Here is a 72,089-nt window from a genome sequence, read left to right on the forward strand (position 1 = left end):
ACGCTCGTATCAACGAGTAGAACATATATAATACCACAAACAGTTCCTTAAGTGGCTGTAACACCGCCAGAACGCCACCACAGACGGTGGAGCACCGCCACCGGCCAAAACTCATTATTTCACAAAACTCCCAACATAAAAAAGCTTCATCTAAGCATGCTTGTGGATTCTCATAACTAGCTCGAAGTCAGAAAACAAGCTTAAGGGATCGAAAACTACCTCACAAGTTGTGAACAGTAATCCCAACTGAGTTGAACCGATTTCCACGTAAACCGATCGAAACAAACACCATAGATCGATCAAGGAGCCTCCCACGAACCCAAAGATGGAAGCTTGAAGCCTTGACGTCGCCGGAACTGTGTTTTCCGGTCGGGTCCGAAAACACTAGGCTGCACCACCTTTCTCCGTCGCACACAGTAAGAATCGACGTTAGAGAGTACCACAGGGACGACCAGACGGAGGAGGCGATCCTATCTGGAAAGTCTCGTCGCCGGAGATGGCCGGAGCTCGCCGGAAAAGTCGGGTCGGATCGACCGGGTCCGGGTCGGGTCAGTCGAAAATCTTCGACTCTGAAGACGCGGACGAGAGAGAAGAGAGAGAGGAAAATTATTTCCGGAAATGGAAATGAGGAAAATGAAATAAAATTCTGATTTTCCATATTTATACTAAAACGGAAACTTCTTCCGATAGCCATAACTTCCTCATACGAACTCCGATTGACGCGTTCCACATGTCCACGAACTCGTATCGACGCGCTCTACAACTTTCGTGAAAGAAGTTTTCGGAGAATCTCAACGCTTCAAAAGTCAACCTTTGCAACCCCCCTAAAGTTATACTTCCCGAATAAAAATTCGTCCGAAACACTTCCGCTCCATCCACGAGCCACGAAACCGTCCAATAACCACAATTTAAATTCCGGAAAAATCCTCGGAAAATAAATACGAATTTCCGGGGCATCACACAGCCACTGTAGAAAAGCCAACTCTCTTGCTAGTTCAAGCATCAACTAACCCCGTGGCGCCTCTTCCGTCTCCCACATCTACAGAGCATCTGCAAGGTCCTACCATTCTAATAACGATCTCTGATGACGACTCCTCGGAGCATGAAAGTGTGGAAAACCACTCTGAGGATTCTGCCGCTTATGAGGAACTGATGACGACAGAAATTCTCGCGGCACTAGAGGTCCAAGAGGTGAATGAGGTGAGGCCTCTTCCTCTTGAAGACCAAGTACCAGATATTGACCCCCCAAGTCTCGCGAACAAATGAGACAACCGTCGAAGCTGAGGGCCCTGTGCTTGAATCTACTCCACTTGCCCATGGTGAGCCGCGAGTTGAGTTTCCAGATTCTCCTGCGGCTGAAGGGACAGACCAACCTATTGAAGATGAAGAAACTGAGGAAGCTGTCCACCCTTTTGCATTGGTGGTTCGTAATCCTGTGGCGCCTCCGCCGCCTCCTCCTCCTACCAGATTCGAGAGATTGATGAGGGTGTTGGAGGTAACTCTTCTTTCTGCTGTGGATGAGGCTAAGATGGTGCTTCACGAACATCTGGGTCCTCGGGTATTGGAGACTGACATCCTCCCGCGAGTCTTGGAAGCCCTAAGGTATCTTTGCCAGGAGAAGGCATTGACCCTGCCATTGACGATCTGCTGAATGAACTTGGTGAGGCCCGCCAACGTCAACCGGCCGCGAACGCCCAGGCTCACGACACTCGAGAGGCTTTGAATAGCCTCTCTCGAGAAATGGACATCTCTTGCGGTATTTTAAATGAGCGAACCATCCGCCTGCGGGAACTACAAATCCAAAGATCCGACTTCAAACTTCGAATCGAGGACCTCCATACCGGTTTAGCCTTTGTTGAAAATGCGATTGCTACAGAAGAAGCCCAACTCGATGAACCTCTGGCTGCTTCTGAAGAAATGGGCCGCAACCTGGCCCGTCTCAGAGAACGGACCACTCAGGCCTAAGCTAGTGCTATTGCGGCGAACCTCCGCGTGGAGGAACTTTGCTTGAAATTGAGCTTTGCGGGCCAATCTCTGTAGGCCCCCTCGAAAACCGTTCGGTCTCCTCACATGCTGTTAATCCCTTCTTTTCCGAGATTTAAGGCATTAATCACTCGTTGAAAAACAACGGTCGTGGAAAAATAATCTCGTGAATAGAACAGTTACCTCCTCGAAAACCGTTCGGTTTCCCCACATGCTATTAGTCCCTTTAATAATAGCTAACTCCTCAAAAACCGCTCCTCACATGCTGCTAGTCCATTTTTTCCCGAGATTTGGAATCACTAATCTCGATTTACTGACATCGGTTTTGAAATTGAGCTTCATCCAAGGGTGGAGATTTGCCTGAAGTCCCTATAAATAGTTGTATTTCGGGAAGGGAATACTCACAACAACTTTTCTGAAATATTCAAGAAATGGCCTTTCAATCCTTGCTTCTTTTTCTCCTTCTTCACAAATCTTCCCCTCATGAAATGACCTTTAGCCTCTAAATTTTAGGCTTTATGGCATAATCTTAAGCCTGGGTTAGGCCTTATGGCGTAATCTTAGGCAACCCCTTGTTTCGTCATTCTGGAATTCTGCAACAACAATGCCAGGCTTCAGATTGGTTTAGAAACGCGAGGGGGCTCCGAGTGTGGGATCCACGATCATGCGAGATCATCTTTGTCATAATCCTACACGCGGAGCGAAATGGAGAAAGGGAGGACGGCCACTCTGAGGTTCGTCTTTCCTCCTCTGTTTCCTTCCTTCTGGACCCGGCTCGTGTTGTGCCCTCCAGATGGAAGGGGCTTTGGTTCTCACCTCCTTCTCCCCCTTTCTCTTCTTGATAGAATCTTGGAGGGATGAGAAGGGATGGACTCTTAGAAGGAATGGGTTCAAGCAACAGAATGGCTGTTCCTATACTTCACGTCCAACTAATGGTGGTTACCATGGCTAGAGGGGGTGCAGAGACTCAAGCTGATATTCGGTTCCTTCACTCTCTGCCCCTCCCGGAGATAATGGCGCGGCTCAACCTGACGTTGGATTCCATAGCTGCTTCCACTTGAGAAAAGATTCAGAAAATATCCGAAGATTCTTGTTTTGTATTCTAGCCACTTTTGGCTTTGTAATGAATGTACTGCTTTTGGTCGCAAAGCCACTTTATGAATACAATAATATTTTCTTATCCTGATATCCAAATATCCGTGAGAAGCCAATAATTGTGTCTCGCAAGGCCCCAAATATATATAGGCCCCCATAGTTGTATATTGAAAATAATATGAACTTTTAAAATATGCTCCGCGTCAAAAAGAGCCTCGCGCCGAGGGTTTTGAGAAAATATGTATCTTTTGGATCCACTTGCTGGCTCCCAACTCAAAACTCTTAGCGCCAATAACTCCTTCTTTTCCGAGATTTAAGGCACTAATCACTCGTTGAAAAACAATAGTCGTGAAAAATAATATCGTTTAAAGAACAGCCCCTCCTCGAAAACCGTTCGGTTTCCCCACATGCTATTAATCCTTTAATAATAGCTAACTCCTCAAAAACCGCTCCTCACATGCTGCTAGTCCCTTTTTTCCCGAGATTTGGAATCACTAATCTCGATTTACTGACATCGATTTGACTCCTCTTTGACAGTCCATCCAAGGGTGGATATTTGCATGCCTATATCTTCCTCCACATTATAAACCCAAATTTCCAATCCCAAAATCGTTTCATCAACTCGAATATTTCTAACAACAATCTTTCTTAATTACTCATCATCATCACTCTTCAATTCTCGCATTCTCTCAATCCATCACCAATGGAACCACAAACCCAGCAACCAACCGAGGATGGAGGAAGCAACAAAGCAGCCGGGAGTAGTGCTAACATGCTTTGTAGGCGGAGCAGGTGGACTCCCACTACAGATCATATAAGAATCCTCAATGAGCTTTTCTACAACAAGGGAGTTAGGTCCCCAACTATAGAGCAGGTTCAGAGGATCTGTCTCCAGCTGAAATGGTATGGCAAGATTGAGTTCAAGAACGTCTATTATTGGTTCGTGAACCGAAGGGCTCGGGAGAAGCAGAAGAAGAGGTCCACTTCGGATGTTCATGTGCCCATGCAAAGATCAGGGCTTGTTGGTGATGACAAAGTTACCAATTGGAAACATGAGGATCAGTATATTAACTTTGGATCTTCTGCACCTGCTTCTGCTTCTTCCGCTGGTGTGATGATTGCTTTTAACGGGCAGATGGGGAACCATGGCGGTTATGGATCTATGAACATGGAGATTGAAACCCTTCCTCTGTTCCCCATGCATGGTGAGGACATCTTTAGCAACCTGAAGACTACTTCCGATGGAGGTGGCGGTCACGGTGGTGGCTCTCACATTTCCCTTGAGCTCAGCCTTTCCTGCGAGGGCAAAGCTGGAAAAAGTTTCCGGAGCCGCTGACTCGGCTTAGTAGCTTTGCGAGTGTAGGAACACTTAGAATTGCCCCCTAAGAGTTGTATTTATGACTTATTTTTTTTTAATTTTTTTTTTATTATTTTTTTATTTTTTAACTAAAATAGCATGAATATTCTAATAATAAACAAACAACCAACGAAAAAAAGAACAAAGATAAACAAAAACCGAAATATGAATATAAAACCTAAAACAAAGTTCACGAAATTTGCCTATTTTTTTATTTTTATGTTTTTAACTTTAGGCTAAATGGGCTTAGTATTGTATAGTGTTGCCCCCCTAGTGTTGATAGGCAAAGCGAAGAAACGATTATGGGCCTCAAAAACAGGCCTTCATGAATAGGCTTCGCGAGTGTAGGAACACTAGAATTTCCCACGAAGGCTTATGCATGCGAAGAGACTGGTTAATAAATTAATCCCTCAGTGTTTTGACTCCTCAGTAATTTTTGGATCGCACTATTTTTTTTTTTTTTTGATAAGTAGCTGAATTCAATAAGACAATGTGAATCAAGGTTTAGACATGCGGCCCAAGTATAGTCGCCTAGATACAAATTTTCTTTCAAATCCTTTGGGCAACCTTACTGAAATGGCCAGGTGGGGGAGGGCGAACAAGAGAGGCAGAATCCATTTTGGCATGAGCTACTCCCACATAGTGGTTTAGGCCCATTTGCATGCACTTCTGGATTCAAGAACCTGTCATGAACGTTGTCCCCTTTCTAGACACCATTTCACATAGGCTATACTTACTAAGATGAGAAAGGTCATAAGTGTGAAGACAGTTCAACAAGTGTTAATAAAAGCCGCCCTTAACCTTAAGGGACCTGAACTAGGCACCAATAAGGAGTTTAGGCCAATATTAACAAAAGAGACTTCACCTATTCCGTTATGATTCACAACCTCTTACCAAATTCAAATTTTTTTTTAACTTATTTTTTAATGAAAAGAAAACTAGAAACGAAATAATTAACAGAAAATTAAAAGCAAAGAAAGAAAGAAGCTAGCAGCACCATGTTTGGCTAACCTCTAGAAGACCACGGGGGAGGCCATCTATGCTTCATTCCAAGCTCCGATGTATCAAAATTTGTAGGGTAAAAATCCCTCCTGTGAGAGCTTGTAGGAAAAGAACAAAGATACTTCTCTTTGAAGAATTTGGAGGAATTTGGCTCGTGAGAGGGGTAATCTTGCCCCCCAAGTATCTTTGTTGGTTGATGAGGCATGATCTTCAATTGCAATTTGGGAGATGACGGTGTCCCAAAATCGGCTTTGTCGCCAACTGTCGCTAACTTCTCTTGATCAAAGGGATGATCATGGGTCATATCTTGCCCCCCCCATGCATCTGATCAGTAGCCACGTATTTGGCTTGATCAGTGGAGAAATTAGATATTTGTTCAGAGACAATTGTATTGTTAGAAGAACAATCTTGTTGATGACTTTTTCCATGCACAGCCTCTCTGTAAGGCTGTGACTCACCAGTGAGACCCTTAGGTTGATTGCCACCAATAGGCAAGTTAGTCTCAGAAACGACCTCTTCGCGAGCAGGTTCTTGACGTTGCAATTCGCCTTGTGTTTGTTGTGCCCCCAACTCGAGCTTTGTGACCGAAATCGTGAACTCATCGAGCCGTCGACGGTCCTCCGCGAGGGCTTTTCTCAGATTATCATGGTATGCGGTAGAATTCTTTTGAAGGATATCAAGCCGCTCTTCTATGCTCGCATTCTCTGGAATGGGAATGGGCACATAGCCTTCTATCGTCGCCATGACTTCAGGAATTTCTTTTGGTAAAGATTTTCCTCTGGCATCCCAATGATGGTGAACATAAAAAGACTCTGGTGTAGTCCCACCGGGTGTGCCAAAATGTTTGGTTCCAATTTTGCTGCAGCTGGTCAACAGTCTCTTTTCTGCGCGGGCGTGCCAGCACCGTTCGGGTGCGGTCTTTGGGGGTGTCCCTTGACCTGACTTCTTTTGAGCGACTGTAGACGAGGAGAGCACCAACCTCGTCGCAGGATTCTTTGTGCCTCGTGCTGGAGGACTTTGTCTTGTGTCACCAAGTCGATACTCAACGTTGTAGGTTAAGCAGAGCGAAATCACCGGGAAGTAGAGAGAACTTGCTAAAGCGTGACTTTAGCTTGGTTGGTTTGCGAGGGCGTTACCCTTGCTTGGCTGGTTCCGTAACCGTTGTGGTCGCGGTACTACAATCTGCTCCCGAGGAGACTAGGACCGAAGTACGTTGACAGAGGGTTTGGTGGCACTGAAAGTCGGCTTCTGAGAAGACTAGGACTAGGAGTGTGATCACCGGTAAGAGAAAGAGAAGGAGAGGAGTTGCTCTTAGAGAGGTTTGCTCTACAGAGACTTAGATCATCTTAGAGATGTATTGTTGTGAATTGTGTTCTGAATTGTGTTGTATTGTAACCTCTATTTATAGGCTACCATGCCAAAGTGTTTAGCATTAAACAAATGATAGTGGAGCATTAATTGGAGATCAGAAATGATGAATTTTGGAGATAAGGAAGCATAATTGGAGATAAAGAATGATGAATTTCGGAGATAAGGAGATAAGGAGGCATAATTGGAGATAATGAATGATGAATTTTGGAGATAAGGAAGCACTTTCGGCTCCTTTATTCCTTCAATTTTATCTCCATCAAGCATTCAGATTTTGACCGTGACCTCTTCATAACAAATGTTCCACTATGAGTGTAGATCATCCTGGTCAAATTTCAGAGCTTTTCATATAGTGGTTGGCCGGAAACGCTGCTGGACCTCTTACAGGTCCAGTTTTCCAGTTTTGCTTCTGCAAAAGATTGGACTGATTGTTTGAAGGCCTTCCACTCAAAAATATCTCTGGAACTCTTCATAAGAAATGTTCCACTATGAGTGTAGATCATCCTGGTCAAATTTCAGGGCTTTTGATATAGTGGTTGGGCCGGAAACGCTGCTGGACCTCTTACAGGTCCAGTTTTCCAGTTTTGCTTCTGCAAAAGATTGGACTGATTGTTTGAAGGCCTTCCACTCAAAAATATCTCTGGCACTCTTCATCATAAATGATCCTTGGGATGTCTAGATTTAATCTGGACAGTTTTAGCTCATTTCGATTTCATTTGGTTAGTCTGCCGCCCCTCCTTCCTTGTTTAGCTCGATTTCTCCTAGCCGAAGTAGGAAAATGTGCTAAAGTTGACTTTTCATGTTTCCATGCTTCCATAGTAGGCTTTATTTAGCCTCTAAATATATATTTCGAACTTGTCGACAATATATAGCTTGAGCCACTGACATTGGCTCAATTTCTCCAAGACGTGCCTTGTCAGGCCAAAATGCTCATTTTGGCTCCAAACAGGACCTTTTTGTCAAGTAAGCTTCTGACAAAGGAACAACGTTTCAAAAGAAGACTCACAGCTAACTCATCCTGCCAATTCTGCACCAATGTTCAGGAAGCTATGTTACATCTCTTTCGAGACTGTCCAAAGGCTAAACAGGTATGGCAAACTTTTGATATTCCTGCAAATATTATGAATACCTTTAATTTAAATTGGGACGAATGGATTTTAGCTATCTTGATGAAAAAGGATACTACAAGGAAACTTTGAGTTGGAACATATTCTTCATTTTTTGCTGCTGGTTCTTGTGGAAATGGAGATGTGCAAGAGTTTTTTATGTGAATATTTGTTATCCTCATAATCCTCTTCAGTTTTCACTTGTGAGTTACTAGATATATGCTAGCTTTGTTATCTTATTTGCATCAGATGGGATTTCATGACCAGAAACAGAGGGAAGAGTTATGGGACACAGTCTGAATTGAATTCACTTTCAAGCTCCACCAAGTTCAAAGGCCACATGAGGTTGGATGTCCTGTTTTTATCTATACGTACACTACACTTATTCAGGGGTTCTTTCTCATATTAGATCTGTAGAAATAATTGTAAAATAAAAAATAAAAAAACTCACCTACATATGCAAGATGGATGTTATGGAAGTATCATTATTTGTTGACGTCGCAAATCGCATTCATCGACTCGTTTGGCTAATTCCTCAAGTGTCTAATGTACTTTCAAATTTACAAAGTTGGAATCTTATTTGTCTAATTGGGGATATTCCAACATTCTAGTGTTGTATATGTTAGGGATGGATATAAGTAAGGGTCAGGACTGCTCCACGAATGCTTGTGAACAGAGAATACCACTTGGCATCAAACAGGGTCTTGTTTTTTCTACATCAATAAAACTTCTGTTTTGTGTGCTCATTTGACTGATTGGTGAGGCTCCTAACATAATGCCGTAATTTTTCATCTGCATTGAAATAATCCTATGTCATATTCATATGGCTCCGCAGAAGATCACTAGAGGAGTACAATCTTTTCATTCTTGGTGGCTTTATCAGAGTTTCAGTTGGTTCCAGAGAAGGTAGAGGAGTGCCCTATAATTACGACATCTCAAAATTCAGTTTCATTTTGGTAAGTGCAAATCTGTCTAATGTACTTCTCAATTTCAAAAGGTTGGAATATTATTTGTCTAATTGGGATATTCCAACTTTCAATGTTACATATTTTAGGGATGATATAAATATGGGTCATGACTCATGACTGCCCCATGAATGCCTGTGAACAGACAATACCGGTCTTCTTTATATGACATTGGTGAGAAGTAGAGTGCGAGCTATAGTGGCAATATGTCGATGTTTTCTTTCGGCAAGCCCATTTTGTTGTTGAGTGTATGGACAAGAAAATCGTTGTTGGATGCCCGAAAAGTCACAAAACTGGGAGAAGGCATTGTTGACATATTCTGTACCATTGTCACTTTGGAAGTAGTGTACAGAACTGTGGACAATATTTTGAATCATGGCAACTAATTTTTTTTTCCCTCCTTAAGCTAATCTGATTTCTTGATGAATAAAGAGCTGTTCTTTTTTTTTTTTTTTTGAAAGGAAAGAGAGCTGTTCTTATCAGAGAAAAAATAATAATAATAATAATTGATAAACGACCATTGTTAGACCACCTAGTTGAAAAATGACCACTGCTACCACACACGTTAAGGTTGTGAAGTCTGGCAACTAAACAATAGTCCTGGCTCGTCCCACTTTAAGGTCTAATGGTTCCGAGAAAGCAGTAGACCTTCTAGTTGAACCAGCTACCTAACATCTAGTTTCTGTCCATTCCATTGCCATTACCCTCCCCCAGTAACACACTTGCATTATGGTCTCCATGTGGTGTAGGGTTTTTTTTTTTTTTTTTTAAATTAAATAGAGGATTAGGTGATATTAGTTCATCTGCGACAGTAGATTTGGGGTGACTGGCACCCACCCGCAATCTCGAAAGAAAGGGGGCCATCGCAACTGGGAACCCACCGCCTGTCCCTCTATTTTATTTTATTAATAAAAGAAAAAAAAATCACAAGAAGAGAGAGGGGGACAAGAACCAAAACCTCTCTGAGAACAAAATGAAATAAAGTACTCAAAGTGAGCACTGAGCTAAAATAGTTACATACTGATGAATATAGCAACCATGCAGCAAAAACCACGTTTGCATGAAATCTGTGAAGCACATCAAAATTAAGCTAATACGGAAATTCGGTAAACCTTGCAGATTGTGAACAAAGGCAGCTGAAGCACAAGGAGCGCAAGAGTCCCACCAATAATGCCCCTCATGATCCACCCCATAGTTAGCTAAGCAGTCAGCCACTTGATTCCCTTCTCGATAAATATGTGAAAAACGAATCTGCATAGAGGAGAGAATGGTACAACAATTGACCCAATCAACACTTAGACGCCAAGGGACTGAGCAATTTCTATTGGCAAGAAAGTGAATTGCTACCGCTGAATCACACTCAATCCAGAGAGAAGTCCATCCTTTTCCTGATGCTATTAAACAGCATGAATAATGGCTTGAAGCTCTGCTTCTAGGGCAGTAGCAATACCTATGAAACCAGCAAAACAACCCATACAATGGTATAGGGTGACAGCACTACCATGGTACTTTAGATTATCTTTTCTAATTATCTCCTTGTAAGTTGTAATGGCTTCACAAAGTCGTCTTGAAACTTCAAAGTAATTACCATTGGTAAACAATGTTGGCTTAACTGCAAACTCTGTTTGTTTGTCTAACTCAAAACAGCTGGAGCTTCAAACAAGACGGGGGTGCCTTCATGTAATCGGCCTAGAAATTGAGAGTTCATAGAGTGCTGTTTAGAAAATTAAAAGAAAAAAAAACAATGATGGGGTTGAAGGGTTATGCTGCGTGCGTGATTGCTTGCCTTCGTAGTGGGTAACCTAGTTATTCTCTCTATCAAACTCAAAGTTCTATCCATTACTTCCTTTACAAGAAAGTCTTTTTATTTATTTATTTATTTTTTATCCTTATTGTGGCAGCACCATAGATCAGTATTTCTTGATCTTAATTTGCAATTCATTCAATTCTTACTTGATATTTTTCTGATTCCTTAATTGTGAACCAATTAATTCCCAACTCCAGAAATGCGATAAAGATGCATAAAATACGAGAAGTAAAAGCGAAAGGGTCGTGCAGATTCTTTTGTGTGATTTACGACTATCATGAATGGGGTAATTCGATCAAAAAGTAGCTGGATGCAGTGGCGGAGCCAATTCAGGCCGAGTGGGGGCAGTGGCCCCCAGTGAAATCATATATTTTGTTCATTAATCATCTTTTTGCCCCCAGTGAAATCATACATTTCTCTCTTCTTCTGCTCTCTTCTTCAGTTCTTCTTCTTCTTCCTCAGCGTTTTGGACTGATATGTTTAGGTCCATAAATCACAATTCCCACAATGGCTGGACTGATATGTTTAGGCCCATAAATCACAATTCCCACAAACCAACGGACAAAACAAGAAAAAAGGGAGCATGAAGCTTCTTGTGCACCCGATTCAGCATATATAATCAAAACTCAACCATCAAAGCACTCACAGACTCCATTGACAAGTATATAGCTCCCTTGAGGCTCCAATCCAATGGGGTCTTCGAATTCCCTACTGCAAGGACTTGCCAGCCCTTGATCCTGACCAGTTTCCGGAGCGAGTCCGATGGAGGATCTGAAACAGAGACCACAACCCATCTATCTGAGCTGAAAGAAGCGTAATTGGAGGACATATCTGAAATGGGTGGGATGGAGTTAAAGTTGATTCTGGGGAGTTCAATGGGTGTGGGGATCTTAGAGTGGGATTTGGAGTTGAAACAGAGGAAGGTGGTGGGGGAGTCATTGTTGGTGTAGAGGAAGAAGAGGGCGGCAATGGTGAAGGCTAGGACTGAAATGGTAGCGATCTTGAAGAGATTGAAGGAGAGCCATTTGGGGAAGACAAAGGTTTTGGGTTGAAGGAAGTGATTGTTGAGAAAGAGTTGGTGGGGTTTGGAGGTGGGTTTTGGGATTGAGCGGTCTTGGACCAACATTGGATTTGGATCCAAAAATGCTCTGAATATGTGTGTGTGGGTTTCAAGTTTAATCAATGGAGCTCAAACTAACCTGGGAGTCTGGTACTCTGGTTACTCTTCAGTCTTAACATTCTTACACTACCAAAGAAGGAATCTTTGTTGAGTTTCATTATTTTAGTTGGCCACCGACAGAGTGAGAGTGCGAGTGTACGAGTGTGTTGGGAATCTCCGCCAAAAAATAGAAGATTCCACATTTGCAAAGGGGATGTATTTTGGTTCATCAATGGTCTATTTTGGTGTATGTTTTTTGGCCCCCATACATATATGTTTCTCCCTCCGCCGCTGGCTGCATATGGAGCCATAGAGATGCCAAAGTGATGGTGTCCCTCCCCAGCCGAAACAAACGAACTGGGTACAAGAAAGGGAAGAGATATATAGCTAGCTACCATTGAGACTCCTTTAGCTTGCTTTCGCTTTTTCCACTGATCCTGAACCAATCTCCAAATCGATTAGGAAATGGCTGAGGCACTCGTCAACCTCCTTGTTGAACAATTGGGTTCAGTTGTTTACCACCACACAAGTGAAGGGGTGAAATTGGTTTTGAAAGCTAAGAAGGACGTTGACAAGTTCAGACGCACCCTCAAACGTATCCAGAATGTGCTTCACGATGCTGAGAAGAAGCAAGTGTCAGATCCCGCGGTGAGAGACTGGTTGGATGAGCTCAAAGATGTGTCGTACAAGATGGATGACATGCTGGACGCTTGGAACACTGAAATTGGGATACGAGAAGCTGAGAAACAAGAAACACAAGGTTCTGATGCGGAGGTACGTTTCTCATTTCGTTCCAATTGCTTTTGTCTTGCCGGATTGAATGAGGTAACTTGTCGTTATAAGATTGGTAGTGCAATAAAAGATCTGAATAAAGAGTTAACTCAGATTGACGTTGACAAAAACAAGTTTAGCTTTCAATCCACCATGCCTGCTGCTCTAGTTACTGTTGAACAACCTAATCCACGGCCTATAACTTCATCTTTCGTCGGTATACCGACCATATATGGACGAGAAGTTGAAAAAGAGATGCTAGCCGGTGAATGAGTTATTAAGAAAGGGGAGGCCCGGCCTTGTCATCCCCAATGTAGGGATGGGAGGATTGGGGAAAACAACTCTTACCCAATTAGTCGTTAAGGATCCACGAGTTCAAGCCCATTTCGATATCAAAGAATGGGTTTGTGTCTCAGACCCTTTTGATGTCATCAAGATTGCAAAAGAAATCCTTGAACTTGTCAGTAGAAAATCTCAAAATAGTTCAAATGTCTTGCAAAAGTTATTAGAAGACATTGAGGAACATATCAAGGACAAGAAGATTCTTCTTGTCCTAGATGATGTGTGGACGGAAAACCAAACAAAGTGGGAGAGTTTAAGGTTACCAGTACTAATGAAAACTTGTTCTGAAGGCAGTAGAATTCTGGTGACCACTCGAAAGCAGGAGGTTGCTCGAATGATGAGAGCAACCAATGACATGATCGATCACCTTGGGGAAGTTGAGTCATTTAGATTCTTTGGACCTATTTTATAATGTTGCATTTCTGGATAGGGAACAAGATAAGTCCAACAAGGGGTTTGGAGATATTGCTGAGAAAATTGTTAGAAAATGTGACAGTTTGCCTTTGGTTCTGAAGACTTTAGAGAATGGGAAGAAGTTCTCAATAGTGAGATATGGAAGGTAAAAGTGGTTCAAGAAGAATTTTTTCGACCATTATTACTTAGTTATTATGATTTGGCTCCGGAGATTAAGAGTTGCCTTATGTATTGTGTGTTGTAAAACAGAAAAATTTTGAGAGAAAGAAAGAGTTTAGACGCAGAGAATGGGATGTGAGAAAATGAAGTGATTCTATTCATCTCACAATGAGGTTTATATAGGAGTACCTCAGGTTTACAAAAAGGTAACTATTTAACGATTACATCAATCACTCGTCTAATTACAATCAATCAATCGCTAATTATATTCTGTTAATCACCAATCAATCTTAAATGGCGTATATCACGCAACACTAATTGCTATTACATTAATAACCACATTAATATTTAGGGCCAATTACATATAAGGCCATTTTTGAATGTTTTTTTTGTCATAGGGCCACCAAATATCTTTTTCCCTCATAAGGCCACTTGATTAAAAATTGTGTTAAATTTTAGATATAAAAACTAACATATTTACATAAATGCCACTAGAATAAAAAGTCAACAATCATTCTGTCTCTTCTCTCCGGCGAGGTTTCCGGCCGACTTCCGGCAAGGGTCTCCGGCCGACCTTCGGCGACTTCCGACAAGGTCTCCGGCCGACCTCCGGCAACTTCCGAAGAGGGTCTCCGGCGACTTCCGGCAAGGTTTCCGGCGACCATAAAAGCTACTGTCACTAACATCAAAAGCTACTGTCACTAGCAACAAAAGCTACTCTGATAAGATTTCCGGCGACCTCCGGCGAGATCATAAAAGTTACTATCACCAGTAACAAAAGCTACGCTCACCAAAATCAAAAGCTACTATCATCACCAACAACTACTCCCAACACCAAAATCTACTATCCCCAACACCAAAATCTACTCTCACCAACAACAAAAGTTACTCCGATGAGTTTTCAAGCGAAGTAACAAAAGCTACTGTAACTAACACTAAAATCTACTCTCACCAACAACAAAAGCTACTCCGGTGAGTTCCAGCGAGGTAACAAAAGCTACTGACACTAACACCAAAAGCTACTCTTACCAATAACAAAATCTACTTCGGTGAAGTCTCCGGTGAGATCGCAAAAGCTACTGCCACCCACACCAAAAGTTACTGTCACAAACAGCAAAAGCGACTGTCACCGACAGCAAAACCTACTGTCACCGACAGCAAAAGCTACGCTCACCAACAAGAAAAACTACTGTCACCAACACCAAATTGCTACTGTCACCAATAATAAAAACTACTATAATCAATGCCAAAAGTTACTCTCACCAGCACGAAAAGGTTCTACCAAGCTGAACAAAAATTACTCCCGAAGACTGAGAAAACTATTACCATAGACTTACAAAGTTACTCCCAACGTCTGAGAAAACCATTACCTATCAATACGAAAGCTACTTCAAAACATCAAAACAACTATAAATTTACAATATCAAATGCTTGAATCACAACCATCCATTGTAACCAAACGCAACTCCAATTGGGCATAAATTTTGCCAAATCGTCTGAAATCAAGAACAAACCAGTCAATAGATATTCACATGCCACACTCCATAACACCTACTAACTAAGAAAATAACATCACAGGTTCAAGGTGTATTCTTTGATTAAGTCATGTCTTGGCTCAAAATTTGAATCCAAATATCAAACTGACAAATTAACACAAACACAAATACCATAGCATCAAAATTGAACAATACCGCATAAAATTAAGATCCAATTTCATTCAAAACATTTAAAAGGTCTGATAATACTCGAAATTAAGTTTACAGTAGCATCATATTATAAACTCTCAATTGCTCAAAATGTTTTGAAATGGTACTGTACTTGCAGATTACAAAGCAATGGTGCAAGAGAAGTCCTCGGTGTAGACAAACTCTCAATTGCACACCGGAATTGAGTGAAAGCACCTCTTGCAACTTTCTGATCAGAGAGATATGAGTAGAGTAGGGAATCAGAGAGATCAGAGTTCGCCTCTAATGAGGTAGCTCCAATCGGAGCTTCTTCGTTGCCATCGTCTTCTGCACGACCTGAAATTTAGGGGAATTCAAATTAAAAATGTGCTCAAAATCTCTCAGATATGAACTTGACGAAGATAGAAGAGAATCAGATCGAACAAAAACGTTGGAGCAAGGTCCTCTTTCCGCCGGATCTTTCGAATTCCAAAATCCAATTTCGGTCGCCGGAGCTGCATCCTCTTAGTCATCAACTGACATAAGGTGGTGGAATTAGAGTGGACTAGCACCATCACGCCGGCGCCGTGAAGATCTATGATCAAGGAGAGAGTGTGAGAAAGAATGCACCGTGCCGGTGGTCTCCGAAATTGAAGGTGGAGACCAAGACGTGATCTGTGATCGAGGAGAGAGGGGGGGTGAGAGAGAGCTTCTTGTCTGTGGTCGCCGGAATCGGAGGCGGAGACCAAAGACATGAAAATCTTTGGTTGGAGAGAGAGAGAGAGAGAGAGAGAGAGAGAGAGACTGTGATCGGGGGTGGGAGAAGAGAGAGAGAGATTTCTCATCAATGTATGGCGTAAGGCTGATGGAATTGGGTTTCTTAAGTGGGAGGGTAAAATTGTCAGGAATGAATTAATTTGGGAAAGCAAGTGGCCTTATGTATACAAAAAAAATTAAGTGGCTTTATCACTAAATAAAGTTTCAAAAGATCACTTGTGTGTAATTTTCTATAATATTTACAACACTCCCCCTTGGATATTCCATGTCAATAGTGTTGCCCCTGCTATGCGCTTCTAAGTTGCCTCGTCAAAAACATTGCCAAGTAATAAAAACTCTGTGGGAAAAAAAACAACCTTGGTCGAAGGAGAAAAAGAGCACAACGCGCTTGAGTGTGTAGTAGCGGAATCACAGCTTCAGAGATAGGTGAAGTCTTCTTATCAATACCATAAGTAGGTAGTATGTCTCTACGAGAGGGATGCATTAGAGTTGCTACACCAAAACCTTGCCCGGTAAACCCAGTGGGAGAAACCCGTGGTCGAAGGGAAAAGATGAAGCAAATGCATATATATGTCGAATCAAAGCATCTTCAGGATGCAGTAAGTGGGGTGACCATGCTAAAGATGTGCCTCGTCAAAACCTTGCCAGGTAACAAAACCCTGTGGGACAAAATAACTCTGGACGAAGGACAAAAAAAGTACACGATGGTCAACTAGGTATGCTTCGGGATAGTCCCCCTGATTTCAACTCCCCTTGAAAATTACATGTTAGGTAATTCAGATAATTTACGTAGACCAATACCTTGTACATGCTTCTGGAATGTAGACTTTGGTAGTGACTTGGTAAAGAGGCCTGCATGATTGTCTTCAGATCGAGTCTGCTTAACTTTAATCTTCTGATGCTTCTTGTTGCTGATTGAAGAAGAACTTCAGTGCAATATGTTTGGTGTTGTCTCCTTTGATGAAACTCGTCTTTATCTGCTCTATGTAAGCAGGATTATCCTCATAGATAATGGTCGGTTCATCAATGGTGGAATGCAGTCCACATGTGCTTCGAACATGCTTTTGTGATGGCTCTCAACCATATACATTCACGTACTGCTTCGTGAAGGGCTAGAATCTCAGCATGATTCGAAGAGGTAGCAACAAGGGTTTGTTTCATAGACCTCTAATAAATTGTAGTATTCCCAATGGTAAAGACATAACCAGTTTGGGAACGCGCCTTGTGCGGGTTTGATAGATAGTCTATATCAGCATATCCAACAAGGCGAGCATCATTCCAAGGATCAAGAGGGTTTGATCCATTCCTTGATGCATAGGGATAGAATAAGCCCATATCTGCCATACCTCTAAGGTAGCGAAAAATGTCTTTTATGCCATTCCAGTGGCGGCGTGTTGGCGCAGAGCTATATCTAGCTAACAAGTTCACATCGAATGAGATGTCCTGTCTTGGGCATTGAGCCAAGTACAATAATGCGCCTATTGCACTTAAATATGGGACTTCTGGTACCAATATCTCTTCGTTATCATCTGCAGGACGATACGGTTCTCTCTAGACTTCGGATGACCATGGGTGTGCTTACTTTTATCCTCATTAAAGCGTCTTAACATCTTCTGGATGTATATGATAAAGTGACCGAGTAAAGAACATGATTCGATTCATGGTAAGTCGATAACAAAATGAGGGACCTAGCTTCTTTTTCAATTGTGGTGCACCGTGCACCGTGCCTTTTTTCTCTTTTCCAATTGCCACTTGGGTGTAGTTTTTATTTATTATTATTATTTAACAGACTCTAGATAAACAAATCATTTATAAAATATCAATAAAAAATTATAAAATTATTGTCCAAATATAAAAACATAGTCGGAACCTTCGTATATGTAAATGTATAATGACGGATTCGTTTACCCTCTTACAACTAGTTTGCGTGGTTCAGTTTCTTTGATCATTCCAAATAATCCCTTGAGACGAGAAAATCCTTTGAGACGAGAAAATTGGATTCATCTAGTTAGTGAGGTACAGCTGGAGAGTGACAATTGCTATAATTAAAAGTGGTGCCGCACTAGAACAGCTTGGGGCCCAGGGCTTTATATTTTGTCGGAGCCAAAGCCATAGAATTCGCACCACATGGGGGTACGCTCACTTTTACAACATTATTGGCGTGGGAGGGGCATCAATTGAATTCAATTAGATAATGCCTCCCGCGCGATGCCGCGGGTTTGTTTACTTGCTAAAATTTATACATTCGTTGTACAAATATTTACATAACCAGCAGTGATCTGCAAGCACTGACTACCACTATTTTCTGCGCATGATTAGCTTCCTTTTTTTTTTTTTTTTTTATCTTAATGGCTTTACTGTGTGTATATATTCTGTGCTTGAATAGCTTTAGTTCAGAATCTCATATTTGAGAAAAAAAATAAGGTTTTACTTTGTGCAATGTTTATACCTTCTCTTGCAATGTTTGCTGCAATCCTTATTGAATAGCTTCACTTAAAATTTGACTGCACAATTTAGTTCTAACCTTGAAAAGCCACAAAAAAAAAACCTCCACCTCGCAAACTCTCTTACTTAACCATAAAAATTAGTCAAACTACCAAATGTATGAAGAAATCAGAGGGTAAGAACGAATTCAATTTTTGTCATCGGTCACCATTATGCGAGAAACCCTTAATAACATTAAGGGTAGAAACAGACTTCAATTCATTAATCACCATTATCTAATTTGTTAATAGTTAGATATGACATTAATAAATCTGCAGAAACACATCTCCTTCAAAGTAACTAACCACAACACAAAAGCAAATGAAGTTTTGAAAAAAAAACAAAATAGTAATGTCTGATCACAGTCAAAACAGAACAACACCACTCCAATAATATCTGAACTGAAAAGCCAAGGAAAGCTTGAAAATATGACCTTCACCCATTTTTAGTCATGTCTAATGAGTTTTCATTGTTAGCATCGGAATTCAATCACACAGATTATCTTTTCTCCAAAAATTTGATCTGTGCAGAAGTAAACAATCACAAAATTGAACAAAAATAATTAAATTGGGCTAATCTTACATGCAGTAGGCAATCAGCGGCTTCGCAAGCTCAGTGACTATAACACAGTCCCTCCTCTGTTTCTCCACTTAAATCCCAGGCAGGTACAGAACTAATCACTAAAACGAAGACAACAAATTATTTAATGCATTAGAGAAACAGATCATAATCACACATACAATTAAACCAATAACACATTTCAGTTTCATCGTTTTGTTTTCAAGCCTAAATGTAGAATAGATGGGCACATAAATTGATAAAAAAAAATAAATAATGAACAATGAACAATTAATTAACCTAACCACAAAAAAAGCAAAAGGCAACAATCCAAATATCAGAAACTCAAACAGCACTGTTAACTGCTGTTGTTGTGTTTAAGGTGCTTTGAACATTAAGCTTCCATTTACATAATAATATAAGGAGTAAAGAAGAAACCAAACACAGATGAGAGAAAGCTGAAAAAGACCTGTTTACCGCCAAACGATCAACTACCAGTAAAACCAAGCCACTGTTGCCAGCACGTTGAAAGCAGATAAAGCACCCCTTCCAGTTCTGAAAACTACAACAAAACAAAAAGAAATGACGATAAGAATCGGGCAAGATAATCACCAACATCCACAATCACAAAAAAGAAGACATGTTTATTAATGAATCAAAATTAAATAAAAAATAAGAAAATGCAAGTAATAAAAAATAGAAACCATAACTAAAAAACCCTTTAATCTAACAATAAAAATATACAATAAATTTCAAATGCACTTAATTTATTCAAAGATGAACAGTATAAGAGAACCCTAAAACCTACAGAAAACTCTTAACGATAATTATGTGTCTATGAATCAAGTTCCTGATGAAGTTACAGAAAGGGAATTAAATTGGACTTATTTAAACTGACCAAACTCAATAAAATTCAAAATATTTAAGACATCGAACGTATACTCTGATTTCAATTCGACACAAATTTTGAATTTCCACAGAAAATGCTAGATTTATATGATACCGAAATTCAAATTTCACCTTCGCACTATCGACGGAGACAAAGCTAATGGGCTGTCAAAGAGTCACGATCAAAGTTGCGGACTCAACGTATCTCTTTCCCTTAACAGAAAACCAGCAAAATCAGTAGAGATAACTCAATGTTTGTGGGCACTCACTGCAATTAACCAAATCCCACAGATTAGACCAATTCAATAAGAAGCATGACCCAAATTTACATCAAAAGTAGAAAAAGAAATTACAGATTAGATTGGGTTAAAAATCACCAAGTGTGAGGTCAGTTTTTAATAATTCAATTCACTTGTCATTTTTTACCACCTTTTTTATGTGAGGTCAGTTTCACTATAGAAAAAACTAAACTGAACTGTCACCAAGTTTTCATAATGGTCAACTTTTATAATCTAAAACTTTGCCTGAAAAATTGAGAAAGTATAAATTTGAAGAACTCAAAACAATCTATGAACTAAACTGTACATCCATAGAAACTAAGTGCCTAAAGCTTACATCAATCTGAAAAAAATCGTAAAAAAAACATTGGAAGACAATTAGTTTTACTGGAAGATAATTGAATTATTGAAATTAAGAGTACAAAGTAGATGCTATAGATCAGTAGTGAAAAATTTGAAATTGTGACCGATCAAAAGCATACCTTGAAGTTGTTGTAATTAACCACCTAGATGTGAAATTGCAGCGCAAACAGAATCTGTAGAAGATAAAAAATGATATCAGATCAAAATTGAGAACAATAGATAATCTAATAGAAGCCGTAGTACATAAAAATTAATAGAATAATAGGCAAAACAGAGTTTCATTAGAAATCAAGTTTCTTCGGTTGATTTCTACTGTAACTCTATTTTGTCAGATTAATAACAAAATTTCAGTTTCCCAATTCTTGAAAAACAAAAACAAATACTATCATAAGGAACAAAGTTTTCGAGATCAGAAAGAATAAGAAGTTGTAAACACATGGTTTACAGAGATGAAAAAATTGATCGATCTGGGTAGAAAGATAAAGGTAGATAACATGGTAAACGAAATCAACTGATTTTATGAAAGCTAAATTTTACCAAGATTCTGCTGATGTTGATTGCGATCGATGGATAAGCCTGATATCAGCGAACAGGGGGTGTTGACCTTGATGGAGGTCGAGGCCGGGATCGGAATCGGTAAAGCAAGAAGAAAATAGCTACCTTCGGTTTACCATAGAAAGACATCAAGCCCGATAGGTGTATGGTAATTGATCACTACACGTGGAAACTTGGACAAACTGATCAATACGTGTACAAAGCAACAGCAGAAACGACCTCTCACCGCCGATGAAGGGAGGAAGAGAGAGTGAATGGCAGAGCCGCAAAAAAAAATAAAGTGAGGACAGCACCGTCCTTTCCGGCGTCAATGAACAGGTGTGAACAGTTAGTTTGTCTTTCGTATATTTAGAATATGCATGATTGGGGTGGTAAATAAAAGTCATGATGGTAATTAACTGTGGACTGTACGTAAAGCCATGAGGATGGCAAAGTGATGGTCTCCCTATATTAACGAACTGGGTAGAAGAGAGGAGATACATAGCTTTACTCTAGCTTGCTTTCGCTGTTTCCACTAATCGTGAATCAATCTCCAACTCGTTCAAGAAATGGCCGAGGCACTCGTCAACCTCCTTGTTGAACAATTGGGTTCAGTTGTTTACCACCATACAAGTGAAGGGGTGAAACTGGTTTTGAAAGCTAAGAAGGACGTTGACAAGTTCAGAAGCACCCTCAAACTTATCCAGAAGGTGCTTCACGATGCCGAGAAGAAGCAAGTGGAGGATCCCGCTGTGAGAGACTGGTTGGATCAGCTCAAAGACGTGTCGTACAAGATGGATGACGTGCTAGACACTTGGAACACTGAAATTGGGAAACGAGAAGCTGAGAAACAAGAAACACAAGGTTCTGATGTGGAGGTACGTTTCTCATTTCGTTCCAATTGCTTTTGTCTTGCCCGATTGAATGAGGTAACTCGTCGTTATAAGATTGGTAGTGCAATAAAAGATCTGAATGAAGAGTTGACTCAGATTGACGTTGACAAAAACAAGTTTAGCTTTCAATCCACCATGCTTCCTGTTAATGTAGAACAACCTAATCCACGGCCTATAACTTCATCTTTCGTCAATGTATCGACCATATTTGGGCGGGAAGTTGAAAAAGAGAGGTTGGTGAGTGAGTTGTTAGGGAAGGAGAGTCCCGGCCTTGTCATCCCTATTGTAGGGATGGGAGGATTGGGGAAAACAACTTTGACCCAACTAGTCTTTAAGGATGCACGAGTTGAAGCCCATTTTGATATCAAAGCATGGGTTTGTGTCTCAGACCCTTTTGATGTCATCAAGATTGCAAAAGAAATCCTTGAACTTGTCAGTAGAGAATCCCAAAATAGTTCAATTGGCTTGCAAAAGCTATTAGAAGACATTGAGAAACATATCAAGGACAAGAAGTTTCTCCTCGTTTTAGATGATGTGTGGACAGAAAACCAAACAGAGTGGGAGAGGTTGAGTTTACCAGAACTAATGGAAACTTGTTCTAAAGGCAGCAGAATTCTGGTGACCACTCGAAACCAGGGGGTTGCTCAAATGATGAGAGCAACCAGTGACATGATCACTTTGGGAAAGTTGAGTCATTCAGATTCTTTGAAACTATTCAATAGTATTGCATTTCTGGATAGGAAACGAGATGAGTCCAACAAGGTGTCTGGAGATATTGCTGAGAAAATTGTTAGAAAATGTGACGGTTTGCCTCTGGTTCTGAAGACTTTAGGTAGTCTCCTATTGCATAAGCTGACAATTAGAGAATGGGAAGAAGTTCTCAACAGTGAGATATGGAAGGTAAAAGTGGTTCAAGAAGAAGTTTTTCGACCATTATTACTCAGTTATTATGATTTGGCTATGGAGATTAAGAGTTGCCTTCTGTATTGTGCTACTTATCCCAAAGATTTTGAGTTCGACAAAGAAACTCTTATCGAGCAGTGGATGTCACAAGGCTATCTGAATGTTGGAGAAAACAAAGAAGAGGCAACACAAGGTAGAGAAGTTTTTACCAAGTTAGTAATGCGATGTTTCTTTCAAGATTTCAAGCAAGATGCACTTACCAAGGAAATTATAGGCTGCAAAATGCATGATACTGTGCATGATTTTGTACAATATCTTACCCAGAATGAGTGTCTTACTATGGAGGCTACGGGTACCCATGGAACAGGGACATCGAGTGCAAATGACAGGGTTCGCCATTTGACCTTAATGTCAGCACCCGAGGGTCCATTTCCATCTTTGATATCAAACTTAGCGAATAGCAAAATTTTGCGTACCCTGACAACTTTTGGTTCAAGAATTACTGCCATAGACTCGAATTTGATTTCACAGTTGAAATGCCTGAGGACCTTGAATTTGAGTTACAGCAACATCCAGCAGTTGCCAGAGGAGATTGGTGATTTGACACATTTGAGATATCTTGATTTGTCTCATAATGGTACTTTGAGCAGATTAACCGAAAGAGTGTGTAGCTTGTACAATTTGCAAACTTTGAGGGTTAATAGCTGCGGCAGGCTTGAAGAGTTGCCGGACAATATGGGGAAGTTGATTAACTTGAAGCACCTTCATGTTGATCGTTGGCTGAAGTACTTACCAAAAGGGATTAGGCGTATAAGGAATTTGCGAACACTAGACGGAGGCACTTCTGTTTATTGTAGTGAAGATGCCGAGGCATTGACATTCGGAGATCTGAGAATGATGAATCAGCTTCGCCGTCTTGACATCCGTATTTCAAGGGTTGGGGAAAATGCTGGAGTAATGAATGCCCAGTGAGGCCGAGAAAGCAGAATTGAATCAAAAACTTCATCTTTCTCATTTAAAACTTATTTATCCGGAGGAGGACAGCGACAACGACGTAAATGCTGGAGTAATGAATGCCTTGCGACCGCATGAAAATTTGGACTCTTTGGTAATTTGGTGGTATGATGGCCCCACCTGGCCCATTTGGATGACGACGTCGTATTTAAGCAGATTGACAGTCTTTCATCTTCGTCGCAGCGACTCCTCTGTTTTGCCTCCTCTCGGGAAACTGCCGTCCCTTAAAGTAGTAAAGCTATTGGACATGTCTCGTCTGAAAGAGATCGGAGCTGAATTTTTCGGAGCTGAAGAAGAAACATCATCATCATCCTTCCCCAGTTTGGAAACACTCTTTCTTGGCTGCTTGCTGAGTTTAGAAAAGTGGGAATTAGGTGGAAAGGCAGAAGAGGGTTCTTCTAATTCCCAAATGAAATCAATTTCAATAATGCCACGCCTTTCTTCCTTGCATATTCTGAATTGTCCTAAACTAAAACAACTGCCAGACTTCCTGCAAAATGCACCACTGCAGAATCTTCTCATCCGTCGTTGTAAGAGCCTTCCTGCCAGCCTTCCTGACGAGTTCATCTCTCGCATCCCAAACGTCACAATTGAACATTCGGGAGTTGATCCCCTTTTCAAAGGAAGAGAAATAGATACTGCAGGGTATTAATTTGCGGAAGCCAAACTATTCTGGTATGTAATTAATTGATGATCAAACTATACTGCAGGGTATTTAGTTTTTCAAAGGAATAGTTGATCCCCTTTTCAAAGGAATATTCATGTACTCCTGCAGAGTATTTAGTTTTTTGATTGCAACCTGCAGAGCAAACTTTGTTTATTTATGTTCTTTGAAATCTTCAGGTAATCGCTATCCCCGACGTACTGACGTTACTTATAGTCGACCAAGTTAAAGATTTCAAGCACCCTATCGCAGGCTGTTCAAACCTGCCTCAAGTTTGCAGTGGCTAGATTGCCCAAGACATGATGACACTTAGGTAGGATCAGACTCTAGTTGTATGCATCATTCTGGACTAGAGTTTCACACTTTTGTTATGTAGTATAAAATTCATTTTTTTGTAGAATCAAATCTTTCAAAAACTTATGTACAGGTAGCTTTAAGCATGACCGACTCATAATCACAATGAACCTTGAAGTTGTCCAACTGATCGATGGGGTTCTGCAAATGGAGCAAAGGTAGCAGAGAAACTAAGGTTTGAGAAAATTGCTTGTAATGTTAATATTGCACCTTCTTATTCAATCCTATCAGTATATATGCTGGTTTCTGGTTTCGTCTACTGTGCAAACATAAATTTGATTAGCTCCAACTTGAGAAATGAATTCCGTTTTGATCAACCCATTCTATGCACTATGCAGGAGGATTGCTGTGCATTGAGGCATCCATTTGACTGATTGATGTGCTTTTCATGATTCTGTCTAAATTATAGGTAATTTATCATTCTGTATCTGAAGTAACCCTTCATAAGAATTGAAAAAGCTTGATGAAAGCTAGGATTATAGTACACAGTTGCACCATTAAGTTAATGAAGGTTTCCAGTCGTGGACAACTCAATGAACTCTCATACTTGGGAGAGAACTCATGTGTCTATTCTATCTTCAAATTTATAGAACTTGGAATCTTATTTTTCTAGTAGTTGATGTCAACGTACCACTCTATAATGTTGCAGGTCCATCTATAATATCACAGGTTCCTTCTGTTATGGTCAGGACTGTCCCTTGAATGAGGATATGAACACAACGGCACCTCCATATCAAGAGGTTAAAAGTATCACAGCAATTGAGCATTATCAAGGGTCTTGGTTTTTAAGGCAGTGACAGAAGCCAAGAGCATACTCCACATTGAAGATCTTACTAGTTGCTTATGATACTTTTATTGCCTCTTCCAATAGTTCGGGCTCAGCATTCAACTCCTGCTCAAGGGCATTTGAATTCACACTTCTGGTTTCTTTCTTCACTTACAAGTAAGTTCAAAGGGTGCAATTATAACATGTAGGAAGTTAGTAATTGATGTTTCACGCTTCTCAAGTGTTTGGATGTGAAGCTATATGAAACCTAATGTGAAAATTATATGCAAAAGATTGTAATTTATCGTCATGAACTTTGCAGAAAATAGTGTAGATTCTAAAGTTTGCAGTTGCTGGAGTTCTCAAGACATGATGACACTCTGGTATTCCTTCTAGAAAAAAAATCACCAAAAAGCAGAAGAACAGCATGACATGGGCTTTGTCAGCAGTGGAACACTAAGGTGTATATTTCTTCTATCACGAGGACCTGGTGACTTGTCCTATTAGTTTTAGGATTCACAATTTCTAAACTTTTTTCTAACTCCGAGAGATGACTTTGTTTCCTAAGGTCATGTATGCACTACAAGTCTTTTCCAATGCTCTGGATTCTTTAAGTTTCTGCATTTGAGACTTAGGAGATGCTTATGTAAAATTTGATGCAAAACTATATAGAATTGTAATGATGATTTTTTGGCAGGTGAGACCTCAAAGTAGCAGTGGAGCAGCATAACATGATACTTGGGTAGTCCTTATCGCATGCAAAACTTTGTAAGTTACCTTCAATTACGGACCATGGAATTCATAATCTTGTAAGCCAATACAAACAAATTCTTCTGTTATGGATCTGATATAAATCAAAATCTACTGTGTAGGAAATGTAGAAGCATGGAGACTCCAAAACCGCATCGGAGTTGTCAAGCTGGTGATTAATCATTAATGAGATGAGGTACTACAAACTATAAACTAGAAATACCTTTGTATCACCATGCAAGGTTTATATGTGTTTGTGGTGTGGCTGGCATTTTACTTGCATTGCATTTTTTATATGGTGTCAACATTATTTCTATATGTCCTGTGATTTCCTTATCAATTAGTAATTGATCAACACATTCTATGCAGGTGGGATGTTAAGCAGATATAAACACTTCTCTTGACTTCTCGTATGCGTTTGACTCGTTGGTAGTTTCTTACATACATTAAGTAATTTATCACCATCATCTGAAATGATCCTATGCAATAGTTTTGAGAGTGCTTTTAGTTGATAGTTACTAAATTCTAATATCACTAGTATCCTATCTAACTTCCTTTGCATCAGAAGAGTGGATTTGCCCTCAAGGTCTGAATTGAATTTATCTTCAAGTTTCCATCAACTCACCTGAAGGCAACATAAGGTTGTTTCACACACACACTCTTTAGTTCCTCTCCTCCATGCATAAAAATGCCTTGGAGAAATGCTTCTTTGACCATCTATGCACACCACGTGTGTTTTCTTTAAGGGGGAAATTCTTCCTTTTTCTTTTGCTCTAGTTGTCAGAACATGCTTCAACTATAGGTTAAGGAATGAAATCCATATTGACTAACACATTTGATGCAGGAGTATTTTCGAAGCTTTCCTTTGCAGATATTGGCGTGACTTGGCTCTTAACTAGACGTGGTAGTAATTTGGCATCTGTATCTGAAGCATTTCTATATATGTAGCAGTTGAAGCTTGAATTTGCACTTGGTAGTTCTTGTATTCTAATGTTTCAAAATTCAGTATCTAATTTACATTGCATTTGATTTTCTTGCCTTAGTAGCGGAAGCTTTTTGTTCCATGAAAAAGATGGAAGTGCAGAATGACCCATATCTCATTCGGTCTACTGTTAAGTTTCCAAATGTTCCCTGAGGTTTGTTGTTTTGTTCTAATATTGATACTTTCATTAATTTTTATTTTGAATGTTCATTTTAGAAAAAAAAAAAAAATGATGCCTAAAGAAATGCTTATATGGTTGTTATTTCGCAGAAATTTGGCCCTGCCTTGACAGAGAATCAAATTTAGCATAACTGGAGAAGCAGCATATATATCATAGTGGTAACAAATTTGCTTTAAATTGAACAACATGGAGTTTCACTTTTCCCCCCTCTTTAGTAAGGTATATTTTTCAGATTTTACACTACTAGACCTTCACGTGTCTAATTTAAACTGCCACTACGAAAAACAGCTCGAAGTGAGTGATTAGAAACTACTAAGATATTTAGGGAATATAAATTAAACGTCCCTTGTGTCTGTATGACTAGAATAGAGATGCTGGTTGCTTAACTAGAGAAAATGAATTCTATGCAGGACCTGTCTGAAGCAGTGGTGCAGTAGCAAGTAGCAAGGAAAACAGTTTATGATTGTCATCCATTTGAACAGTGGATGAGGCTTACCTAAAGTAGGTAATATCTCAGTTGAAGGCTTGAAGTTCCACTTGCTATATATATTTTCAGATTCGAATTAATGTCACTATATAAATTTGGTATCTGATTTCCATGGATTTTCTTATCCTATTGGGGCTGAAGTTTATAGCATGGAAGAGAGGGCAAAGTGGATGTGACCCAAACTGATCTCATTCAAATTCACCAAAAGGACAAACGAGGTAGGGGATGTTCAATGAGACTTGCGGCTCAAAAAAGCTTGGACATGGTGGAAACTGACTTGGAAATTCTGTTGGAGTCCAGTGGAATCAAATTCTAGAAAAAAGGAATCACAAAAAAGCGGAAGAACAGCATGACACGGACTTCGTCAGCAGTGGAAGCTGAAGTCCAAAAGGCAGAAAGGGGTATATTTCTTCCATCACAAGGACTTGGTGACTTGTTCTATTAGTTTTAGGATTCACACTTTCTAAACTTTTTTGTAACTCCGAAAGGTGACTTTGTTTCCTAAGGTCATGAATGCACTACAAGTCTTTTCCAATGCTCTGGATTCTTTAAGTTTCTGTATTTGAGACTAGGAGAAGCTTATGTAAAATTTGATGCAAACTATATAGATTTGTAATGATGATTTTTTGGCAGGTCAGACCTCAAAGTAGCAGTGGAGTAGCATAACATGACACTCAGGTAGTCTTTATCGCACGCAAAACTCTGTAAATTACCTTCAATTACGGACCATGGAATTCATAATCTTGTAAGCCAATACAAACTAATTCTTCTGCTATGGATCTGATATAAATCAAAATCTACTGTGTAGGAAATGTAGAAGCATGGAGACTCCAAAACCGCATCGGAGTTGTCAAGCTGCTGATTAATCATTAATGAGATGAGGTACTACAAACTATAAACTAGACATATCATTAATGAGATGAGGTTTATATGTGTTTGTGGTGTGGCTGGCATTTTACTTGCATTGCATTTTTTATATGGTGTCAACATTATTTCTAGATGTCCTGTGCTTTCCTTATCAATTTAATCAAGTGTTAAAACTTTGTTTGGATGGAGAGCGACTGCAGGTTGTGAGTTAAGTTGCAATTGCTAAAGAAGGCATTTTGTTCTATATTTCCTATTAAATTATGTCTTCCTAAATTTGTCTTGTATTCATGTAGTTTACTTTAGATTATTCTACTCAATGTAACTCCATGATAACATTGAATTTCAAGGCACACATTCTGAATTTTGTGTTGGGGATTTTACTTTTCAACTGGTTCCTACAAAGCTGCGTCTTTAATTATTTGTATGTGCAATAAGACTGGTATGTTTCGACGTGTTCGAATATTACAGTCTCTTTCATCCTGTTAGATAGGAAGGCTGCTGTAACCTAGGGTCGTTGTTCTTGTTGGGTTGTTTGTGTAGCTCTGTGCCCTTGTAGACTTCTTGTCCTTTGACTGATTGGTGAGGTACTTAACATAGAGTTGTAATTTTTCATTTGTATCTGAGATGATGTAACAGTTTAAAGGCTTGAGTCATTTCTTGCAAGTTGTTAAATCTATAGTCACTAGTTTTGTTATGTACTTTGCATCAGATGGGATTTAGTGGCGTGAAAGAGAGGGACGAGTCTATATGACCAAAAGTCTCAATAAATTCGCTTCCACGTTCTGCCAATTAAGTCCAAAGGCCTTATGAGGTTGGTTGCCCTGTTTGAATCTCTATGTATACACTGCAGTAGTTCAGGTGTTCTTTCTAGTATTATTTCTAGAGAATTTCATGTAAGAATATAAAAATTTAAAAAAAAATTAAAGTCACCTAATAAGATAAAGACCACTGCAGAATTTTTTCAAAGATCTCTTGGTCTTTCAGTCAGGGAGTCAGGGCAAAACAAAAGAGTGTCCCAAGTTATGAAATCTCCAAATTCAAGATGAATGGTTATAACAAGATGGATGGTCATGGAAGTATCATTATTTGTTGATCTTAAAAATTGTCAACCATTGTTTTCAATTGGATGATTTGATTATAACAATAGCTGGTTGTATTTCTTCAATTAACAAGTAAGTCCAATGAGTGTAACTATTACTCTTTTAAGATTTCTGCTGTTATTGTGAAGTCTAATTTAAACATGTTTTACTGATTTGGAACACGGATAAAAACTTTTGCATCTGTTATAATGTTGTCCATTAATAGCTGTTCCCAGAGCTCAGAATTCTTGTAAATCTCCAGAATAGGATTATATACGACTTAGTCTGAAAAATACTTCTTGCCAGAAAATATTGCAAAGTCATGCTCATGCTCACCCCTCAAAGTTGCAGTGGCTGGTTTCCTCAAAACATGATGACTCTCCCATACTCCTCATGCTTTGCAATATGTCGCATTTCGTATACAATATATCTCCTATACACATATACCTTATGTATCTGGTGTATACAAAATATCAAACCAAGTTTATGAGCAGGCCAGGCTGATGCAGAAAGGAATTGAATTGGTGCTGGCAAGCTGATTAGTGCTATGGTAAGTGCTATGCCGATTTCTAATTCTTTGAATTACAAAACATAGATTTAATTGCATCTTGGATCTTGATTGACTGATTTTGAGCTGCATTTTGGAATCTATTCGACTGACCAATGTAGGCGCTATTAGATTTACCTGGGTGTTCAAACCCACCTCAAGTTTTCAGTTGCTGGATATATCCCAAGACATGGTGAACCTCAGGTATAATCAAACTTTAGTTATATCACTTGTATGCATCTTTCCGAACAAGAATTTCGAACCTGTGTTATGTAGTATAGACTTCATTTTCTTGTAGAATAAAATCTTACTAACATTTATGTACAGGCTAAACTGAAGCATAACTGACTCAGAATAGTTGTCCAGTTGGCAGCTGATTCATGAGGTTCTACAAATGGAGCAAAGGTAACAGAGAAACTGAGGTTTGGGCTAATATTATGAAATAATGTTAACGTTGCACCTTCTTACTGTAATCCTATGACTACATATGCTATGCAGGAGGATTGTCAAGCAGTGATACACCATTTCGGAAATTGTCTTGCATCGTTGCATCCATTTGACTATTGATGTGCTTTTCACAATTCTGCCAGAAGTATAGGTAATGAGAGTTTAAAACTGATAAATGCTCCTTTTATAATGCACAGTTGTACTATTAAGATATGAAGGTTTGCATGTGTGAACAATTTAATGAACTCTCATATTTGCAACTTGATGAACCTAATTTGGGAGAAAACGTGTCTATTGTATCTTTGAATTTGTAGTGCAACCTAATTTGAAAGATGCTGATTGCTTAACAATGAATTTCATCTTGATCAACACATGCATTTTATGTAGGACTTGTCTGAAGAAGTGACGCACTAGCAAGGGAGAACTGTCTAGTATTCTTTCATCCATTTGATCAGTGGATGAGGATTACCTAAACTAGGTAATATCGCATTTGAACATTTGAATTTCCACCTGCAAGCTAGTTTTCGTATTCAAATTAATGTCACTAGATTAATTCAGTATATGATTTCCATCGATTTTCTTATCCTATAGGGGCTGAAACTTTTTGCAGCTTGGAAGAGGGGAAGAGTGGATGTGACCCAAACCGAGCTGATTCAAATTCAACCAAAGGACAAATGATGTAGGGGATGTTCAATGAGGGTTGCAGCTCAAAATAGCTTGGACATGGTGAAATCCTGATTGAAGTGGAATCCTGTTGAATCTAGTGGAACTAAATTCAGGAGAAGATTCACAACTGAGAGGAACAGCATGTCACGGGCTTAGTCAAGCTAAAGTCCCAAAGGCTGCAAGGTTTTAATTTCTTCTTTCTCAAGGAGAGGGGACTTGTTCTAGTAGTACTAGGATTGTGAAAATCTATATTTAGGAAGAGATGCTTCCCTAAGAGATTTTTCTTTGAGAGGAATGCTTGTGAGGTTTTTCTTGGGTGTAACTGGGGCTCTCTATTGAGAGGGGTTGAGAGGAGTGAGATTACCTAGAGTGGTTTATGATTGTAACCTTCTTTATTAGTTGATTCATCATCATCATGGTGGCCCGAGGATGTAGGCAATTTGGCCGAACCTCGTTAAATTATTGTGTTATTGTCATGTGTTGTTTTTGCTTGCATCCAACTTTTTTGAAAAGGTTGCTTGCATCCAACTTGACCAATTTGAATAAGTTCAACTGAGGGCACCTAAGGACCAATCTAAAGAATGTGCCCAATATACGCCTGTTTCTTAAGGATATTGGAATTTTTCAGTTCGCAAAGAAAATGAAACCTAATGAAGTAAGAAATCAAAGATTTAATCCCACTATACGTGTTCTCATTTCTGGTAATGTAATGACCTGACAAGCTAACTTGGTAAGGTCTACTATATTAACAGACTTTAACATTGCTAATCTTGCCCTTTGCTGTATATCCTCGTTTAATGGGTTTGGGTATACTTTTTCTCCAAAGGTTGTGCAAGTTTTTTGAAAAGAAATGTTTCCTTTAAAAGGGGTGTGTACACAGCTATTTTGGGATATGCAGTCAGCAATGAGAAGGAGATTGCGAGTCATACTGTAGATGAGATATGGCTTCGCCTGGATGTCTTGGATTTTTTCTTTTTGTTTCCTATCATAAATGGACAGTGCGAGGGAGAGAATGTAGGAGAAGGCGAGACACTTCATTCTCCAAAGCAAAATATGAACCATAAATGCCAATAGAGAGAGGTGGGCTGACATTGCCAATCAAACTATACACTCCCCCACCGCCGGTGGTTGTTGGGGTGGTGTAGTTAAGAAGACCCAATTTGTCTCATCAAGTGAAACTTATCATCTAAAAATTAAAATCGGCCAGTAGATCAGTCACTTGGTTTCCTTCTCAAAAGATATGTGAAAGACACATAAATTTGATATTGACTATTATTCTTCTAGTTGGCAAAGTGCTGTGTTGTTTTACCTTTATCTTTAAGTAGGTTTTTAGTTTTTACTTCTCAAAAAAAAAAAAAAAAAAAAAACTATTCTTCTCCGCCAGTAGCTACCAAGGCACCAAATGAGGATATGTAACAAATGAAATCGACATCGAAGAAGAGAGGAGTTGAATTTGTGTCATAAGTTTCCAACTTTGAAATCAAGCAAGTTCGATTATCATAATCACTACCATCACCTCTACGTCTATAAAACCAATATTATCTAGTAAGGGAAGACGAAAAAACGTCAAAGACGTACGCTCTAAAATCTTTATAAACTCCATCATAATGCACCTTAAGACCGTCATTCTTGCTTCCAAACACCATCTGTGTCTAGTTTTCACCAACTCGATCATGATGGGAAGCTGCAAATTAACCTCTCATAAATTCTTGGATTGGAATCGATCAAATTACACTTACGAATTGGAAATCCTAGAAACTACCATCAATTGATCGAGTAGTATACAACTAAAACATAGATTAACATTATTTTGTCTATGTTTTGAATGAATCTGTTGAATATATATATATTGTAGCTAGTTAATTGGCTAGTTACTACATTATCATTTATATGTGAAAAGTACTAAACTAGGAGTCCCAAATGGACTGATGCTGCAAACCATCATCATGATCATCATAGAAACCCATAGACGATGGCATGTCCTCCCCAAAAAACAAAGCCTCATCACGATGAGACATGTACATGTACTGCATCCACATCTTAGGCGAGTCTAATGGCGACTCATTAATCGCCTGAATTTGACTCGGCGACAGTCCCACCGTCACCGGCGCCGCGCCACCACTCGAGCCACCAGCCACCTCCGTCGAAACCGACCCCATTGGCAGTCTCCTAAACCTCATTGCCGCCTCTTGAGCCGCCAACTGCACGTCCGAGGGACTCGAACTCGCTGGCCTCGGAAGACTATCAACCATTTCAGGAAAGTTAAGCAGGACCCCTGGTCCTCTGAGGTGCAATGCCGCCGCATCGTAGGCGGCGGCGGCCATTTCGGGGGCCTCGTAGCTTCCTAGCCATATCCGGGTTTTCTTTCCAGGTTCCCGGATTTCGCACACCCACTTACCCCATTTTCGCTTGCGTACACCTCTGTACTTGACTGCAGGCTCGTGTACTTCCTTCATATCTGCCCGGAGGGTTTGATTAATTTCTTGGGTCATGTACAAGGTTTGATTCTGAGGAAGAAGAGGGGAGATTCAGTGTGTGGAAACGAAGGGGTTTCAGTAAGAATTTGTTAAGTGTCTGAGTGGGGTTATATATATGTTTGTTTTTGTATGCATCGGTGATTATTATAGCATTATTATGAGAGGAGGTGGAGTGCACTTCGATGTAGTTACGTTAAGTGGGAAGATGCTGGCAATGTCAACACGTGCATGATCAATCATTCTTTGAATTTTGAAAGAAGCAATAACATCACGCCACGTGGTTATGTTACGTACACATTTACGTACACACGTATCTATTTTACTGTGCTACCTTAGGAGAAGCTAGGGATAATGATAATCATTTAGCTATCGCATATCAGAAACCAGTCCAATATGAATTTAGGATCATACACCCTCCATTTGCTATCCTTATGGTCATTTTTAGCTGTTGAATACATATTACATAATACTGAATTATTCATCTACCATTAATTAATTTAAAAAATTCGTATATAATATTTTTAACTACGTACCAATTGTATTCAGACTTAACAGAATAACTCTTTTTTAATTACTTTATCTGTCAAAATATACACTTTTCTCTTTTTTTTCTCTTTATGTGTAATTTTGATCACAATTATTATATATTTTTAAATTTTTGTTTAATAATTATTTTTGTAAACAAAATCAAATTGATGATTATTTAATCATTAAATTGCATATGCAAGAAGATATGTTTTATCAAATAAAATTGAAATGAGACTAGAATAGTACTCAAAAGAATAAGGGAATTCATGATTTGGATTCAAGGGAAGACTTACACCTATCTAAAAATGTAAAGGTACACACACGTGTATGCTGTATGCATGACTAATATCTTATTATTACGAATCAAACGTGAAATAATTATTATATAGGTCTACAATGTGAACGAAGCTAATTAATTTTGGTCTCTTGAGGTCAACCGGTCAAACCGACTTCATTATTTTCAGTCAAAATAGTTTCCAAAAGTGAAACAGCTGTATCAAGCTCACCAAACAACATTGAAATTGAAATGCATGCAGTCGATTTCTAGAGAATTTGATCCATCACCTGCAAATATTGCACCACCGTCCTTCACCGTACTACGTCCTCCACAATCGTACGGTTTGCGTGTTGCTGATAATGAATAATCTCCGACTCACTGACAGAGTTTTTGTTTGTCTTTTGTGTTGACATGTACTACCACACAATTGTACCTAGAGATACAAAGAAGCACGTCGACAGTCGCTGTCTCATTGAATGAGCTCATTATGTGGTACACACTACTGCGTATAATGATCTATCGGCTCTTACATCTAAAGTTTTAAGACTTCAAAATATTGAACTTTCGATCGCTAGAAACACAATCACATAATATATCGATACATTATATATGGATACATTAAGTAGACTAGTTTAAAGTACAGGTAGACTATCTCGATTTAGATATAAACTACTTTGAGATCAAGTCAAGGTAGTTTACTAATTATTAATACACAGATAAATCTACCTCTGTTATTTGATGAATCTGTACATTAATGTACCGTGAAATTTTCCATCACATTATTACAAAATAATGAAGAACATTAGAATATTAATTGCCTAATGAGACCGTTCCTTTATTTCTTATAATTAGCAAGCTCTGGATTTCATATTTAGATGTCAATGATCCTAATCTCACCAAACTGAAAGATTTTAGTTGATTGTTCCTTCATTTTGCAAGCAAAACCTAAAGTTATCACGTCTAATTAGACAATAATTTAAGTATAATTTTACCTAATTACAATCCATTGAAACGCCATTATGCGTAAACCTTAACATGCAGTTGGTCTTTAGTATCCTTATCGATTTGAATGAATGTCTAAATAAAAGTTCTACATCATCACTTGGACGATTACATGACAACTATAAGCATGAATGCAGTTTAAGGTTTTATGAGCTCTGTTGAGATTAAGAATTTGATATAAGGTATTACCAAAAACAAACAGAATGACAACTATAAACAGACATGAATTGAATTGAAAGTAGTGGAATCTGGATAAATGTTTGAAGTTCTTGAAGTTGTCTAAGTTTGTTTTTTTTTTTTTTAAAGAAGGCAATAGCCAATATATTGATGAAAAGCCAGAATTGTTTGGACCCAAAATGAACATTTTGGCCTGACAAGGCGTGTCTTGGAGAAATTGAGCCAATGTCAGTGGCTCAAGCTATATATTGTCGACAAGCTCGAAATATATATTTAGAGGCTAAATAAAGCCTACTATGGAAGTATGACAAGTCAACTTTAGCATATTTTCCTACTTCGGCTAGGAAAAAACCGAGCTAGACAAGGAAGGAGGGGTGGCAGACTAACCAAATGAAATCGAAATGTGCTGAAACTTTCCAGATCCATTCTAGACAGCCCAAGGATCATTTCTTATGAAGAGTGCCAGAGATGTTTTTGAGTGGAAGGCCTTCAAACAATCAGTCCAATCTTTTGCAGAAGCAAAACTGGAAAACTGGACCTGTAAGAGGTCCAGCAGCGTTTTCGGCCCAACCACTATACCAAAAATTCTGAAATTTTGCCAGGGTGATCTACACTCATAATGGAACATTTTTTATGAAGAGGTCATAGTGAAATTTGGAATGCTTGTTGGAGAAATAATTGAAGGAATAAAGGGGCAGAAACTGACCTAAAACCAGCTCAATATTCACATGTTCATGTTTCCTACCCACATGAAGAAAGCTAGATGCTTTTCTTCTTTTCCTTGGATATATTTTTCAAGACAATCTCTTTAATAGATCATCATCACTTCCATGTTGTTGCACCTTCATGCCTTGCTTTCATTTCATCATTTCTCTATCTTTTCCATATTTTACAAATCACTTTCATATTCCACTTTCATTATTTTTCTTCCCCTCATCATTTCACTCTTCTTTTTCTTCCCTATATAAACACCTTCTCTTCTCATTCTAAATCACACATTCACAACACAACAACAACATCTCTAAGATGATCTAAGTTCTCTCTAGAGCAAACCTCTCTAAGAGCAACTCCTCTCCCTCTCCTTCTCTTTCTCTTAGCGGTGATCTCACTCCTAGTCCTAGTCTTCTCAGAAGCCGACTTTCAGTGCCACCAAACCCTCTGTCAACGTGCTTCGGTCCTAGTCTCCTCGGGAGCCGACGGTAGTGCCGCGACCACAACGGTTACAGAACCAGCCAAGCAAGGGTAACGCCCTAGCAACAACAGAGACATTCACATTCAACAACAACATCTCTAAGATGATCTAAGTTCTCTCTAGAGCAAACCTCTCTAAGAGCAACTCCTCTCATTCTCTTTCTCTTAGCGGTGATCACACTCCTAGTCCTAGTCTTCTCAGAAGCCGACCTTCAGTGCCACCAAACCCTCTGTCAACGTGCTTCGGTCCTAGTCTCCTCGGGAGCCGACGGTAGTGCCACGACCACAACGGTTACAGAACCAGCCAAGCAAGGGTAACGCCCTAGCAACCCAGCCAAGCTAAAGTCACGCTTTAGCAAGATCTCAACACTTCCCGGTGATGTCGCTCTGCTCGATCTACAATATTGAGTATCGATTGTGTTAACAAGAAGAAAATTCAGCAAAGTCCTCACCACGAGGCAGAAAGAATCCCCACGACGAGGTTGGTGCTCTCCTCGTCTACAATCGCTTGAAAAGAAGTCAGGTCAAGGGACACCCCCGACGACCGCACCCGAACGGTGCTGGCACGCCCGCGCAGAAAAGAGACTGTTGACCAGCTGCAGCAAAATTGGAGCCAAACAAGAATGACCATTACATACTCTTCCGCTGCCATCTAGACAAACAAGAAAATGTGTTAGTACCCACAGTGATACATAAAACTAGGTCACTAATTAGACATTGAATACATCGTAGACATAGCGGGATCCCCCTTTGGTACTATGCCGAAGGCGCTAGAAGGCCCCGTCCTCCCAACCTAACTCATAAAACAGTAAATCTAGTCGCCTAGAGACCTCAATTGGTGTACAACTAGAGACATTGAGAATTAAATCGACAAAAACCAAGACCAAATACTAAAACTAGATAGGAAAAAATTCCACTAGACTGCCTCAAAAAAGGCCTAAATGAAACTAGAAAATAAACAAAAGCAAACTAATGGCCCAAATGGCCCAAAGAGAGCAGAGCCCTAGGCCCAAGCTGACCCAGCCCTGTTGCGCTCCTGTTGTGCTTCCGTCTTCCCGTGTTAAGGACGCCGCACGCCGCAAGCCAGCCACCGCCACACCTGCACCATACCGTCGCCGCCCACTTCAAGGACCACCGCTACACCACAGCGCCACCACCGCGAGGACAACAAATAACCTGAACAACACCAGACCCAATCCAAAAAGAAAAGATCCTGTGCCCCTAGAGCACCGGCTGCATCCCGTGATGTCGCTGCGCTGCCGCCGTTGCCAGAACACCAGCCCGCGTCATCCCTTGAACCGGATCCACGACTCCCCCAGCCACATAGAAGTTTCGACCCAAGCAAAACCAGATTAGACGAAAACTTCGTGCCACTGCAGATCCATGAACCCAGTGCACCCCTAGACCATCATCACCCGTCCGGCAGCCTCACAGCGACTACGAGACAAGCCCCACCGAAGCAGAGGGCCGCCGGACGAGAGGACCTCGGCTGAAAGCTAGACCAAAGTAGGTGCGCGTGCAGCGCCTTGGAGTTTAGGGTTTTTCCGCAATGAAGTTGTCTAAGTTTGTTTGTACTGCATCATCTAGTGATATTAGTCTTAATAGTTGTGAGGAAGAATGCATACAGGCATGTTGGCTCAGGGCTTAGTTCTTTTACAAACCATTTACATGAGACATAATGATCAGTGATCAATATGAAAACATAATCGATGCAGACCTAATTAAAGTCACAAAAAAAGGAGATAGAAGTTCAAATCAGATGATAAGCAAGTCAGAAAATCTTCAAGGAGCAAGCAAGGTACAGACTTTGACATCGATATTCACTAACACAAATGATTCAAATCCAACATACTCAGCAGTGCACAAAAAGAAAAAAGAAAAAAAAAATAAATCAAAATCAAAACCAAAGAGAGCTACAAATGCAAAGTTACCAATAATGTATGCTAAAGTGCGTTCAGGCATGAGTAATAAAACTGAGTTAAGAAACAGAAGCAAGCAAAGCAAATAGGAAAAAGTTGAGATACGAAAAGCTAGTGATGAGAGATCAAGCTGCAGGGCAAGGCATCTAAATCTAAACAGAGAGTTAACACGCAAAGTATAGATATATGGTTGTATATTAAGCAGGTAGCTTACTATGGATGTGTAAAATCTCACGCTTGCAAAAACCCTACGCAATACCTCAGCTGATCTGAAGCAGTTAGCAGACCAGAGTTCGTCGTCATATTCCTCCTTTACTAAGATTACTTAAAGGTCAGCGCGTATACGAAGAATAGCTAGATACCAAGGCTTATTCTACAATCATATGCATATTCCTTTCTAAGGTGCACCGATACTTATATAATTGGTTGCTATATTCCTTTCTCTGTTGCATGACAATTTTCTCGAGTAGAAATATTGATTATGTTCTAATTGACGGACTCTCCTGGTTTCTCAGCAGGGTTGAAACAGAGATACAGATAGACTCACAGAGTGATGAGGAGATAACCATGATCACCTGAAACTGTAAAGCTTAAAGGCTACTACTGTAAATATTTGACTGAGAGGGAATTGAGTTCCTCTTCCACTGAAAGCAGGACACTATTTGCTATTTCTAACAAATCATTATAGTTTTATTTCTGGTTGTTATCTGCGATAATTAGTGAATCGCTTTTGAGGCTTTAGCTTCAGGTCTTAGGAGACATGGCAAGAGTTACAGATTAAGATGACGCCCGAAACTATCTCAAGTCTAACATGAAACATGGAGAGTTTTCTTATATGGAGATGTGGCAAGAGTTAAAGATTCAGATATAACCTCTTTGCTAGCATTAGAATTTGAAAGCAGGTGCCCTGAACTTATCTTCCACATTTTCTTTCTACTACAAAAACTAGTAAAATTCATTAGAGAACAAAAACCCCCCACAAGACTCATCATTTTTCTCTTTCTGGCAAAATAGTGTGATTAGAGAAAAAACTAATATTTTCTGCATTCATGCCAACTTTATATTTCTTCTTACGGATCATGTCATGACATGACCAGAGTGCAGGCAGTCAATTATAGCTCCTCAATTCCGGCCCCGAAAGGACTGATAATGATGTTATAATTGTTGCACACTAAGCTGAAAAAGAAGCTCAGTACAGGCAGAGTTCTTCATTACTCAGTCATCATATCATCTCTTTTTCATCAAACTTCAATCCGGCTCAAGCTATGGCTTTACATTTCTGTTTCTATTTGTTCAAGTTACAGGAAAGTGGAAAGAAGTTTAATTATAACATGTACAAAACTAGTGATAGTTATTTGTTATTTCACACATTTTTAAACTTTAAAAATAGGACCCAGAAAGGAACTTTCTTTTCCTAGGGCCATGCATGCACCAAGTCTTTTGCAATACTCTAGATTCTTTAATTTTCTGTACTTGAGACTATGAGCAGATTATGTTAAATGAGAATCAAACTATATTGATCTGTAACTATGATTTTTTGTAGAAAATGTTGCCAGGGCACCCTTTTGGCAGGTCAAACCTCAGAGTACAGTGGATCAGCAGAACATGACACTCAGGTACCTTTGTTGTATGCAAAAATCTGTAAAAACCTTTCACTATGTAATATTAAATTCATATTCTTGTAATCCATTACAAACAAATTCTTCAGCTATGAATCTGATATAGATCAAAATCTACTTTGTAGGCAATCTAGAAGCATGGAGACTGCAAAATTGCATCCGAGTTGTCAGTTGGTGATTAATCAGTAAAGAGATCAGGTACTAATAATTAACCGTAAGCTAGATATATCTCGAACGGCTTATATATATATATATATCACCATGCAAGGAGGTTTATAAGTGTTTGTGATTTTGCTGAAAGCTTGGCAGTTAGCTCGCAGGGCATTTTTATATGGTGTCAATAATACCTGTTGTAGATGTCCTATGCTTTTATCAATTTAATCAAGTCTTAAAACTTTGTTTGGATGAAGAGCAACTGCAGGTTGTGAGTTAAGTTGCAATTGCTAAAGAAGGCATTTCTGTCTATATTTCCTATTAATCAGTCATTGTTGTTTGAAGAGCAATTTGTCGTATGATGTAGGTTTTGTCTTCCTCATGTAGTTTACTTTAGATTATTCTGCACAATGTAACTTCAAGGCGCACATTCTGAATTTTGTGTCGGAAAATTTTACATTTCAACTGATTGCTACAAAGCTGCGTGTTTGATTATTTGCATGTGCAATAAGACTGTTATTGTTTCAACTTTTCTGAAGATTACATGTCTCTCCGATCTTGTTAGATTGGAAGGCTGCTGTAATCTCATTGCTCTTGTAGGGTTGTTTGTATTCTTCATAGTCCTTTTGTTGCTGTTGGTTGTTTGGTCTTTTTTATATAGCTCACGCACAGCTATTTTGGGATATGCAGTCAGCAATGAGAAGGAGATTGTGAATCATATTGCAGATGAGATCTGGCTTAGCCTGGATGTCTTGGATTTTTTCTTTTTGTTTCCTATCAAACCTGGACAGTGCGAGGGAGAGAATATATACAAATACTAGGGGGGGATATATATAAACCTTATCTCATTGAAAATGTAGGAGAAGGCGAGACAAGTACGCAACCCACCATTCTCCGGAGCAAAATATGAACCATATATGCCAATACTCCAATAGAGAAAGAGGTGGGCTGACATTGCCAATCAAAATATACCATCTAAGGGGGAAATTAAGAAGACCCAATTTGTCTCTAATACAATAGTGATGATTGAAAATTGATCTTGCCAGCAAGTGAAGCTTGTCATCGAAAAATTAAAATCGGTCAATAGATCAGTCACTCGGTTCATTTCTTGAAAGATATGTGAAAAACAATGGCAATTTGATATAGACAACTATTCTTTTCCACCAATAGCTATCAAGGCACCAGATGAGGACATCTAACAAATGAAATTTGAAATCGAAGAAGAGATCGAGGAGTTGAATTCTTGTCATATGTTTCCAACTTTGAAACCAAGCAAGTTCGATTATCATAATCACCACCATCACCTCTACGTCAATAATAAGGGAAGACCGAAAAGCATCAACAATGTATGCTCTAAAATCTCGATAAACTCCATAATAATGTACCTTAAGAGCCTGATTCTTGCTTCCAAACACTGTGTGTCTAGTTTTCACCAACTCGATCATAATGAGAAGCTGCAAATAAACCTCTCCTAAATTCTTGGATTGGACTCGATCAAATTGCACTTACGAATTGGAAATCCTAGAAACTACCATCAATTGATCGATAGTAAGTACACAACTAAAACATAGATAATATTATTTTGTCTATGTTCTAAATGAATCTGTTGAATATATCGTAGCTAGTTAATTGGCTAGTTACTACATTGTCATTTATATATGAAAAGTAATAAACTAGGAGTCCCAAATGGACTGATGCTGCAAACCATCATCATGATCATCATAGAAACCCATAGACGATGGCATGTCCTCCCCAAAAAACAAAGCCTCATCACGATGAGACATGTACATGTACTGCATCCACATCTTAGGCGAGTCCAATGGTGACTCATTAATCGCCTGAATTTGACTCGGCGACAGTCCCACCGTCTCCGGGACCGCGTCACCAGTCGAGCCACCAGCCACCTCCGTCGAAACCGACCCCATCGGCAGTCTCCTAAACCTCATTGCCGCCTCTTGAGCCGCCAACTGCACGTCCGAGGGACTCGAACTCGCTGGCCTCGGAAGACTATCAACCATTTCAGGAAAGTTAAGCAACACCCCTGGTCCTCTGAGGTGCAACGCCGCCGCATCGTAGGCAGCGGCAGCCATTTCAGGGGCCTCGTAGCTTCCTAGCCATATCCGGGTTTTCTTTCCCGGTTCCCGGATTTCGGACACCCATTTACCCCATTTTCGCTTGCGTACGCCTCTGTACTTGGGCGCAGGCTCGTGTACTTCCTCCATATCTGCCCGGAGGGTTTGATTAATTTCTTGGGTCATGTACCGATATACGAGGTTTGATTCTGAGGAAGAAGAGAGGAGATTCAGTGTGTGGAAACGAAGGGGTTTCAGTAAGAATTTGTTTAGTGTCTGAGTGGGGTTATATATGATTGTTTATTTATGCATCGGTGATTATTATAGAATTATTATGAGAGGAGGTGGAGTGAGCTTCCATGTAGTTACGCTTAAGTGGGAAGATGCTGGCAATTTTAACACGTGCATGAATTGTTTTGGAATTTTGAAAGAAGCAATCACATCATGCCATGTGGTTATGTTACGTACATATTTACGTACACACGTATCTATATTACTATGCTAGGGAGAAGCATAGTAATATAGACACGTATCTATATTAGGAGAAGCTAGGGATGATAAATGATAGCTATCGAATATGAAACCAGTCCAATATGGATCATACACCATCCTTTGTTATCTTTATGGTCACTTTTAGCCATTACATATATGTTACATAATATCCAATTATTCATCTATTACATTTAATTAATTTAGAAAATCGTATATAATTTTTCTAACTACGAACCATCATTATATTCACACTTAACAAATAACTGTTTGTTAATTACTTTATGTGTAAAAACACACACACTTCTCTTTCTTTTTCTTTATGTGTAGTTTTGATCGCAACTATTATATATTTTTAAAATTTATATAAACGAAATCAAATTTATAATGATTTGATCATTATTTGCATATACAACTAGATATATTTTATCAAATAACATTGAAATGAGACTAGAATAGTACTCAAAAGACTAGGGGAATTCATGATTTGGATTCAAGGTGAGAAGACTTAAATCTATCCAAAAAAATATAGGTACACACACGTGCATGCATGACTTATATCTCATTACTACGAATCAACATGAAATAATTAATATATACGTCTACGACAATGTGAACGAAGCTACTTAATTTTGGTCTGATGAGGTCAATCGGTCAAACCGACTTCACTATTTTCAGTCAAAATAGTATCCAAAAGTGGAACAGCTGTATCAAGCTCGCTAGCTTGTTGAGAAAAAAGCCAGCTTCCATTTTGTCACCGTTACCTCACCAAACAGCATTGAAATTGAAATGCATGAAGTCGACTTCTACGAGAATTTGACTCCATCACTGCAGTTATCGCACCACCGTCTTTCGCCGTACTACGTCCTCCATAATTGTACGGTTGGAAAAAATTCACCAACGGTGTCTGGACACTTAGGGGACTTTCAGAATGATACCTGAACTTACAAAGTTATCAATGTGATACCTGGACTCATTTTTTCGTATCAACATCGTACCTATGACCAATTTCCGTAACGGCTCCGTGACGGAAATTGGCCGTAGGTATCACATTGATACGAAAAAATGAGTCCAGGTATCACATTGATAACTTTGTAAGTTCAGGTATCATTCTGAAAGTCCCTAAGTGTCCAGACACCGTTGGTGAATTTTTCCTAATTTTTCACGTGCAATGCACGTGAGTCACTTAAAGAAGACAAAATGACCGATTTACCCTCAAATTCTTTCTTTCTTATCTTTTCTTTCTTTCTTTATTCTTCTTTCTTTATTTCTTTCTTTCTTCTTCTTCTTTTCTGGTTTCTTCTTCCCCTGATTTGAATCATCAAGATTCAAATCATCTTGCTCGTCCGATTCCCACCGCCGATGCGTCTCAATCTACCTTCATGCACCACAGATGTTTCTGGTTCCCCCAACTTCAAATCCTATAGCAAATTGAAATTGTGCATTGAGGCTTCACCGCTCACTCCGAGTTCATCCCCGCCGCCGTCGCCAATGACTTGACCACAACAACCTCCACCACCGCACAACAACGTCATCCTCCGCTGCTTCTCGATTGGGTTTGGGGATAAGGACTGCTTCTTCCTCCACTGCTAGCGAAATCGTGGAGGCTCAAGGCCACATTCTAAGGGCCACCGGCCGGAAGGACAGCCACAACAAGGTTTGCACCACCAAAGGCCCCAGGGATCGCAGCATCAGGCTCGTCGCCCACACCGCCATTCAATTCTACGACATGCAGGACCGGCTTGGATACGACCAGCCTAGCAAGGTCGTCGATTGGCTAATCAACATTTTCTCCGACAATGCCGATATCCTCCGCGCAGGACACGCAGAACGTGAGCCTCAATTTCTCGATGGTGGAGGCTCCGAGTCCTTTGTTTACTAATCGGCGAGGCACAATGGTGGGTAGCAGCGGAGTGGCGAAGCTGGTGAATAAGAACAGCTCGAATTTTCTGCAGGTGAGGATGGTGTGGAGGCCGAAGTTGTTAATCTTTGTCTGCCTAAAATTGCCTCTGATCGAAGTTGGGCTAGAGGCCGAAGTTGTCGGCTAAACCGATGAAGTTGCAGGTGAGGATGGTGTGGAGGTGGTGTTGCATGTCGGGAAGAAGGAGAGGATGGAGGGGTGTGATTGGAGCTGTGATTTGAGAGTGGAGGGCTGGCGGGCTCTGAGTTTCTGATCAATGGTGTATAAAAGGGGGTCTGAGGAGAGAACGAGAGTGGTGGTGGTCAAGTCATTGGTGGCGGCGGCGGGGATGAACTCAAAGTGAGCGGTGAAGCCTCAATCCACAATTTCAATTTGCTATAGGATTTGAAGTTGGGGGAACCAGAAACATCTGTGGTGCATGAAGGTGGATTGAGACGCAGCGGCGGTGTTTGATCGGCGATCGGCGGTGGGAATCGGACGAGCAAGATGATTTGAATCTTGATGATTCAAATCAGGGGAAGAAGAAACCAGAAAAGAAGAAGAAGAAGAAAGAAAGAAAGAAAGAAGAATAAAGAAAAAAAGAAAAGAAAAGAAAGAAAGAATTTGAGGGTAAATCGGTCATTTTGTCTTCATTAAGTGACTCACGTGCATTGCACGTGCAAAATTGGGAAAAATTCACCAACGGTGTCTGGACACTTAGGGATTTTCAGAATGATACCTGAACTTACAAAGTTATCAATGTGATACCTGGACTCATTTTTTCGTATCAATGTGATACCTACGGCTAATTTCCGTCACGGAGCCGTTACGGAAATTGGTCATAGGTACGATGTTGATACGAAAAAATGAGTCCAGGTATCACATTGATAACTTTGTAAGTTCAGGTATCATTCTGAAAGTCCCCTAAGTGTCCAGACACCGTTGGTGAATTTTTCCCTTGTACGGTTTGCGTGTTGCTGATAATGAAGGTACTCTCCGACTCACTGACAGAGTTTTTGTTTATCTTTTGTGTCGACAGTACTACTACACAAGTACCGAGAAATACAAAAGAGCGCGTCGGCAATTGTTGTCTCATTGAACTACCTCGTTGTGTGGGACACACTACTGTAAATAATAACTAATCTAATGGCTCTTAAGTCCGAAGTTTCAAAACTTCAAAATATTGAACTTTCGCTAGAAACACAATCACATAATGTATCGATACACAATCACAACTTTCCATTATATCATTACAAAATAATGAACATTAGAACATTAATTGCGTAATGAGGTCTTAATTTCCTTTAATAATTATAATTAGCGAGCACCAGATGTCAATAAATTAGATGTCAATGGTCATAATCTCACCAAACTGAAAGATTTTAGTTGATTTTTACTTCATTTTGCAAGCAAAACCTAAAGTCATCTCGTGTAATTAGACAATAATTTAATTATAATTCTACCTAATTATAAACTTCTGGAATGCTATTATGCATCAGCTGGTAAGGTTTGTCTTTAATCCTTATTGATTTGTATGAATGTCCAAATAAAAGTCTTACATCACTTGGACGATTGCGTGACTGCAGGGTTAAGAGGCTCATTGACATTGGTACTTGGAATAGCAAATTAGGAAACGTTAATACTCACCAATGCCGCTTTGACCTAGTCCGCATCAGCCATAATTTTGATCGTCGAGAACCTGCAAGAATTTTTGTCACCATCTTTACCGGAGAAGAAGACACTGGTTGTTGAAAGTTCAAATTAGCAAAGGAATTAGGGATCACAACCATAGAGATCGTGGCCTGAATAACCCCGTAAACCCTAAACTATTACACAAGCCTGGCCTAGAGGTCTTGGATTAGTAAAGCAGAGACCCGCTGCCTCAGGGTGTTGAGCTGAGCCAAAACCACTAGCGGTCCTAGACCGGCTAAGGGAGAAGACAGACGGATGAACCAACTCAACTTACTGAAGCCTCGTAATTTGGTAATCCGAGAAGGTCCATAACCCTGAAAAGCAATCGACCATGTTCCAAAATTCAACATTTAGGGCGGATACCCACCACCCTCGCTCAGCCTCCTTAAGAGCTATTTAGCCCCCCTAATAAACCTCCATTAGCCTCCTTTAGCAGAATTATGGGACTGATTATATGTAGCATCCCGTAGGAGGGGTCCCACAGCATCGTGACCCCGAGCCAATGAGACACCGACATGTCACGTATAACATCCCGATAACTCATTGACCCTAAACTGCAAGGCCTTTTGGGTTTATGTTGTTGTTTTCCAAAACATTTTATTAAGCAAATCATTCTAGCAACCCAAAGACTTGAGCGGAAGTTAAAAAGAGTTATAGGCTTTGGGCACACAATCGAAGTCCAACTTGAAATATTTACAACTAAACTACAATAAACATGAGAGACACGCCCCAAGGTTGTGGATCTCTCTAATTGAATAGCAAACAAACAGAAAGTAAATGAATTGGACACCTTCAAAATCCGAACGAAAATGCAAAGACCTTTGTTTCATAAAGTTAAACAAAGTATGCCAAGCCAACCACGTGCCTCCATTTCTAGCTCCTCGATCACATGCTCGAAACTTGCACACTGTTGTAGGGGTGAGCTTTCGTCCTCGCTTACCCAATAAGGGCCGACCTTACCATGCTAGGTTTGAAAATAATATACTTGAAAAATATTTACTACATAGTATTGCGCACGTTAATCGAAAACATTTGAAAATGCGGCAACCACAAACATTTATTTCCTTTTATAAAGCATATGCAATATGCTAAATCAACCTGAGCTCAGAGATACTCACCTACAGGATTTCTAACTCATCTGTGACCGAAATCCTGGTTTCCTGTACTCGGTAAACCAGGTCAACTGCCGATCATAGCCAAATCCATCAACATTATCCATTCACTTTCCTTACCTGCGATGGGCAGCGAGAGTGTCCATTTACTGACCCAATGCCATATGACGTCATTGTCGATTCCCTACGTACACTATTAAGGTGACACCGGCTCGACACAACATATGGTCATATCGCCCCTCCAGAGGTTCACGGTTTCGACACCTTAGGAAGTATTGCTCCTATCACTCTTAGGGCACAACAATCATGCAATATCTCATCATAACAAGCAATGTCTAGCCTCGAGTTTCATTTAATTTTGATAATCAACAATTCAATGCAGTAAAAATCATCGAGGCATCGACTATGGCATCCACAAACACTTTTGCAGGTAACAATATATATATAAGCATATACACACACAAGAAAGCCACTAACAAGATAGGGACGGCTCACCCTACGTTTCCGACTTTCAATACTTTGTCCAATTCCATGTGCACACGCTCGAGTTCTTTTTGATAAAAACTAGATCCGATAAGTAATTAAATCAGAATTTCAAATTGTTCAATTCCCTTTTAAGTTACCAATTTATATCTAACCAATAATTAATGGTAACAATTCCCGAACAATTCACTTAACGTAGTAAGATCATTCGGGATATGGTGACTACACTTCTTTCCATATTATATTTTGGGTTAACCTATTTCACCCTATTATATATTTAGCACTTCAACCTTTTGCAAACAAATGCAATTACCGTTCCCAAATGATTCTGTTTCTTAGGTCATTACGGGATATGGTAACTAAAAAAACACTTCAATCGTAATTTATTTCATTTATTGAAATCAAATATCCAAACTCATCCAAACCACATAAGGTCCACAATTGTTACTTCTAATTTCCACTTGACATTAGGTATCACTCAAATTCCTTGTTTTCCTTATCACTAACTTCTTTAAAGAATTCACCTTGCAATGTGACAACCCCAAATTGATTACAGATTTACCATGTTAATATCCCCAAATCAAATCTCTCTTTACATCAAGTTAATTCATTCTTGTCAAGGACTAAAAAATCGATAATATCCTCAAAATTTCCTTGATATTTCCTTTTTTTAGGGTCTCGATATATCTTTAACTTACCAAGATAATATTGTGAGAAATTTTTAAAATTTCGCGATATTTCCTGAAATATTCTAAGTTTTTGCGATATTACCTGAAATATTCAAAATTTTGGCAAAATTCCTGACATTCTCTGAAAATTCTGAGATTATTGTCACCTCTCGATATGTGGGTTGGTCAGAAAGTATTTTGACCAAAATTGAAGTCAAATTTTGACGAGGTTGGGGTTCGAACCTGATACCTCGTGAAAACTATCCCTTGTCCTTATCCAATTCGACTAAACTGTATGACATCTAAAAAGGAAAATTTTAAAAATTTATAGGGTCATGTATCGCTCTTTGAGTCTTTTCCCTCCATGGTCCATGCTTATAAATCTTCTGATTATCTAATTTGCTAACTAGTAAACATTTGGCTCTATTAAAAAAAAAAAAAAAACTTTTCTATGTATTTCTATGGACCATTTTCTACTTCTTTTTCTATTTGTTTGAAGACCGATGTTTATTTTAACATATCTATTTAATTGTAAAATATTATTATAATTAATAGTTAACTCTCCTAATCTCCTATTCAAGTCATTTTGAGATTTCTCATGTAGAATTTCATTTATTTGTCATGTCAGTGTATCTTATTATACTCTAAATTACTACAATCATTATACAATTAAGTTTATCAAACATTTTTTTGAAATACTATATGTAACTGATCATGTAAACATTTTATGAAAATTCATTAATGATTTCCATGTTACTTTCTAAATTTCCATCATTTTTTTCGAAAATTTACTTAGATCGAAATTTCCTCGATATTTCCATTTTTTGGACTATCGATATGTCCTCGATATTCGATATTTTGATTCTTGATTCTTGTCCACAATCCAACCAAGTTTGCGAACATAATTGACAATTCAATGAAGCATTATCCATTCAAGCAGCATGCTAAAATTCGTTCCATCCAGTAACATAAGAATTTTAAAGTACAATCTCCACACCAAATTCCGTAGCTTGGCAGGGGCCGATGTTTACCATTTCTTCTTTTCCAGAACCAAGGAGAATCCAATTCTATTGCTCTGGTTTGGGTATTCTTTCACCATCGGTTCCTTTCAAATCTCTAACAGATAAAACAGGATCAATAATCGATTTTTCAACCAATTCATATCCAAAACAAAGTCTCGAGATTCTTACTATTCCTCAACATCAATTAACTGACCCAGAAGCTCCTCTCCTCCAAAACTCTAAATTCCCAAACTTCACAGACCTCAAAAGTCCTCTAAATTGAACAATCCGAAATTAGGGTTTTCAGTCCACATTAGAATAGAGGCGTCAACCAAAAAGAAGACACGACAATTACCTAATAGAGGTGGAATGGAAATCCGGCGGTCGTGAGCGACGGAGCTACGGTGGTCCACGCGCATGCTGCGGCTCGTGCAGTGCGTGTGGCGTCTATGGTCGAAGCCGGAGGTCGGGGCCATAGGGCTTTCGTAGACAGTGAGGTACTGACTCTACTTTTAGGGGAGATCATGCTCAATTTGAAGTGGAAATCAAACATTGAAACAATGCAGAATGGGGAGCTCCGGCGACAACGCCTACGACGTCTTCCGGCTTCGGCTGGTGATGAGATGTTTGGGGCTTGACGGTCGGCTCTCTCTCTAAGCTCACTGGTGGCGGCAGTGTATTAAAAAGGTGGCTGAAAATCGATGGAGGTTAAGAGGCAGAGGCGTCGAGACTTTGGTGGTCGCGTGTGGACGCTGGCCTTGGTGCATGTCGGTGGTTCTTCTTGGTCGTTGATCAAATTTCGGCTAGGGTTGGATTGGTGGTGGCGGTGATCATAGGAAAAGGCCGGAAACAGGTGACAGTTGAGAGGGAGCGGTGTCTCGCAAGCTTGAGGAGAGCGTGTGGAGATCGGGGTTGATGCATGGCTTCGATTTCTCTTGGGTTTGGGTCGGATTCAGGTGTTGCATTGATTGTTGGAGGAGGTGTTGTATGGTGGTGGCCGGAGATAGTGTTTTCCGGTGCTGGCAGTAGAAGGACGAGAGAGAGGTCGGGGGGATAGAGAGAAAGAAGGAAGGACGCGGCTGAGAGGGAGAGAGGTTCTAGGGTTTTCACCCTAAGTTTTCTATTTGTACTTGTGTGCCAGAAATGTCGAATTTGCCTCTTTCGACGAGTTACGCAATTTCCCTAACTGATTACTTCCTAAGTTATTTCTCGGCTCCGTCCTAGGCCCAAATGGAAGAACATTGGCCCAAACTTAAATTGTCGGGCCAATAGGTGGTCTCGTGATCAAAATAATTTCCGAAATCAATTTCTTTACTTAAATCACTTTGCGAAAAAATCTTATTGACGAAAATTTACCTTCGAAAAGTAATTAAAATTTCCGGGACCTCACATTATAATGCCTTTTTAACGTCTATTAAAACACTTCAATAGTTGCAGAGAGCTAAGAGTACTACATGCATGCTTGCCTCCTTTTGAAATTGCATGTATAATACAACAGCATCATACTTATGCCACGAACAAGGGCACAAGGATATAAAATTATAGGGGACGAGTTTGGAGGACCAATTAAGACTTCGACGTTGTAGCTTGAACAAGAATATTGATGCAAGCGGGCTATTGAAGAGTGAAGTTCTCACATCCGGAAAGTGACCAAAAAAAAAAAAATATAATGTATAAGTATTCGAATTACTCTTAATTGCACCAAAGCATTTGGAGATACAATCTATACCTTATATTTAATTAAATTGAGACAATTCCACGAATGATGCATGTTGCTGTTTAACACAAAGTTTTTATATATAAAGTAGACCAGCTTGCATGGTAATACTGAATTGCTGATCCAAAGATACCTGAACTTGGTTGCCACAATAAGAACATATATACCAGTTAAATGCTTACTAGGGATGTAACCCATCATTCATTGAGCCCAACACAAACTGTCTGCTTTTTTATATTTAGCGATTAATAGAATCATTATCATCATCATCATTATTTGATTTATTTTTATTTTTATAGCATTCAACAAACTCTCAACTTCTAGACTAATCGTCAAACACCACTCAAACACAAACCCAACATATATTTGATGAGTTTCTTTTGGTCTGATCCTCTGAAACTTAGAGTAAGAAGATTATAGAGCATCAAGTCCTTTTATGTAATCTCTCATCTTTCTAAATCCACAGTAGCACTAAAAGCACCATCATTTGCACTCCGATAAGTTTCAGCGCAACTTCTAACGATCTTCCGAAATGTAAGTTTCTCCCTTTCTCTCCCCATTGACTTCGTACTTTGCAAGTGTTAGGAAATTAATCCCCTACCACACAAGTACTAGTAGTAGAGATGGAAAGAAGAAACAACCAAGTCAAGAAGACAACAAGATTTAACAAGGTTCGGCCAAAATATATACCTATGTCCTCAGAGAGCCTTCATCTTCACTATGAGAGAATTACACAAGTACAAGATTACATCGCTCAAGTTTATGCCCAACCCAAACCCGTGTATCCTATAGATCGAATACCCCTTGTATACCCACTCCGATCCTAGAAAATCACTTTACCCCAAAAGCTATACACACCCTTGAACACACCCCTATCTTCTACATCTTGAAGATCCTTAGAGTTACCTCCACACAAGCTTTTTATATTTATACCATTAATAGAAGCCTCTAGAGTCACTTCATCAATGCTCATTCATGAATCAACCACCTATCTCCCACATTAACTACCTAGGAAGACTAAAAGGTCAATACATGAATTTAATCATGCATTTATTCCCAATGCATCAATTTGACCATGCATTTATACCCAATGCATGTACTTGACTATGCACCAATTTCCCATGCAATAAGTTGTCATCTTGAATGCACAAACCATTAATATGATGTTATGCCATGTAAAATATCTCCACCAATGAGGGATATGCACCAAACCTAACAGCAAGTGTGAGTTTTCCAATTACATTTGATTACCTCTGAGAATATAAATGTACTCTTACAGTAATCAATATTGAGGAGAAAACCACGGCAAGTGATTTATTGGATGCACTAGATCTGCTCACGAAAATGTTCAAGATGTGGAACCTCCACGTCCTGCGTTCGAATGCTGTATTAGTTTTAGTGTAATTTTTGAGTTATAAACATGGTTAGGAAGGGGCTGAAATGCATTGTTGACCATCCCGACCTCCAGCAGATTAGTCATTAGGCTATGTTGCCTTTAAGATACTTAGAACAATCTGAAAGGAGGGTGTGAAAAGAAAAAATGAGGAGGATGTGTGGAGCCCTTGGCTGTGGAGGTTTTAACTAGACCCGCTAATTGAGCTGTTTTGCAGTGAGTGATTTTTTTTTTTAAATTAAATTGCATGTAATTTAGTTGTTCAATAAAATTAACTTTTCTCGTATTTATTTTAGGGTGGGGCTATTTCCACCCCACTAAATGCTTTGTTCACCCTACAATTAAATTTGGAGAAATTATTGGTCACACCCTATACTTTGGGTGCATCGACAGTTCAGCCTCTAACATCTTAATTTTAATAAATAACTCCTCAGACAATCAAATCTCACACAATTGGGTCAAAAATGACTATTTTACCCCACACTTCCTTTTTTTTTTCTCCTCTCCTTTCTCTCTCGGTCTCTCTATCTCTATGTCTCTGTCTCTGTCTCTCTCTCTCTAATCTCCTCATCCTCTCCTCGTATGCACTGACCCTGCAAAGACCAAACCCAAACACTGATTGAATTCGACACTAGCCTAAAGCCCTCTCTCTCTCCCCCCTTGTCCGCACTGACCAAGAAACCATTTCTACACAACCATCCTTTTAATATCAATTTCGTCATGTAATACAAGAAACCAATTTCATTCCAAATATCAATACCAGATTTGTTCGACTGGCCTAAACTTCTCCCATAATTCAATTACAACACTCAACTACCACAAACAAAATCAAATCAACTTGATAAATTGAACACACAATCTGGAAGACTTCAATTTCAACGCATCAACCACAATCACCATAATTACTCAATCTCAGAGATTATCAACTTTGACATAACTCCGAATTTACCTTCATTATGTCTGATTTGCAGACTGGAACTCAAACTCCTTCACAGTAGCTTTCTGGTGAAAACACGACAATGGACTCTTTCTCTTTTCTCGTCAGTTTCCAAACTTAACGAATTTCGAAACTAGCAGCTCAGCCCGGCCAATGATTTCAGCTCAACCAGCCACGCTTCTGAGTTCTAGGACCACAGTGACCGACAAAAAATGAGTTGAAGACACCCAGACGGTGCTGGAAACAGGAATCGTAGTGAATTACGACGTCACCCAAAACTCAAATTCATCAGAACCCATTCGAAATCGAAAACCATTTATACAAGCAGGTAGAGCGTGACGAGGGAAGAAAGATTCATAACCCATGGAGTCAAATCGGCAACCAGAGTCGCCAGAATTTACAGAAGACTTAGCCGGAAAATTTCAAGCTTTGGATTGTCGATTCTCCTTCCTCGTTCGATGCATGGATGATCCAAGGCCACAGAGCTGTCAGCAACGGCGAGTCAAAGAGAATGATGCCCGTGCGCCGGCTGGAGGCAGCCTGACGGTGGAGCGCCAGTCGGGTTAGGGCGTTGGTTCACATTGTGAGGGATTGTGAGAGTAAGAGAGAAGCAGAAAACATAATTAAGAGAGAGAGAGAGATAAAAAAAAAGTGAGGGGTAAAATAGTTATTTTAGATCAAATTGTGTGAGATTTGAATGTCTGAGGAGAAAAAGAAGCTAAAGCTTTAAATTTTGCTTCCCTATAATACAGAAATTATAGGGAAGCTGTTGGAGTTGCTCTTAGGGACTGAACTGTCGACGCACCCAAAGTACAGGGTGTGACCAGTAATTTTCCCATTAAATTTTTATCCTAAAACTTCCGATTTCACCCTCGAATAATTTATATAAGAAAAAAAAAAAGATAACCATTGAAAATGTGAAATTGGAAAGAGAAATTTTATTTACACATAGTCCTTTACTTAATACACATCCACAATTTTTCTACCATCTTAACCTATAACAAGAAAGGTTTTTTCAAGCAACCTAAATGATGCGAACAGAAAAGTTTGAATTTTCCTATCAATATTTCTCTTTTCAATTCATCACTCTTCGTCCAGCCCATGGAATCCATCGTTTTATTAAATGTATGCATAAAATAAGCGTGTTTGTATTTTGTACAATGGATACTCTGTAATATTTGACAATAAGTAATAAAGATCAAGATGCAAATCATGTAACTATATACCTTCACCTAAGAGTCCAGAACAAAAAGAAAGGGAGATAGGGAGAGAAAGAGAGATATGAGTGGCAGAAATCAATTTCGGGAGAGAGAAGAGAGAGATAGATGAGTTGAGAAAATCAATTTCAGGTTACAGGCGAAGAGAAAAGAAGAAAGAAAGAGAGATGGGGAAAAGAGTAAGGGGTGAAAGAGGAAGTTCAAGAAAAAAATTGAGAGGTGTGTATTAATGAATTGGAGTTGTGCTAATAAAATTTCTCAATTGAAAAAGAAAAAAGAGAAAGAAAATAAGCACACCATTGTGCTACGACCCTACTCCTTCTAGTTTCTTTTTACTCTTTCGGTTTTTTTCCCCGTCTCTATCTTATTCTTTTATCAGCTACTGTGACGTAAAATCAAACACGAGTCACATGAAGTTGAACAAAATACTACTGACCAACAATTTTTTTCACTTGTTGCTATATATAGCTTGAAAATTGCGTCTCACTAATTTTTTGGTAGGCTAGCGATGAAGAAGCTGTGATGATTATTCTTTTTTTTTTTTTTTTTTTTTTTTGGGTATAGAAAGCTGAGATGATAATTTGGATGTCTATTGAGTAAAGTTTTATTTATCGATAAAATTGATTTCTTATTTTCATTGTTTTTCTATTAATAATTATAGTTAAGGACAATTTTGGGATTTTGAAGAAAAAAATACGGTTATGGGTGAACAAAGTGTTTAGCAGGATGGAAATAGCCGCACCCTTATTTTATAGGAATACTTTTTTATATACCTTAGACATAAGCATATTTTATTTTTCTTTTTGTTTTAGGGCTTTTCTCACGGAAGAATTATTGTTTTCTCGATATGGTTAAGGCATTTCCAACAGACTAGCTATTTTAACAAAAAGTTAAAAATTTGACTAATTTGAGAGTCAAATTTGGCTTTTGCTAAAATCTCTAGCTAAATTTAGCTAGAAAGGAGAGAACAAAATAACAAAAAGCTAAACACTCCACGTTCAATATTTTTTAATTTAGCTAACACTGTTAGACTAAAAGCTAGAAATTTACTAACTAAATTGAACTTTTAGATAATTTAGTTATAAAAATAGCTTTTATTGTTAGAGATGCTTATTAAATTCATATAATTATTGAAAGGGCTAAATACTGGTTACTACTCTGTGATTTAGGTCCAAAATTAATTCAGTCCCTGGACTTCTAATTTCATCAAAAACACCCCTGCACTTTCAATTTTGATCTAATAGGTCCAATTCATTAATATTCTGTTCTGGGTTCAAGTTATAGTTGGATTATTTGTTGAAAAACTTTTTATTTTTAATAGTAGGACTCACTCCTAAATTGACTATGCAGGCCACCTCGACACCACATCATAAAACATAGGTCATATATGAGCCACATTAACAAGTTAAATAACTCAATTGTCGGAAAACTAACAAGCTATAAATTTACTAACTAAATTTAACTTTTAGATAATTTAGTAATAAAAATAGCTTTTATTGTTAGAGATGCTTATTAAATTCATATAATTATTGAAATTAGTGAACTATATGAGATTTTTACATTTCCTCTAGGGAATCAGATGAGTTTTGTTTTCTATCGAGATAAATGATTATATGTAATTATTTAGATAAACTTTCATATGTTTTTATGGATTTCAAATAACTATACTATTATTTTAATTAGGAGATTGTAACTTTATAGATTGTGCATGCGTTGGGACAGTTCCCTCTAGGTAATATCTCGACAACAATCCCATATGAGGCATCATCTGATCTATATTCCCTTCCAGTTGGCTTCAGGTAGCTGGTCAGCTATCTCATCTGCCATCACCTCCTCATTCAGATATTCCAGGTACGTCGTAGGCAGTGAGCAATATTGTAATTTTCCTTCCCTATATTCTAGTTTTATTTTTCAGTACGATTTCATCGTTTCATGTGCATGACGATTGACGAGTCTAAGCGAAAGAAAGAAATAGAAAAGCATTAAAGTAAATTATTTCTTTTATAGATTTTATCTTTATCCATTCACACTAACGTTTTCAAATACTTTTCTATACACCCCTTGATTTCACGTTGCCCAGTCTGCATATCAATTGAGGTTGGGCATATTAGAAGTTTGAGGCATATTGTCCACCACTTTCAATGAGTGTGCTTAAGCTAGACATCAATAAAGCTTACGACAAGGTGGAATTGGCATTTCTACGACAAGTGATGTTGGGGTTAGGCTTTGAGGAAAAATGGGCATTTCTACGACAAGTGGTGTGTCACTTTAGTTTTCTTTTAGCATATTATGAATGGAGAGGCTGTGGGCAGGTTCAGCCTGAGAGAGGGTTGCAATAAGGGGACCCTTTTTCCCTGTACTTATTTTTACTTTTCCGGAAGGTTTGGCAAGTTTATTCCAGAAGGCAGAATGAGGAGGCGACATTCATGTATTCTGTTTAAGACTGTCAATACCGCCTATTTCTTACTTAATTTTTGCTGATGATAGCCTCATAACAAGTTTATAGGCCGGAGATGACACATATCAATTAGTGCTTATTGTTATATGAAAGGGCAGCAGGACAAAATGTTAATTTTTAGAAAGGATGATACTTCGCCAACCAGGTCTGGTTAGCCAAAGCTAACCATATCCAATAAGGGATGGACACGTGCCTCTTTAAAATTTCCTTTTAACACCTAATGGAGAAGAGTTTCATTTAACATCTAACACATTCCTGAAGTTTAACTCCTTCACTAAGTTTAGCACCCCCAAGTTGCTTCCTTCATTCATTCATTACCCAATTCATCAAACTCATTTTCTTAATTTGCTTCCAGACAAAACCAGAAAACAAAATTCAATACCTTTAATCCCAAGCACATCTTTGATAAATAAAAAATAAAAAATCCCAAGCACATCTCCTTTGCTTCAGATCCAAACCAAAGACTCCACAACCCACGAAAAAAAAAAAAATGTCGAACATCATATCCAAATCTCCCCTTCCTTTGTTGAATTGAAAACCATTCTAGATTGGGCAAGCAGTTTCAATGTTCTACACCCAGCTGAAGAACGTTTGGGCTGAGATTGATCAGTGGCGGCCAAACATATTGAAGAATGTTGAGGATATCACCTGGTACGTCAAGGAGAAGGAGTTGGAGTGCGTGCACCAGTTTCTGAGGGGATTATATGCTAGACATGACAGTGCCAAGGGAGACCTGCTACGTCGGCAAGTGCCTCCTTCCCTTATTGAGGCTTTTACCTACATCTGTTAGGATGAGTCTCAGCAGGATAGAGTAAAGGGAGTCCTTTCTGAAATCTCTAGCCTGACAGTCCAAGCTAAGCCCTCACGGGCTCAAGGTCCACCTCCTGGATTCGTAGCTGCACATTCAGGACTTCGTCCCATGACTCAGTCTCCTTCATCAAGAGCCAATTCTGGGTTGGTATGTCAGCATTGCAAACTAACTGGACATACCAAGGAGACTTGCTATAAGTTGGTTGGGTATCTAGCTGGATATTTCAACAAGCCTAAGCCAACAGGACCGCGAGGGAAAGGAAAGGCAGCTGTCCATCTAGTTCAGAATTCTGAGTACCTAGCTATTGTAGGGCAAGATCATACCACGGACAAAGTTGACAATCCTTCAGTATCAATGGTTGGTAGAGGTACTAGTAAGATTGATATGGCTTTAAAAGTTTTGAACTTTGTAGGTTCAGATACTTGGATTGTTGATTCTGGTGCATCTGATCATATGACCTATGATAGGAAATACTTCATTAGTTTATCCACTCCTGGTGTGTCACATGTTAAAAATGCCAATGGTGAATATTTCCCTATCTTAGGCGTTGGGTCCATAAGAGTCACACCCACCTTAGTTTTACATGATGTCTTATATGTGCCTGACTTGTATCATCATCTAGTCTCAGTTCCCCAGTTAAATACTGAATCCCTGTACTTTGTAACATTCTTTCCTATGTATGTTCTTTTTCAGGATCTTCTGACCAAGGAGGTGATCGGCAGGGGGTATCTGAGGGGAAAACTGTTTCATCTGGACCAAGCATATGCCGAGGAGAAGCTAAGGAAGACTGCATCAGTCACTTTGACTTTGAATTCTAGAGAATTGAACGTAGTGTGGTTATGGCATAGACGCTTAGGGTATCCTTCTTTTAGTGTAACGCGTAAAACTATGCCTCTTTATTTGTTGGCATTAATGAGTCTTCCTTACATTGCGAAACTTGTGTTTTGGCAAAAAGTCATCGAGTCAGCTACCCATTGAGTCTTTCTAATAAAAATTTCATTCCTTTTGAAATTATTCACTCTGATGTGTGGGGACCTTCCAAAGAACCCACTGTTTCTGGAACGCGTTATTTTGTTCTATTTATTGATGATTGTATTCGATTGTCATGGGTTGCACTGCTTAGGTCTGAGGATGTTGTGTTTCCTGCATTTCAAGCATTTCAAAAAAATGATTCAAACACAATTTAATGGCCTTATAAAAGTTTTTCGTTCTAATAATGGGGGGAGTTTGTCAATAGTGTTTTCCAGGAGCACTTCGAAGAACAGAGCATAATTCATCAAACTACTTGTCCCCACACACCAGAAAAAAATGGTGTGTTAGAGCGAAAAAACTGCCATCTCTTAGACATTGCTTGAGCATTATTATTTGGTGCTCATACGCTCAAGTATCTATGGGGTGAAGCAGTCTAAACCCCATCTCATCTCATTAATTGTCTTCCTTCCAGTGTCCTTCCGGGGAGTATTCCCTTCGAAGTCTTGTCAACCCATGTCTCTATTCCTTCATTCCATAACTTACCTACCCAATTCTTTGGATGTGTTGCCTTTGTCCACATACCAGAAAACTAGCGGTCAAAGTTGGATGCCTGGGCTCATCAGAAGGGATATAAGTCTTATCACCCACCTACATGGAAGTTCTACATCACCATGGACGTGTCCTTTTCTGAAGACATGTGCTATTTTTCCCCCACCAACATCTCTCTTCAAGGAGAGAATTAACTTTTTGAAGAGATGTATTTGGTGGAGCATTGTAGAAGAATCAAGATGCAGAAAAAGAAGAAAGCACTGTTGAAATTCCAGAGTCGACAGGGGGAGTTAACCTGTCAGTCAAAGAAATCTTACAGTCGACCAGTCAAGCAGTCGACTTGTCAAAAGAAGGGGGAGTTGGCATGTCAATCCCAAGATGAGAATACATCGACCAGTCGACTTCTGAAGCTGAAGAAGATTCTATACAGGCTTTCCCCTTACTTGATACTCCACCCGCTAATGCTGAAATCTCTGGTCAATAAGCTCCAACTCAGGTATGTCCAGTATCTTCATATGGTAATCCAGTAGAGCCTGTCTCTTCTACATATGTGTTACCTAATAGAACCACCGCGGTCAACCAGCAAAAAGGTATAAACCTTCCATAACTGCTAAAGCCAAATATCCAATAGCTAACTTTCTGCCACACCATAGGTTATCCAAACCTTATGCATCATTTGTGAACCAAATATCCTCTGTATCTGTACCTAACAAAGTGCAGGAGGCTATGACTCTGAGAAACCCAAAGTGGGCCAAAACAATGGAGGAAGAAATGGAGGCATTAGAGAAGAATCACACCTGAAAACTGGTACCACTACCCCGTGGGAAAAAGTCGGTTGGATGTAGTTGGGTCTTCACTGTGAAATATAATCCAGATGGCACAATGAACAGGTATAAGGCAAGGTACGTTGGTGGCTAAAGGATTTACTCAGACGTACGGGATTGACTATGATGAGAATCTCCAGTAGACAAGATGAATAATGTTCAAGTGTTATTGTCACTCGCAGTAAACCTGAACTGGCCACTCCATCAATTTGATGTTCATAATACTTTCCTTCATGAAGAGCTAACTGAAGAAGTATACATGAACTTACCTCCTGGTTATATACCTGACATACCAGGTGATATTGTGTGCAGATTGAAGAAGTCCCTTTATGGACTGAAACAGTCACCTCGTGCATGGTTTGGCAGGTTCACTCAATCCATGAGACGCTTTGGATATAAGCAGAGCAATTCTGATCACACCTTGTTCTTGAAACACCAAAAGGGGAAGGTGACTATGCTCATCATATATGTGGATGATATGGTGATTACAGGGAATGATCTAGCAGAAATTGAAAGCCTTGAGGAGAAGTTGTCATCCGAATTTGAGATGAAGAATCTAGGTGACTTAAAGTATTTCTTGGGGATAGAGGTAGCCAGGGAGAGAGATGCTATCTTCCTATGTCAGAGAAAGTATGTGTTGGACCTCTTGGCAGAAATAGGCATGTTAGATTGTTGCCCAATTGATACTCCAATTGAACAAAACCACAAACTGGTAAAATACCCTCATCAAGTTCCATCTGATAAACCTCAGTACCAAAGGTTAGTGGGACGTCTGATTTACTATCACATACTAGACCTGATGTAGCCTATGCAGTTAGTGTTGTGAGTCAATTTATGCACAATCCAAGTGAAAGACACATGAATGCTGTTGTGAGGATCTTGAAGTATTTGAAGTCTGCATCAGGAAAATGTTTAATGTTCTCAAAACATCAACATCTTGATGTTAGTAGGTATACAGATGCTAATTGGGCTGGTTGTATCACATACCAGATGTAAGACCCCAGAAATTAGTTATTAATTTCTTGGAATCTCCCGGAATTAATAAAGTGTTCGTTAGTACGTTTTCGTGATTCGAGGGTAGAGCGGAAATTATTTCGAACAATTATTCGTTGGAATGCTTCGATTCAAGGGTTGACTTTTTATACGTTTGGATTCTCTGAAAACTTCCTTCATGAAAGTCGTAGAGCGCGTCGATTCGAGTTCGGGCATAGGTGGAACGCGAAAATCGGAGTTCGTATGAAGAAGTTATCGCATTCGGAAAAAGTTTCCATTTTTGATAAAAGGATGAAAGTTTCAGAAATTGCAGAAAAGCTCAGGTTTCCATTTTGGGAAATCCAAGCTCTCTTCTCTCTCCTCTCGGCCGGAAAATCGTCCGATTCCTTCCACCGGCGATTTCTTCCTCCTCCGGCCACCGTTGGACGTGAAATTTCTTGGGTTAGGATCGCCTCGACCTTGCGCACTTCCCTGTGGTCGCCTTTTCCCCTCTCACAGCGGTGCAAGCAAAACCCAATTCGAGCTCCATTTCGAGTCAACGGTGATTTCTCCCAGCTCCGGCCACCTTTGCGTGAGTTGTTGGGCACCCTGGGATCGCCTGAGGACGCTGATGATGCTGCTAGAAGGATCAGACCTAAAGTGAAGCTTTGACCGGAAATCTCAAGCTCACCAGGAACTGGGAAAATTCCGGCAAACTCGAAGCTTCCAAGCTACTTTTCTATCACTTCCTTTCGTTTTCAGGCTTCGTGCTAGTTATGAAAGTTGTTCACCGTGTTGAGACGAAGAGGTTGACGGCGGCTCTACCACCGTCTGTGGCGGCAGCTTCCGGCCACCTCTGGGGCAGTTTCTTCTCCTCATTGTCATCTACTCGTCGATACGAGAATTTCGATATATAATTTGTAATTTTTGGAAATCGTATGAGCAAGTTATGAATTTTAGCATTTTAGGGTTTTCGGTTCGATCAGTTTTCTATCCGTGAGGATTCGGTCATCCGATTGACTTGTAGTTTTGATATGTTGATCGTAGAAGTATTCCGGAGACCTTGGGTGGTCTCGAATGAAGTTTCGCCTCAATTGGCGTTACTTTCGGATTGTTGGTTTGATTTGGGAGTTCAGAAATTAATTGTTTTTAGTGTTTCAGATACTAAATCGAGGTCGTATTTTATTAGGTGTTGACGAAGTTGTTTAGACGGATTGTTAAGCTTTTGTATCTTATATAGCGTGTGAAGACGCAGCGGGATTTAGAGGTAAGTAAATCTCACGTGGTTCATTTACGAACCGAGTTATTTAAAGAGTCGGAATTGATTGATAATTGTAAATCATTTTCGAAAATAAAGATTTGTTTGAAATAATATGAACTCGATCGACTATGGTTCATAGGGCTACGGCTCACAGGTAAAAAAATGAATTTAAGTATAAAATGAATTTCTTGGTTTTAATACGTATGAACTATAGTTGGTATTAGTGGTCATTCCTGCGTGAATGACTACGTGTATATATATATATATATATATATATATATATATATATATATATATATATATATTTACGTGGAATATATTGGACGGTGTGACATTGGTGAAGTAATGATTGAGAGTTGATTGAATTGTTATTTCGAGGATTTCGCTTACGAGCATACAATTATCATGATGTGTTGATTATTGTGTAAAAGTGTGTTTTGCTTGAGGAAAGTATTTGAGTCAAGTGGACTTTCAAATGTTCGGTTGAGTATCGTTTATCACATTGGTGATCGAGGCAAGTATTATCGTAGGTTTGAACCTCAGCCGAGGTGACAGGCTACGATTCAGTTAGAGCTCTAGTCTGTCTGCCATTGTACTGCTTAGGGAATAACTTTTGAGCTATTGTATGCCTTTGAGTACAATGTACTGCTTAGGGAATAACTTTGAGTTATTGTATGTCTTTGAGTTATCGTATGCCCATGGGTATATTTGTTTAAAAGAGAGTGTCGGTGTCCTTTCTTTTGTTATCCATGCGGGACTTGATCGAATGAATTGTGGGGGTAACGTTGGTTGCTTTAATTTGATTTTGGGTGGAAAAATGATTAAACTGAGATTGTTGATTTTAAATGTAATCTCCTGAACTAAACTATATGCAGGGATTACTATGGTTTTGGTTTGTATACTTTTAGTGATTTCCTGAACTAAAATTCTATGCAAGGATTATCGGTTTTCATTTAGAATGTTTTGAGTTGTCACGGTTGTTACATGTGAGTCCTATAAAGAAAAAGAAAAGGATTTTGTTGTTGGAATTAATTATTGTGTTGATTGTTGTCTTCAAGTCAGAAATGCGTCCTTGGGGTTATTTAGGTTTACTCAGACAAGCTTGCAAAAGCTTACCAGGTTTGTTGTTTCAACCCGGTGCACTATTCCATGGTGTAGGGTTATTGTGCAAGTTTGAATATTGAGTAATCGTCGTCGAAGCTGAGGTGTACTTTCTGTCGCGTGGAGGTAGAAGTGTTGGTTTTAGTCTTCCGTTGTGTGGGGAGTTGGTGAGCGTGTTTACTTATTGAATTGTAATTCAGTTTAATTTGTAATTCTCTGTAATGTAATATGTGACTCTAAAGAACGAGTCGGTATTGACATTAGTGAGCTTAGTTGGTTTTGTTGCTTAGTTTGAATGAAAATTTTCTATGTGTTTTCTTGTGATTGTTATGTTATCGCGTTTCGGATTTGAATTTATTTATTCAAAATTCGGGGCATGACACCAGAAGTCTACATCTGGCTACTTACCTTTGTGAGAGGAAACCTTGTAACCTAGAGGAGTAAGAAACAGAAGGTTGTTGCAAGGTCAAGTGTTGAAGCAGAATATCAAGGTATGGCATATAGAGTGTGTGAACTCCCGTGGTTAAGTAATCTTCTCCGAGATCTGGGTTTTAAGCCTAAGTCAGCTATGCAGCTATATTGTGACAACAAAACTGCAATTGAAATCTCTCAGAATCCTTTGCAACATGATCGATCGAAGCATGTGGAAGTTGATCAACACTTCATTAAGGAAAAGCTGGACGTAAGGTTGGTTACCTTTCCTTTTGTTCCCACTTAGGAACAATTAGCAGATATACTCACCAAAGCTGTATATAGCAAGTTGTTCTATGACTCACTAGGCAAGTAGGGTCTTTGAGATGTTTATGCCCCAACTTGAGGGGGAGTGTTGACATGTCAGTCATTGTGTGTGTAGTACTAATGTGTAATACAATTAAGTGTAGTACTAATGTATAGTACAAGTGTAGTACAATAGAGTTGTATATATACCCCTTACACAATAGGGTTCAAACACAAAAAAGTATTTTCTCTCTTTCCATCTCAATATTTGACTGATATAACACAGGTATTGGGAGTAGTGGTTGTGGCATTTCAAAAGAGATATCTAGGTTTTCCAACTATTGCATGATGTGATGAAAAGGCTATGTTCAAGCTGATTCATGAGAGGTTGGATCAGCATCTTCATGGTTGGCCAAATAAATTATTATCCAAATAAGTCAGTAATAATTAAAACAGTAGCCCAGCCATTCCTTCATATACTATTTCGGTGTTCCAGTTGTCGGTAAGGGTGCATAGAACTTATCAGTCCAAAGTAGCGAAGTAATGGTGGAGTAAAGTATAAGACTAAAATGGAGATTATCATTTAAGTTTTATAAATATCTCAACAACTTGTCATTTACTTGTAGACTAAGCAATGGGGAATCAATCAACTTTAATTCCAGATCACCTAGTTATTGTGTATCAAGTGACTAAGGTAGGAAATCTGATTCAGTATGGAAAATGAGTTATAAATTAACAATATGCATCTAGCAATATATGGTTTGTACTAATTAGCTTCCTTTATGAGGGGAGGCCTAACCCTAAGTCTAACCATATAAAACCAGGGGCGGATCTACTTGAGAGGCTGGTTGAGCTATAGCCCAACCCAAAATCTTTAAAATATTTTAGCTACTATATGTATGAGCATCCACAAATGTGGGTTTGGTTCAGTTGGCAAAGTGTAGTGTTGTTGCCTTAATCCTTAGGCTTTCCTTGGTTTGAATATCCTGGATGCAAATCTTGCCTCTTTTTCCTCATTAACTTCTCTCTTTTTATCTTGCCTCCCTTTCCCACCATTAACTTCTCTCTTTTTTTCCCCTTTAGTTACAACATTTCTATAAGTATATCTTTAATATTTCTCCCCCTTAAAGGCAAATCTAATCTTGCATTACCTGTAATTTAATTTTTTTTTGTGTTTTTGTTTTTACTCTTTCCTCATTTTCTTCTCCTTCTTTTTTTAGTTATAACATTATATATTAATAAAAATTTTCTAAAATCTAATATCTGTTTTAGAGAAACGGGAATTGAGAGAAAATCGCTGTGTATTCTCATTGATAATAGGGGCCTCTTTATATAGAGGATTACAATGCATAGAATCCGAATCATACAAGGAAAGGTAATCATACATTGAATAGGAATATCTAGATCATTCTAATTAAACCTTATTACCACTAGGTCAAGTAACCTAGGGTTTGGGCCAGACACACAAATAGAGATTTACTTGAACACTCCCCCTTGTGTCGCCCAAACGCGGTGCTTCTCTTGTTGTCTCGCTAAAAATCTTGCCGAGTAACAAAAACCCAGTGGGACAAAAATAACCTCGGTCGAAGGGGAAAAAGAGCACAACACACCCTTCACGTTTCGAGATTTACATGTAGACATCTCCCCCTAATGTCTGCGCCTCCCCCTGATGACTACGATCATGGGAGTTCAGATAATTTCCGCAAGCCAATTCTTGCCACATGTTTCTCGAACGTGGATTTGGGCAATGACTTAGTAAACAAGTCTGCCACATTGTCCTCAGATCGAACCTGGTTTACCTTGATCTTGAGGAGCTTCTGTTGTTGCTGATTGTAGAAGAATTTGGGCGATATGTGCTTGGTGTTGTCGCCTTTGATGTAGCCTTGCTTCATTTGTTCAATGCAAGCCGCATTATCCTCATAAATGCTTGTTGACTCATCTATGGTAGACTTCAGACCACAATTGCTTCGAACATACGTAACTATGGATCGAAGCCATATACATTCAAGAACTGCTTCGTGAAGAGCAATAATCTCTGCATGATTCGAAGAGGTAGCGACTAAGGTCTGCTTTGTAGACCTCCAAGATATCGCGATCTTTCCCATGGTGAATACATAGCCAGTTTGGGAGCGACCTTTGTGTGGGTCAGAGAGGTACCCAACATCGGCAAAACCTTCCAAAACACTTATATCGTTTTGGGATGGGGAGAGGGAACGTAGTCCACCATGTGTGGCGTCCCTAACACTTGATGGGTCCGAATCCATTGTCTCTCTGTAGGGATAGAACAAGCCCATATAAATCGTACCACTTAGGTATTGAAAGATATCTTTAACACCAGTCCAATGGTGTCGTGTTGGCGCAGAGCTATATCTAGCTAACAAGTTCACAGCGAATGAGATGTCAGGACTCGTGCATTGTGCGAAGTACAAAAATGCGCCTTTTGCACTTAGGTAGGGCACTTCTACCTCTAGCACTTCTTCATCATCATCTTTTAGACGGAATGGATCCTTCTTTGGATCAAGACTACGGCCGACCATTGGGGTGCTTGAAGGCTTAATCTTGTCAGTATTAAAACGCCTAAGCATCTTTTGGGTATAAGCTGATTGATGAATCAGGATACCATCTCTACAGTGCTCAAGTTCCAAACCGAGACAAAACCGTGTTTTTCCAAGATCTTTCATCTCAAACTCGGATTTCAAGTGTTCAGCGGTTTCCCTTAACTCTTTAAGAGTGCCAATTATATTCATGTCATCGACATAAACAGCTACTATTGCGAATCCGAACTTGTCCTTTTTATGAACACACATGGGCATAGTTCATTGTTGACATATCCCTTACCAATCAAGTAGTCACTTAGACGGTTATACCACATCCGTCCGGATTGTTTCAATCCATATAGTGAGCGTTTCAACCTTATAGCAAACGCGCTCTGTGGTTTAGAGCCACTTGATTTGGGTAATTGAAGTCCATTTGGAACCTTCATGTATATTTCTGTATCTAGATCCCCATATAGATACGCATTAACCACATCCATAAGCTGCATGTTTAGTTTTTCGGAAACTACCAAACTGACAAGGTAGCGGAACGTTATGACGTCTATTACAGGAGAATAGGTTTCCTTATAGTCGATTCCAGGGCGTTGTGAGAAGCCTTGCTCCACAAGGCGAGCTTTGTACCTTACAATCTCGTTTTTCTCATTACGTTTTCTAACGAATACCCATTTGTGACCAACTGGTTTGGTGTTGGGCGGTATTGGTACAACTTTGCCAAATACCTTTCTTTTCGCTAGAGAATCGAGTTCTGCATGGATCGCATCTTTCCATTTTGGCCAATCAGCTCTATGTTGGCATTCATCAACGGAGCGTGGTTCGATGTCATCGGTCTCAATAATCTCACGCGCCACTGAATACGCGAATACATCATCAATGATGATGGAGTTTCTTTCCCACGTCCCATGTACACTAGTGTAATTTACAGAGATCTCTACGTTCTCAGGGATAGGTTCTGACATTGAGGCGTCCCCCAATGATGTCTCTTGGACATAACCATAATCCGAAACATTCTCATGGGACGGATTTTGAGTATCGATGATCAAAGGATTTGTTTGTGCCTCATTCACTCTCTTTCTAGGGCGAGTATCCTTCGAACCAATTGGTCTACCGCGCTTCCTTGCGGGACCTGCGGCCATAGACGCCACATCATTGCCATTTTGGGCAATGGCGCCATCTCCTGATGTCATAGGAGTGACGTTATGTCCAGTATTCGGGACATTGATCCTTGCAGGCATGGTTGTAGTAGGTATGTGTGATCTCGTCACTTTGGCAACATCAGAAAACGCATCAGGCAGAGTGTCTGCTACGTTTTGGAGCTCGATTATTCTTCGCACTTCAAGTTTGGACTGTGCGGTATGGGGATCGAGATGAGACATAGTGGGGATAGACCACGACAATTCCTGTCGTTCCTGTTGAACATCTGTGTTCTTATCTCCCCCTAACGATGGGAAGACTGTCTTATCAAAGTAACAATCCGCAAATCTAGCTGTAAAGAGATCGCCTGTCAAGGGTTCAAGATAGTGGACGATAGTTGGAGATTCATAGCTAACATTGATGCCCATTCGTCGCAGTTGACCCATCTTAGTATGCTGTGGCGGCGTAATAGGCACATAAATGGCACACCCAAAAATGCGTAAGTGCGAGATATCAGGCTCGTACCCAGTCACTAGCTATAACACAGAGTAAGATTGGGTTGCAGTGGGTCGTAGACGAATTAGCGTCGCTGCATGCAATATTGCATATCCCCAAGCAGAAACAGGGAGACTGGTGCGCATAACCAATGTCCGTGCTATCATCTGTAGTCGTTTGATAACGGCTTCCGTGAGACCATTTTGGGTATGAACATGGGGAACTGGATGCTCTACATCAATCCCTAGTGACATGCAATAGTCATCGAACGTTTTCGATGTAAACTCCCCAGCATTATCAACTCGAATTGACTTAATAGGATGGTCAGGGTAGTGAGCCCGTAGACGGATAATCTGGGCGAGGAGTTTAGCATAAGCAGCGTTTCGAGTGGACAACAGCGCGACATGTGACCAGCATGTCGACGCATCAACCAATACCATAAAATATTTAAAAGGTCCGCATGATAGTTGAATTGGTCCACAGATATCCCCTTGGATTCTCTGTAAGAATGGAATGAGTATTTTGGGATCCTTTGCGTAGGACGGTCTCGGTCCTAATTTCCCCAAAGGAACAGGCTTTGCAAAATGAGCGAGGGGCCTTAGAAGCAACCAATGAGGATTTTGGTTGGGCCTGAGCGTCTGTAGCGCTATTAGAAGCAAAATGTGTGACTACATCACTCATCATGGCGTTGGAACCATGGAAAGTGGTATCCATGGTGTCATGACCATGGTTGGCGTTGTCACAAGGGACTTGGGCGGCCCTATGGCGTCCCAAGACAGCTGCAGCGCCAGATGCTGCGGTGGCTGCTGTCTTACTAAGTCCGGGAATCAATTTTCGATTCTTGCTTCTTCTCTCTCTGAAGAATGGATGTCCGTGTGAAGTCTTTAGTATACGAAGCATCATATCACGACCAGGATGTCCTAGTCGGTCATGCCAAAGCAGTATGTGTCAGAATCCAAGAAATCTTCTCTTATGACATTATTGGATTCAATTGGTCGAATTGTAGTGACATAAAGTCCACTAGACTGACACATAAGCTTCTCTAAGATACGCTTCCGTCCGCAATCATTAGAGATAATGCAAAGGAACTCTTTTCCGTTCTCAGTATGCGTTTCCGCATGGAATCCGTTGGCTCTTATATCTTTAAAGCTCAATAAGGTTCGATTTGCCTTAATTAGGAGCGTAGCGAGCTTCTGCGACTTTAATCAAGGTGCCATTTGGCAATAGGAATTGGGCCATTCCATGTCCTTGAACTAAACCTGATGGCCCAACCATCGTAGTCACAGAGGAATGTGTAGGCAACATCTCTAAGAATAATTGTCTATGGCGTAGAATGGTGTGCGTAGTCGCACTATCCGCAAGATATTGTAGTTCTCCAAAATCCATTCCTAAAAGAAAAGCTCGTAATTAAAAAGGAGTCATAAAGAAAAGAACTCAACTTTTATTTAAAATCCAACGGGATTACATCATTGTCTCTTTCACTAGAGAAAATCTAATCCAAAAACTAGCTAATGCAAAACAATGGTAGTCGTCTAACTTCTTTTGGTAATTCCAACGCAAATGTAACCAGGTGAGTAGAGAGATGTCGGTGGAGCAAGGCTCTCTTAAGTACCACTAATCTCAAAACCTTCCTAGACATCACATTTTTATTGAGTACGCCTACTTTGAAGAAAGATTAAACCATTGGCGTCTACTACAAAAATAATATGGCAATTGCCTACATCTCTTGGAAAATAAAAAGACTTAATCAAAATCGCCAGTTTCTGGGTCTTGATCCTTGTAGTCTTCCACCCTTCAATCGAGATCGCCATCTTGATCTTCTTGTTCCATGTAATTTGCCTCCCTTGCTTCACGATACATCTTGTATGCATTTGCAACATTCTGGGATGCTTTACATGCCCTTGCCCAATGTCCAGGTAGTCCACATCTAAGACAAGCATCTTTATGGTCAGGTTCCCTTGATCGAGGCGCTTTAGAAGCGTTTTGGGGACGGTTTCTTTCCTTGGTGGCGTCACCACCATAACCGGAGGCTTGGCCTCTTTCTCTCTTCACACGTTTACCACCACGGTTCCGTGCACGCCTATCTTGGCGGTTTCCTTCCTCTTTAGGGCGAGAATTATTCCTATCCTTAGGGTTTCGCTCCTTGCGACTTCTCTTAGAGGCGTGACTATAATTAGACTCCGGAATTGACTTGGCTCCCACGGGTCTAGAGTTATAGTTCTTCACAAGTATGTTATCATGCTTTTCAGCCACGTTCATGGCACCAATAAGCTCATGAAATCTTGTGATGTGTCTAGCATTGACATCAATCCGATAGTTCTTGGCTACCATCAATGCAGAGACGGGGAAGATAGAGAGAGTCTTCTCGATCAACATCGTATCAGTGATTTTCTACCCACAGAATTCCATCAAAGACTTGATACGAAGTGCTTCCGAATTGTAGTTAAGTATGGACTTGAAATCATAGAAGCGAAGGCTATGTCATCTCACTTCTAAGTCTTGAAGCAGGGAGTCACTGACGTTGCCAAAACACTGCTCGAGTTCT

General features: G+C 39.6%; 4 protein-coding genes, 1 long non-coding RNA gene and 1 pseudogene across 44 annotated transcripts; 3 read left to right on the forward strand and 3 right to left on the reverse strand.

The window, feature by feature from the left end:
* The first annotated feature begins 12,307 nt into the window (after positions 1-12,307).
* LOC133744377 (putative disease resistance protein RGA4) lies at positions 12,308-12,886 on the forward strand. The gene has a single exon (XM_062172498.1). The coding sequence runs from the start codon at positions 12,308-12,310 to the stop codon at positions 12,884-12,886; it is 579 nt and encodes a 192-aa protein (XP_062028482.1).
* A 46-nt stretch (positions 12,887-12,932) lies between these two features.
* Positions 12,933-13,613, forward strand: LOC133744378 (putative disease resistance protein RGA3; annotated as a pseudogene).
* A 4,841-nt stretch (positions 13,614-18,454) lies between these two features.
* On the reverse strand, positions 18,455-21,443 carry LOC133707518 (uncharacterized). 2 transcript variants are annotated; one of them, XR_009845152.1, is made up of 6 exons: positions 21,078-21,443; positions 20,660-20,713; positions 20,032-20,167; positions 19,481-19,573; positions 19,036-19,133; positions 18,455-18,473 (listed from the first exon to the last, which is right to left on the reverse strand). It is a non-coding gene; the product is annotated as an uncharacterized LOC133707518 (long non-coding RNA). The 2 variants fall into 2 exon arrangements; XR_009845151.1 differs by lacking the exon at positions 18,455-18,473 and having other exon boundaries at positions 18,694-19,133; positions 21,078-21,300.
* Positions 21,444-21,488: 45 nt separating this feature from the next.
* LOC133707513 (putative disease resistance protein RGA3) lies at positions 21,489-32,169 on the forward strand. 39 transcript variants are annotated; one of them, XM_062133141.1, is made up of 22 exons: positions 21,489-24,559; positions 24,728-24,861; positions 24,976-25,077; positions 25,241-25,311; positions 25,552-25,845; positions 25,991-26,129; positions 26,366-26,436; positions 26,541-26,614; positions 26,788-26,847; positions 27,263-27,322; positions 27,462-27,554; positions 27,671-27,800; positions 27,946-28,086; positions 28,210-28,469; positions 28,702-28,746; positions 28,877-28,950; positions 29,645-29,746; positions 30,321-30,765; positions 30,889-30,966; positions 31,060-31,159; positions 31,396-31,486; positions 31,619-32,169. In XM_062133141.1, exon 1 carries the CDS (start codon positions 21,644-21,646, stop codon positions 23,840-23,842), a length of 2,199 nt encoding a protein of 732 aa, XP_061989125.1. In that variant the 5' UTR covers positions 21,489-21,643; the 3' UTR covers positions 23,843-24,559; positions 24,728-24,861; positions 24,976-25,077; positions 25,241-25,311; positions 25,552-25,845; positions 25,991-26,129; positions 26,366-26,436; positions 26,541-26,614; positions 26,788-26,847; positions 27,263-27,322; positions 27,462-27,554; positions 27,671-27,800; positions 27,946-28,086; positions 28,210-28,469; positions 28,702-28,746; positions 28,877-28,950; positions 29,645-29,746; positions 30,321-30,765; positions 30,889-30,966; positions 31,060-31,159; positions 31,396-31,486; positions 31,619-32,169. The 39 variants fall into 39 exon arrangements, 38 of the variants coding, with proteins under 38 accessions (XP_061989125.1, XP_061989120.1, XP_061989140.1 ...); XM_062133136.1 differs by having other exon boundaries at positions 26,788-26,828; XM_062133156.1 differs by having other exon boundaries at positions 26,788-26,828; positions 27,465-27,554.
* A 1,138-nt stretch (positions 32,170-33,307) lies between these two features.
* On the reverse strand, positions 33,308-34,208 carry LOC133741724 (ethylene-responsive transcription factor ERF022-like). The gene has a single exon (XM_062169440.1). The coding sequence runs from the start codon at positions 34,164-34,166 to the stop codon at positions 33,582-33,584; it is 585 nt and encodes a 194-aa protein (XP_062025424.1). The 5' UTR covers positions 34,167-34,208; the 3' UTR covers positions 33,308-33,581.
* Positions 34,209-42,536: 8,328 nt separating this feature from the next.
* On the reverse strand, positions 42,537-43,340 carry LOC133706689 (ethylene-responsive transcription factor ERF022-like). The gene has a single exon (XM_062132233.1). It carries the CDS (start codon positions 43,273-43,275, stop codon positions 42,691-42,693), a length of 585 nt encoding a protein of 194 aa, XP_061988217.1. The 5' UTR covers positions 43,276-43,340; the 3' UTR covers positions 42,537-42,690.
* Between the last annotated feature and the right edge of the window lie 28,749 nt (positions 43,341-72,089).

This window comes from Rosa rugosa, chromosome 4 (assembly GCF_958449725.1).
Source record: "Rosa rugosa chromosome 4, drRosRugo1.1, whole genome shotgun sequence".
NCBI classification, from domain to species: Eukaryota; Viridiplantae; Streptophyta; class Magnoliopsida; order Rosales; family Rosaceae; genus Rosa; species Rosa rugosa.

Bases quoted from the DNA above. Each gene is read 5' to 3' on its own strand.
- LOC133744377 (XM_062172498.1), top strand. From the start codon at position 12,308: ATGGCTGAGGCACTCGTCAACCTCCTTGTTGAACAATTGGGTTCAGTT.
- LOC133707513 (XM_062133157.1), top strand. From the start codon at position 21,644: ATGGCCGAGGCACTCGTCAACCTCCTTGTTGAACAATTGGGTTCAGTT.
- LOC133741724 (XM_062169440.1), bottom strand. From the start codon at position 34,166: ATGACCCAAGAAATTAATCAAACCCTCCGGGCAGATATGAAGGAAGTA.
- LOC133706689 (XM_062132233.1), bottom strand. From the start codon at position 43,275: ATGACCCAAGAAATTAATCAAACCCTCCGGGCAGATATGGAGGAAGTA.